The sequence below is a fragment of the Echiichthys vipera genome (genome assembly GCF_963691815.1).
Source record: "Echiichthys vipera genome assembly, chromosome: 20".
In the NCBI taxonomy this organism is placed as follows: domain Eukaryota; kingdom Metazoa; phylum Chordata; class Actinopteri; order Perciformes; family Trachinidae; genus Echiichthys; species Echiichthys vipera.
In genome coordinates, this window is record NC_139845.1 from 16,381,177 (window position 1) to 16,452,729 (window position 71,553).

The 71,553-nt window shown below is 41.8% G+C and overlaps 3 protein-coding genes across 7 annotated transcripts in view; 1 reads left to right on the forward strand and 2 right to left on the reverse strand.

Moving 5' to 3' along the window:
• Positions 1–13,397: 13,397 nt before the first annotated feature.
• Positions 13,398–19,725, reverse strand: rpap3 (RNA polymerase II associated protein 3). 2 transcript variants are annotated; one of them, XM_083934789.1, is made up of 17 exons: positions 19,607–19,718; positions 19,218–19,390; positions 18,966–19,130; positions 18,761–18,871; positions 18,553–18,680; positions 18,304–18,425; positions 18,149–18,219; positions 17,928–18,062; positions 17,679–17,806; positions 17,469–17,590; positions 17,158–17,228; positions 16,761–16,853; positions 15,569–15,762; positions 15,227–15,410; positions 14,793–14,890; positions 13,683–13,783; positions 13,398–13,585 (listed from the first exon to the last, which is right to left on the reverse strand). In XM_083934789.1, exons 2-17 carry the CDS (start codon positions 19,380–19,382, stop codon positions 13,500–13,502), a joined length of 1,974 nt encoding a protein of 657 aa, XP_083790915.1. In that variant the 5' UTR covers positions 19,383–19,390; positions 19,607–19,718; the 3' UTR covers positions 13,398–13,499. The 2 variants fall into 2 exon arrangements, with proteins under 2 accessions (XP_083790915.1, XP_083790916.1); XM_083934790.1 differs by having other exon boundaries at positions 19,230–19,725.
• A 907-nt stretch (positions 19,726–20,632) lies between these two features.
• Positions 20,633–31,419, forward strand: atp23 (ATP23 metallopeptidase and ATP synthase assembly factor homolog). Of its 4 annotated transcripts, none has more exons than XM_083934761.1 (6): positions 20,633–20,808; positions 22,614–22,659; positions 28,630–28,711; positions 28,814–28,951; positions 29,394–29,477; positions 30,779–31,419. In XM_083934761.1, exons 1-6 carry the CDS (start codon positions 20,661–20,663, stop codon positions 30,980–30,982), a joined length of 702 nt encoding a protein of 233 aa, XP_083790887.1. In that variant the 5' UTR covers positions 20,633–20,660; the 3' UTR covers positions 30,983–31,419. The 4 variants fall into 4 exon arrangements, with proteins under 4 accessions (XP_083790887.1, XP_083790888.1, XP_083790886.1 ...); XM_083934762.1 differs by lacking the exon at positions 22,614–22,659 and adding an exon at positions 27,314–27,359; XM_083934760.1 differs by lacking the exons at positions 28,630–28,711; positions 28,814–28,951; positions 29,394–29,477; positions 30,779–31,419 and adding exons at positions 22,762–22,843; positions 22,946–23,083; positions 24,175–24,258; positions 24,353–25,034.
• A 24,894-nt stretch (positions 31,420–56,313) lies between these two features.
• Positions 56,314–71,553, reverse strand: part of lrig3 (leucine-rich repeats and immunoglobulin-like domains 3) — a 22,613-nt gene continuing 7,373 nt past the window's right edge. The window contains exons 4-19 of the mRNA XM_083934842.1: positions 66,095–66,229; positions 65,707–65,850; positions 64,761–64,904; positions 64,521–64,664; positions 63,563–63,706; positions 61,480–61,560; positions 61,285–61,356; positions 60,487–60,558; positions 59,588–59,751; positions 58,898–59,233; positions 58,534–58,815; positions 57,920–58,396; positions 57,651–57,809; positions 57,410–57,550; positions 57,023–57,277; positions 56,314–56,932 (exon numbers count right to left, since the gene is read on the reverse strand). Of these exons, the coding sequence (XP_083790968.1) occupies positions 56,697–56,932; positions 57,023–57,277; positions 57,410–57,550; positions 57,651–57,809; positions 57,920–58,396; positions 58,534–58,815; positions 58,898–59,233; positions 59,588–59,751; positions 60,487–60,558; positions 61,285–61,356; positions 61,480–61,560; positions 63,563–63,706; positions 64,521–64,664; positions 64,761–64,904; positions 65,707–65,850; positions 66,095–66,229 (2,986 nt within the window). The 3' untranslated portion in view covers positions 56,314–56,696. The remainder of the gene's footprint in view (positions 56,933–57,022; positions 57,278–57,409; positions 57,551–57,650; positions 57,810–57,919; positions 58,397–58,533; positions 58,816–58,897; positions 59,234–59,587; positions 59,752–60,486; positions 60,559–61,284; positions 61,357–61,479; positions 61,561–63,562; positions 63,707–64,520; positions 64,665–64,760; positions 64,905–65,706; positions 65,851–66,094; positions 66,230–71,553) is intronic.

Consider the following 71,553-nt stretch of genomic DNA (forward strand, 5'->3'; position numbering starts at 1 on the left):
TCTCAGCTCTTTCTGATAAGAGCTGTTTGCCTGCTGATGTTGACTGACTGACGATGCAGCACCAGTTGTGTATTTCCTGGTGGTTGTTCACTTCATATTCTTACGGGAAAATGGATAATACCTACATATCTAAACAACATGGAAGGCACTCAGTTCTCTGCAGACTTTTGGTGCTGCTCTTTCTGGCAGGTAATACAAGGATTTCCCTTCTGACAAAGGTCAAATTTATTATGTTCCTTTGGCACAGTGTGAATGCTGTATTACCTGTGTTTTATGGCTGTTGGGAGAACCTTTTATTTTTTTACTGTGTTTTACTTACTTTTTGTATATTACCTGTTATAAATGTAATACATCTTGAACTACAGTAATGTGTTGTTGTTTTATTATATATATGTATTTCAGAAGTAAATAAGTCATTTTACTCAGCTATATTTGAAAGCTATAGGCTACAAGTTACTTTAAAGATGGAGGTTCTACAATCACAAAACATTAGCTTTTAAAATAAGAAGCATTGTTGTAGATTCAACTACAGAACCAAGGTAAACTATGAAGTGGTTATCTCCAACTCCAACAGCAAAATGCCACGTCCAATGTAATGAGTGCTAAGTATATTTGCACATGGTATTGTGTACCTTAACTTTTTTGAATTATGTATTTTTATACGTAAATTTTTTTTTACATTTTTGTATTGCCAGCTAAAGTTGACTTAACCCCAAGTGACCATTATGGGATAATAGTAAATGCTAGGTAGAGTTTAATTTTAGCACACATGAAGAGGATATAAAATTACTGGACTCACTAATGTCAGTGATACAGCAAGTTAAGTTTGCCAACTCTAGCTAACATTAGCCAAAATAAGCTATTGTTTATGCCAGACTTACTAAAGCTGTAGCAAAAAAAACGTGTTTTAAACTGAACAAGAGTATGCTCTATTGGTATGAATTCATTTTTTATTTGTAAGATAAATGGTAGCCTATTCCTTCTTTGAGAAGTTAAGCGTTAATATATTTTCATTGACTGTGTAGGCCTTCAGCCAGTGCTGTCTGCAGATGGAGAGAACCCTGAAGTAGATGACGACGATGAGGGCAAGTGATTTTACATTCAAATAAACAACAAAATATGTATTAAAGATGCTATCTATATGAATTTAAACATGCAAATACTAAGAAATTCATTCCAGTTCATAATACCCCATGATTATTGGAAAGAAATTTAACACAATGTATGACTGTTGAACTTTTCAGAAGGACTGAAAGTCAAATTTAGTGGTCCAGACTATGTGACGGTTGGTGTGCCGAGCAGCGTTGAGTGTGATGCCCAGTGCCCTGTCTGTACCTATTCTATGTCTTTGAATGGACAGAGTGCCCAGGGTCAGGGTAACATGCTAGCCTTCACTGTTAATAGTTGGGTGGAGGCCCTAACAGTGACATGTACAGCCACAGATGATGATAAAGGGACTGCCACCACAACAAAGAAACTGCAAGTGCTAGGTAAGGGATGGCTGTTTTCTTTATTTAATTAATTATAGATAATGTAAGGGTTTGTGTATGAAGGATTGTCCTATAGTCACAACTTCTGGGCTTTGTGAATGTGTTTCCCTTTTAATAACTATCTGTCTTTCTAGCTGGACCTGCCAATGTTTCCATCACTGGCCCTGATTTGATGAATCCATCAGTGAGCCACACCTACAGTTGTCACGCCTACTGTCGGCCATCTTGTACCTATGCCTGGAAGCTAGATGAGGGCCCATGGATTAGTGGACAGGGAAATGTGATTTCTATCACTCCTCGGGAGATGGACAACTCCAAAATGGTCATCTGCAAAGCCACCAATCGTGTTTCTGGCCTGTTTGTCGCTGCTACTCTAAACGTAGCTGTGATATGTAAGTCAAAAGCTTTACTGTTCACTAGGTCCTGGACTTGGAAACCTCTTTCCTGATATTAGCTTCCATTTTGCCTCCTAGAAATAAAGAAACATTTTGGAAAATATGCTTATTGGCTTTTTACTGAGCGTTAGATGAAAAAAATGAAACCATTCTACCATTCTCTTGTTTGTACGGTAAATATGACGCTACAGCCAGGAGACAGTAAACTTAGCATAACAACGTAAAAGGACTGGAAACACAAGAAACTTCCTCTGAAGCTCACTAATTGTTTGTTCTGTAGAAAAACCCAAGTGTGGAACGACAAGTTGTGGTTTTATGGGAGGTTATGTTCCGAACTTTTTCTTTGCCGTGATCGGTGACTTGGAGTCTCTGCTGATTGCCTAGCTACCTGGCAGTGATAATGAAACTATGTAGACTTTGGTTTTGGTTCATATGAAACAGACAAGGTATAATAAGTGTACTTTAGAGATGCTGGTAGGCGGATTTTGTTTTCTATGGACTAAGCCAGACAGTTTTGCTAAGCTATGCTAAGCTCACTGGCTGCAGCTTTACATTTGCAGGATAAAAGTTGTAATTAATACCACTCACATGTTTATTTCATTTATGTAAGTCTCTGAAAGAAAGCAAAATTGCGTATTTCCCAAAATATCAAACTATGTTTTCAACTAGTGATCTAGGTACTAGTTAGCTAATAAGCTAACACCTACAGACAAAATCAATCCGATTAATCAATGTAGAAATTAGTACTTTCAGTCATCAGTTGATATAAATTAGAAATCTTTTGTGAGACAGACAATTCCAACATTTAGAAATGCAACTATCTGTTGTTCCCCATCAGCACTGGACCTCCATATGGCTTACTGAAGGAGTGTTAGATCACCTAAAAGCCTTCACACAAAATTGATGGTAAAATTCATGAGCTTTTTCTCAACAGTGATCTAGCCTCACTATCTTTCTTTCAGCCGGTCCATCAGAGGTAAAGATCCAAGGCCCCGATGCAATAGAAATTGCAAAAAAGTACAAGTTTGTGTGTACTGCAGAATGCCTGCCTTCTTGTCGCTACGTGTCGTCTGTGGGCAGTCAGACTGTGAGGGGCAACACGATGGAGATAACAGTGGATCATCCACGTAAATCTGTCACTCTCAAGTGTGAGGCACAAAACACAGCTTCAAGGAAGGCAACTACAGCCTTAAAAACTGTCAAAATCACAGGTTGGACATAAAATGGTTAATGTGCTTATACATCATATTTACAGTCTGCTGTTTTTTGACAGGTATTTGTCTTTTTTCTTGTGTTCAGGGTCAGATCACAACCTGTCCACGCGTCCTGAAGACACCTCAGCTGTGATGTTGTCGGCCTTCATCATTTCTGCTGCTTTCACACTGTGATCACAGCAACATGTTTTTTCTATTGCTTTCTAAATGTTATTCTTAAGTTTATGGATCTTCCCTTACCATATTACTTATGTTATTAATATGTATAGACTGTTAATTGTAGTTTGTTTTATTTCTTAGAATTTAGTGCAATTATTTAAGCTGTATTGGCAAGTACAGACTTGTTCTTGCCGTGATGGAAATCATCTCTCTCTTTGTCTCTGTCTGTCTGATATGTCTTTCTGTGAATGAATTTGCGATGAATAAAGGTTGTTGAATTGTGGGAAATTCATGACTCATGCCATCACACACTGCATACTATTCTTCTCCACTTGTGTTGCATGTTGACCGTAGGCTGAACCCTGTTTGACTTTCTAGTAAGAGGCGTGGAAGAGCACTTAAACATCAAAGTGTGTAAAATGTGTAATGTCAGAATGTGTTGTGAATTGTGAAGACATTTGTAAGATCCTTCTACATTGATACATCTGAAATGTTGATGCCTATAAATAAAGTGCACTGATGACATTTTACCACAGGACTAAGACACTTTTTCTTATGTGCTAAACAGTGTTAGATCCATACTTGAGGACTAGACATGGGTGTTTTCAGTTAGACTTGTGCTCATGTTGTTGGGTGGATCTGTGCTGGAAATGACCTAAAGTCACTAAACCTAATAAAAATCATAAAGTTGTAATTGATTCCCAAAAAGTAGAGTGAAGAAGATGTTAATCAAGCTACATTTGTTCACAACCACACAGTCTTGAGAATAGGTATAATCAGGCAAAACTGGTGAGAACACTTGTGTGAAGAGGCTTTAACCTGCTCCTGAGAAGACTTCAAATTGATCAGATGGTCTTAATTCAGCCTTAGCTCCACCTGCAGGTTGGATAGTGACGGTACACCACTGAGAAGTCAAATGAGAAGTGCTGTGATTATACAGAAAGAGAAGGCTCATTTCAAACCAGAGTCGGCATTTAAAAAGCATTTGCGATTTTCACAGGGGAATTCTTTTTTAAATGTGTTGTGTGTTAAATGCAATCAGTTCAATACTTTCACGCACTTCAGGTCCATGTTTGCCGTAATCTTATTTTGGCAAATAGCAGTGACAGTTAGAGGACACGCCCAGGGTTCATATCAGTACACCGACAAATACTTTCTGATAAGTGCTTCACTGTGGTTTGGTCATATTCGCTTCATTTAAAGTTTGTTTTACACATGCATCACTGCACTGCTTTTAATTGGGATATAGTAGTAGAGAGGGTAAAGGGACTCTGACAGTAACTGAAACATTAATCAAATCAAATTTTTTTTTTTTCTGGAGAAAAGCTTGCTTTCCTCTATTGAGGTTGACAATACATACATTTGTACGACAACATACAGCAGAAATATTAATAAAAAGTAAATACATTAACAGAACTACAAAAGAAACATCCCAACATATCAGATCTGGCAGGCAGCTGGTGTTGTATACTATCAAGACGCTGTGATAAATTGAGTTTTTTATTTACATCTGCAGACAGCAGGCAGATATGAAAAACAGAGAGAGACGTATTGTCTGACCTGGATCAAGTGTGCAAGTACAAAAGAAACACCAAGCCACAGAAGACAAACACCACACAACATGTTGGCTGCTTGCATGCACACCCTCCGCAGAGAATAAAGCCAGCTGATAACCTACATGCTGCCACCTTTGCCAGTAACATTAGCTCATTTGTTGTCTGTTTCGTACGAGCAGGTGATAACAGTGGGCAAGGCCTCTTCCCCACCATGCATTATAAGACCGTGGGTGCTTATAAGAGTGTGGATAGCTATTCAGTCTGTCTGGAGCACCATGGATCATCACTCAGCCTGTCTGCTGCTGCTGCTGCTGTTCACCTGCCTGGCAGGTAAGAGACCCATCCCCTGCTGGATCATCTGCTCGCATTAATCAGCATTTTAGCAGAATTATCAGTTAAATCATAATATTTAGACATTCTTTATTATACTGAAAATGTAATTACAATATTTTTGTATGATTTGGTTTGCAGTGTTGTATTCGCTGCCAGAAAATGAATGATGTTGTTACCCCAAATAAATATGAGTCAAAAGCCTGGTCAGATGCGTACATGAACTGATGAAGCCTCTTGGATGAGAGGTGAAACGTCCAAGTCCAGTTGCATTTGACTGAAATTTCTTTAGGGATAACGATGACCTGGACAAATGAGAACATTCACAGGCTTAATGATGTCTTTGTTTTCTCTCATCTCATATTCAAGGTTTTTCTGCCAGTGAAACTGAGAAGCGGGGAACTGTGGGGGAAATCGCATGTAAGACCTTCTACTTCAGATTCTTACCCATAATGTTCAGATGTCTTAAAAAGTCTTAAAATCAACGCTTTCTCTGCTCTTTTCAAACTATTTTTCTGTTTTTCATAGTCTTCATAGGCTTCACTTCTCCTTAACTATTTTTTCATTGGAAAAGGTTTTGTGTGTTCTACCTCACCACTGTAGACGGGCCGTCCTCAGTGGAGATCGAGGGGGTCGATGTAGTAACAGTGGGAATCCCATATGGTTTCCATTGCAAGGCCAAATGCTACCCGGGCTGCAAGTACAGCTGGACCTGGGCTAATGTGACCTCTCAGGGGCCCGAGCTGAGCCTGCAGCTCCTGCAGAGAGTCCCAACGCAGACCCTGACCTGCACAGTGTTCAACCCTACAACAGGGAGGTCAGCCACCGTCCAAAAGACTCTGAAAGTGACGGGTACGAATGACCTAAATTAATTCAAATGTATAGGTTCCCCGAGCAGCACTTCCTCCAACCAAATGTATTTCAAAATTTTCCAGCCGGGCCATCGAACATTCAAATCAGCGGCCCAGCCTTTCTGACTATAGGAGCTACATCCACCTTTACCTGCTCTGCCAACTGCTACCCCTCCTGCAGCTTCTCATGGGCTGTTGTCTGGGAAGGGGAAGTAATACATACTGCAAAAGGCAACACCATCTCTATTGCTCCAGCTGCCAGTACTGTCCTCTCTGAAACTCTGGTCTGTGAGGCTGAGGACACCGTCTCACATCTGTACATCTCTAAGACTCTGTCACTACCAGTGGCAAGTATGTAAAAGAAATCAATCTCAAATGAGAATAAATAAGAAACATTAGAAATCAACCACTCTGGTTGTGTGTACTTACTGTTTAAGCAGTTTGGTTATACATATGGAAGTCAGTGAACTTGTTTGATCCAAATTCTATTGCAATTGTGTTGCACTTCTGTGTGTTAATTGCCATTTTGTACAATTTTCTGATACGGTAACAGTTTAATATATTACTTTTGGATTACATGTTTGAGATTAAAGCCTGATTTGTGAAATTTCAGTTAATAATGCACCTCTGATTTTGACACTTTAAATTCATGTTCCTAACTTTGTGAAATGAGTATAGTTCATTCAAACTTCTTTTTCTCAAACTCCCTCTTTAGGCATATCTGACGTTAGCATCACTGGTGATAGCACAGTGACGATGGGGAAGCAGTACACGTTCACATGCTATGCCGCGTGCGTCCCGTCCTGCAGATTAACATGGAGGTACATGGGGAAGACTTTCCATGGTGACCAAATCCAGCTACCCATCTTGCATCAGGGGGAAAAGAAAAAGTTTAAAAATAACCTGGATATTACTTTTAGTGACTACTCTAAAATTGAGCCTCTGATATGTGAGGCAACAAACACTATATCTCATGCCACTACCACCTCCACTGTAGAACTTACTGTCATAGGTGAGTCGGTAATATTGCTCCCATGTTGATTTTTTTTAAATTAAAAAATGGTTTCGCGGTTATCCAACATGTCTTTCATAGTCATGCTTGGTTTTTTGGATAGTCTGTCACTTGATATTTTGATATTCTCTCTGCACAGACCCTATCTCAGTGCGTACCACCTCCCAGGCCCCTCCAGTGGCAGGCAAGTCTTTCGCTCTGCAGTGTGTCGGCTCTCAGAACCCAGCCTCCATTACATGGCTGAAGAACAAACACCCAATGCCAGCTTCTGAAAGAGTGCGATTATCCCCTGACAACACAACAATCACCTTTAGCCCCCTCCTGCAGACAGATGAAGGTTTATACCAATGTGTGGTGGCAGATGGGGGGCCCCCGATCCAGTCTGTTGGCTACACGATGCATGTAAACTGTGAGTATACAAGGCTCATCGCAGGGCATGATAGACGTGAGCTCAGCTCCAATCACATTTGGTCTGAAAGGCCCTTTAGTAGACAACAGTAGAAGCGAGATGTTGTATGATTGTGTAGCAACATGGTGCGAGAAAAGGAGCATGCTTGGATGCAAAATGTCACCATATACGTCGCAGTTCACAATCAGGCTTATTAGCTGTAATGCATGATTGTTCATTATCACATTTATTATATGTCATACTGATTTAAAACATTTATGCAAGTTGATGTTATTTACATGCCCCCCCCCACAGAAAACATGTATATGCATAACTAATATCAAGTATTCCACTTCAATAGTGGCTGATATTGAGCTGTATCAGATATTACTTAAACATGTTACATGGGTTAAGCACTAAACACCATATCTTACAGCCATTCAATTTTTATTTTATTTTCATTTTTAAAAGCTACAATATTTTGTTCTGTTGCTAATTTGACAGTTGTATCTAATGACATCACAACCCACCCATTCATCCTCTGCTACTTAACTGGGCTTGAGTCACAGTTATGGTGGTAACAGCGTAGCCAAGATGAGCTTCTCACCAACCACTCCTTCAAGTTCTTTCTGTGGGATCTCAAAGCATTTCTAAGTGAGATGTGCTATGTAATCCCCCAGGCAATTTACAAGTCTGCCCAGGACCTCCATTGAGTTGGACATGCCCACAATTCCCCTGCAAGGAGGTGGTGTGACCAGATGACCAAACCACCTCAACTGGCTCCTTTTAATTTGAAAGAGCAGTGGTTCAACTCCAGCCTCCTACTAGATTTCTTAATTCCTCACCTCACCCCTCAGAATGACCCCAGATGCCCTATGCAAATTAATCTGTACAATACATAAAATGTCTGATAGTAATTATGGAAATGTTCCCTCTTTGCAAAGATCAAGCTGCATTTCATCTGAATCACAATGTACATATGTATATTTACATTATAGATTCATTCAAACTTCAATTCAAGTATAATAAATATAACTTCTTATTGGAAAAATATTTTTGAACAAAAAAAACCCATTAAATAGTAAGTGAATGACATTTTTAAAGAGGGCGACTCGTCTATCCATCTGTTCTACCTCCAACCACAGACGGGCCTTCTTCTGTGGTGATCAGCGGGGTCGACATAGCGACTGTGGGAATGATGTATGATTTCCAGTGCTCAGCCAGCTGCTACCCGCCATGCCAGTTCACCTGGACCGATGGGAAACGCATCTATCAGGGCCCGAAGCTGAGCTTGCAGTTTGGGGGACAACAGCCAACACAAAACCTGACCTGCACAGCAAATAATCCTACTACAACGATATCAGTCACTGCCCAAAAGACGCTGCAATTAATAGGTAATTTTTAAAAAACTGAAAACAAGCTCATCTTCTTTCTTTTTTTAAAGGAAGAACACTTTAAACTAATTTACAACCTTTCAGCTGGACCATCTAATATACATGTCAGCGGCCCAGCCTTTCTGACTGCAGGAGTTACATCCAACTTTACCTGCTCGGCTGACTGCTACTCCTCCTGCAACTACTCGTGGACACTTGCCTTGGAAGAGGTGCCTTGGGAGATAACTACTGGACAAGGCAGCACAATTTCTGTCACACCTGCCAGTAATGCCCTCTCCGAAACTCTGGTCTGTAAGGCTCAGGACACCGCCTCAAACCTCTACATCTATAAGGCTCTGCAGCTGCCGGTGGCAAGTATGTAAAAGAAATGGCCCTCTAATGAGAATTTACAATCAATAGAGTTTTGAAATGGGAGCAGCTCTTTCAGACAACCTTGATTCTGGAAATATATTTTTCCCATATACAATTCCCAGTTGGAGCACTTCTACTGTGGGCTGATCATGATGATGAAACTCTCCCAGTCAAATAATCAATACAAAGGAATAAGAATTGCATTTGAAAATATCTAGTTCTCTAATACAAAGTAGAATATACAAGCCTGTGTACATAAAAACCTTAAGCTATACACAAATTACGTCTCCAAAGGTAACTTTTGGTGAATTGGCCACCTCTGACCAGTCTTTTCTCCATACTGTAGCAACAGCAGCCGAAGTTCGTGGCTATTGTACTGTTTCCATCCACCTTTCTCAGAAACTAAGTTGAAATTAAAAACCCATCTTTCTCAGAAACTAAGTTGAAATTAAAAACTGGGGCCATTTCACAAACATATAGGATCGTTACATCACCCAGGAGAGTCCCGAGTGTTGCTGTGTTAAGTAACACTGAAGATATGGTTCAAAGATCAAATTGAAACGAGAATGAGGAAAAAAACACTTCACCCATCCCACTTTGCAACTGTATAAAATTGGAAGCCATCATTAGACATTGTAGTAATCCTTAATTGCATTTTGACTACTCTTGTGTGATAGAATTTGTCCTAAAATTAAATTTTTACGGAAAATCCACTTTTTGGATTCCAATTGCGCACGTTCTGATGTAACCTTGTAAAAATGAACATGATGTATTGAAATGTCTATTGTCATCTCCTTCTGTAGGTTTATCCAACATTACCATCACTGGTGACAGTGCAGTGGCGATTGGAAAACAGTACACGTACACATGCTCTGCCATGTGCAATCCGTCCTGTGCGTTCACTTGGAAGTTCATGGGGAAGACCTTTGAGGGCGAGCGCCTGGAGATCACTGTTAGTTACTACTCTAAAATTGAGCCTCTGACCTGTGAGGCAACAAACACGGCATCTAACGCTACTATCACAACCACTATGAACCTTACTGTCATGGGTGAGTTTGTGATATTGCTTCCAGAGGTACTGGTGGGCTCGGGGTGCTGCAAAAGTGGTCTCTTGGATGCCCCTATGGTAGTTAAAAAAAACATTTTCACTCCTTACAAAAGGCGCAAAATGGTTGTGGTCCATAACAACTTGGCGCGAGAAATGGGGTCATAGCTATGTTCCCCGCTCAGGGAACATAGGACCCTTTTCCCCCGTAAGGGTAATATGTTCCTGGGTCGCATAAGCCTATACCTCCTCTGATTCAATGTAGCATTTAGTTAGGTTTAGGATCTACGGTTAGGGTCAGGGTTAGGGTCTACATAAACCTATTATTACAGAGGGATTGGGTAATGATTGTGGAAAAAATAACAGACCGGGAAAACATCTGACCCTTTTCTTAAAATAGGGTCTGATGTTCCCCGGTCACCTACAAAGTGGGAAACATAGGACCTCGGGAACATAGGACCTGGGGAACATAGGTACACGCCCATGGGAATCTTTCAGCCAATCTACTGACCAGTGAGTTCGTAATGTCTTCCCTCAAGAAAGTAAAGTCTTGGTCTCAAAAGAGAAAAAAGAGAAAAGAAAGAGAGGAAAAACAAATCTAAGGAAAACAACTGTCGATTCACTATTTCAAAAGAAAGGTCAACTAGCTATTAGCAAACGACAGCTAGCTAGCAGCTTCCTAACTAAGATCGACACAGCTGCTATTGCTAGCTAGCTAGCTAACTAACTGCAAACCTCATTTAATCAAAGTGGGGGCCCACAGAGACTGCTTATGTATAGAGCCCAGACTTTGGTGCTACACCCTCGTTGTGACCAGAGTAAACAGTGTTCATCACTTTTGCCACCACTTAATATTTTGATATTCTCTCTGCACAGACCCATTCTCAGTGCGTCCCACCTCCGAGGCCCTGCCGGTTGCAGACAAGCCTTTCTCTCTGCAGTGTGTTGGCCCTCAGGACCCAACCTCTATTACATGGCTCAAGAATGACCTCCTAATGCCAGCGTCGGAAAGAGTGTATTTCTCCCCTGACAACACCACAATCACCTTCAGCACTCTCTTACGAGCAGATGGAGGGGTATACCAATGTTTGGTAGTAGAGAAAGGGAACCGCACCGTGTCCTACAAAACATTGGTAGTAGTTGAGGGTGGAACCCCAATTCTGTCTGTTGGCTACCTGATGCAAGTACACTGTGAGTATACCAGGGTCATGAAAACCAATGTTTTGCCCTGGACAGAGCCAGGCTAGCCATCTCCTCCAGCTTCCAGTCTTTATGCTAAGCTAGCTATTCAGCAGCTGCATATTTAGCATACAAATACAGTGGTATCAATCTTCTCTCAATCGTCCCATAATATGGAAATATATTGTTTCAAGGAAATGGTATTCAATACGTTTTGTTATATTATCCAGATGGGCCAGAGGAGGTTCTTATTGAGAAACCCAACAAAGAACTGGTGGGTGAGGTGATGTTCGTTCAGCCTGGATCCATTACAGAACTGCAATGTGCAACTGACTGCTTCCCAGCCTGCTCCATCAGCTGGTTTTACCACGGCAAGCTCCTGGCTACAAATGCCTCCATATCTTTCACACCTGTAACACCTCCATACGAGGCTGCCCTCATCTGTGTGGCATTCAACTCAGTGACACAGAAAAGAAGAACAGCTGAGACCACGGTGGTGGTGCCTGGTAAGCAAATGTTAAAGTAAGAAATGAGTCCACCTAAAAACGATTGATGACCAAGGTTTTTGGATGGTTCAGCATGCTGTGGCTTGTATTTGTGGCTCTTCTCTTACAGACGGACCGAAGAATGTGATCATTTCAGGACCAGATACTCTTGAAATCGGGGAAACGGCGAGCTTTACGTGCTCGGCTGAGTGCACCCCTTCCTGCAACTTCAAGTGGACTTTGTACGGGAAGACTATAACGGGCGGTGTTATGGACATCACCGTGAACCGCCACGTCTCCAAAGAGACCATCAGTTGTCAGGCTGAGAACACATTCACAGGGAAGACTGTGACGGTCAATGAGACGATCAGTGTCTCAGGTAGGCTGAGGGGTTTGAGCGTATTTGCACAAAGTTCACAGCTGTATCCAACTCTAATATAATGTGCTTTTTCACTGCAGATCCTCACTGGTGTGGATGTTGACACGCTGGAGGAAGTGCACCCATTCACCTACTCTCTCCTGATGCCCTGTACACAGCAGAGCACAAAGTTAATCTTCTTATTAATGACACTTACTACACCTGTGTGGCTGCATTTGCTCAAGCATTGTGTACTCTTTATTGTGTTCCCCTAGTTTTAGCAAGGAAAGGTTCCAACCTCTTTGTGACCCTGAATAAGATTAGACGAGGTGTAGAGTACGGATACTGTACGTGAATTGTGTTGCTTGAGTGATATGTTTTTGTGTTTCAACTACACAAGGCTAATCTCATTTTCTTTCATGATATATTCCCATTTGTCTTTCCAAACAATATGCACCAGTATGCTCAATAAACAATGAACTACTGTACTTTTTCTGATTACCGAGTGCTAATTCATCAATTGTGTGACAGGTGAGATTATGAAATACGGATTTCAAGACTACTTTTGTTTCTGTAGAGATTAATTCAACAAAAGCCCACACAGTTTACAAAATGCACCTTTATTTGTTGTTCAGATTCTGCAAAGAAACTTAAACCTGTATTTGCAGAATACAGTCAAAGTGAACCAGTTTAGCCAATATATTTATATTTATATATATATATATATATATTGGAAGAATATAAGGAGCATTCAAACAAGGCAGAGTACTCACAGAGACCAATCCATACCTGCGTTGCATTCAAAATGTATTGGAAAGTTGGAAATTCACACTTCCCTTCTGGTTGGGGTATAATCCCATATAAGATGTAGCTTTCTGACAAATTCACCAGCACTGCATGCTCATACTTATCTATGGAAATAGTAAATAGTAAGACATATACATTTACACAGTAAGGTTGATGATTTTCTATCAAGTATCATGAATAATGATATTAGCTTTTTGCATAAGGACCACAATTCTACACTGGAGGTCTCATTAACTCTAAAATGCACCATGTTCAGATTTACTATCTACAATCTGTGAATTTCCAACATTCAACTTTAAATAAATGCAGTGTCATAACGAGAGGAAGTAGATGACATCATAAATCTACAGGGCCATGACAGAACAGTCCAAATTTAATGAAAGTGAATTAAATGAAAATTTATTCGGTATTAGAATATAACTACATTGTTTTAGTGGGCTTAATAATGGAGCACTACGTGTCTGAATTTAAAGTCTGCAGCAGCGTCACACGCCGTACTTCTTCTGTAAAGCTGTGACAGATGATCCTTCCAGCTCAGCTTGGTGAAGGAAGTCAAACAGTTCTTTAAGCACTGGGGGAAAGAGAAATAGTACAACAGTTATCAAAATGACAGAATGTGTGGCTGACAAGTATGAGTCATCTGCAGCAGTACATCAAAGAGATTCAACCTTTCTTCTCCGAGGACGACAGGAACATGACAGCCATGTCAAAGCGCCTCACACTGGATAGACTTCTGAGAATCTCCAGTGTGATGGCCGGGGCTTCATTCCTGCACAGACCAATGGTGTTAAAGTATAGTACCATACTACACAGTAAGCTAAGGCTACTCCAGGATGGCAAAAATTATAATAGTGATTGTTTTGGTCAATATTCTAAAATAATCAAGATCATTTTACATTGTTACTGTTTGGAAACATCATGCATTTATTGAAGTTAAAATTATTTTTTATCTTTTTAACTTTTCTTGAACTTTAAATATAATTCGACTGAATAATACATTTAAAATGAATGTAAAAAAAACATAAAAAATGTAAAAGAAATAATTGAAAAAAAAGGCTGGTAGCTGTGCCTCAGGAGGTAGAGCGGTAATCCACTAGTCAGAAGGTCAGCACCATCCATTCATTTACCATTTATACAATATATGAATATATATGTACACTGGACATCAACATTTGAGAAAAAAAGTATTAATGCTTGATTTATTCTGAAATATTGTTATTTTTTATTGTTTGATAAAAAAAAAACGCGTACTATAGTGCCCTCTTGGTGCCAAAACATGTCTAAGGGCACTCTCACACTGTCCATCCCAGGACGTTTCACCGCTAAAGTCTAGTTTGTTTGATAGAATATCCGCTGTGGCTATTCCACTGCTGTGCTAGCATGTTTTTTTTAAATAACCATGGCACTTCAACTTAAACCTTTATTTTGTGAAAAAAAACAGTGAGCAAGCTTAACTGTAACCATTGTTAACCATTGTGTCAGAAGAGAAGATTCAAACAATATTTTCTTAGGGCTATATGATTAAAAAAATTAATAGGAAGTGAGGCCACAGCTTTGAATGACTTCAGCACATCTGCACCCACAGGCCACTAGTTTCTCACACTGCTCTGCTTTGATCTTGGTCCATTCTTCCTATTGTGTTTTCTTAATAATTGAAGGCCAAACTTGTAGCTGTAAATAAAGTTTGGTTGACCGCCCAGCTCTAAACGTAACTATGCTGCATAGAAAAACAGTTTGGGGTTCAGATGATTTGTCTCTGAGCATCTTATGAAACTCACCTGATGTAAAAACCGTGCAGTGTTGTCAGGATCTTATTGAGAATGTCCGATTCAAGGGAGTTGTGGAAAATGTTTGCATACGCCTCGGGTGCGATTTGCTGCAAGACGAGAACAAAGACGAGGCTGAGAACTTCAGGTCAAACCAAGAACTTCACATGTAAGGTTGTGTTCAGCACCAAGTCTGAGTTTTTCATTCAAATCGTCATATTTTGTAAACTTTAAAGTGGCTCAGAAATAAAGTGATGAAATCTAGATTTTCCATCAAGTTTAGATTCAGACTCACACTATGTTTAGTTAAGTGCACTCTGAGCCCTCAGACAGGACTCTTAATGTCAATACCAATGCTGTGCGGACTGCATATATAATTATACTGTATGAACACACAAATATGATCACCTCTAAATGGTAGTTTTATCTCCAAACACAAAGCTCACCTTCAGATATCTATAAATCATCTCAGGCTGGTTTGCGATCTTGCGGAGGTCGGCCTCCAGCTGGAAGCCGTTTGTGGGTGGAGGAGGCAGGTCTGCTAGTGTTGACGAGGGGCTGGTTGACGACTCAGGAGGATGAAGGATTTCTTCCTGCTCTGGTTGTTTGGTCTGTCTGCTAACAGGGACTCTGGGAAACAGAAAACAATGTTTACTGCGTGAGACTGATCAATACCACAAAATATTGAATCCTCTTGTGCTTTACAGACACGATTAGGACACTAAAAAAAAAAAAAATTCAATATAATATATTCAATATAAGGAAATAGGAAAGGGGGTGCCACTAACTGCTCAGAAGAGTGTGAGGCGACTTCTGCTATCTCCTCGATCTTGATCATCTTGGCGCTGGGTGATGTCAACGGCGGGGAGGGTTCAGCCTCCCTCATCATTTCCTCTATGGACTTGGACTCACCACCAGACTCCACCTCAGACACCGTCACCTTTCCACTCACCTCCTCAATTTCGATCCTCCTCAGAGGTTTCTGTAGAGCGGTAGATGTTCAGAATCAGTCAAATAGCACAAGCTTCAGATCACTGATAGAACGGAATTCTAGTAGAGCCACCACAAAGTGAATATCACAGAATCCAGATGTTCAGTCTACATTGATGTCTGTCATGCCAGCTGCTGGAAAAATGATGTCAGAAAACATGTATACTTTCATTAATCCAGCTGCTTTTCACAAGCACACATTTTATGAGACAAAATCACTGTCATATCATCTTCAATAACAATGAATCTATTTTTTACAATACCATTCGTACCATTCCCAAGCACGATTCACGACTAATGTCTAGTTTATTTGACCAGTGTGAGTTCAACTGTTCTGCGCTTAAGCATGGCACACTCTCCGCCCGCTGCCCGGTTGAGAGGTGGCCTTTAGTAAAACACTATTGGGCGTGTACGAGCACTAGCATGTGCATATGTACGTGCACAAGCACAATCATTGACAAATGAAAATATGCCGCTGAAGGGTTTGCAGTGGTCTAGTGAGGAGGTGGAGTGATTAGAGCAGATTTGGTCAGATGAAAATATTCAAAAACAGTTAGACAAAACAAGAACTCCGAGGGGTGATGACGTATAAACAAGAAGCATTCGAGCCGAGGCCCAGATCATTTCAAGTAATGTGAGTGCAAGCGGGCCTGGGCTGCTGGGTAAGAGGGAGGGGGGAAAATCACGCTTAAGCACGGCATCATAAGGGCCAAGTGTGAGTGCGCCCTTAATGTCTTCAAACATCTATTTTTTTCCAACAAACCAAAAATTGACTTTGAAATGAACAAAAGCAAGTAGACCAAATGTTCCGTCTGTCAACAGATCAAGGATATTTTTAGACACGATCCTGCTTCTACATTTAACTTTTGACCTGGGATGAAGCCTGATCAGATCGGTTCTTAGCGTCAGATGTCTACGGATCTCTGCTTTGACTGCTTACAGAGACTATTTCCAGAAAACAAGACTCTGCACCAAGGGGAAAAAACTCACAGTTGATTGCAGATGTGTTGGTTTGTCTATTGGCAGAACTGTTCTCCTCTGTGTGCTGTCTGGTGATTGAAGAAGGCCGCTAGACGCCGCATCCTAACATAACAGAGTGACGTGAAGAAAACAGAAGTGGAGGCTGTAGAAGATCAAATATAATAAAGTCTGTTGTGTCCGTTAGTAATCTCTACATTAGAGGCCGACTCTCATAACCGCAGGTGCTTAAAACACAGCAGAGGAATACACTTAAGTCACCATCACAACATTAGCAGCAACAGATGCAACTTGAGTAGCATAGCTACTTCTTAATATCTTAATATTTTTTAATATTTCCTTAATATTTCCAACACTGTTCCTTCTTCCACAATCACTTTTTTTTGTCTTAACTGAATTAAAAACATACAATCTGGAGTTTCTGGAGCTCGTTTAGGGCCTGCTTGTTCCCTGGTTCCAGTTTCAACACCTCTTGAAAATCTGTAAAACACACACACACACAAAGGCAATAATAGATAATATGCATATCATTCCAATGCAATTTGCTGGCAATTTCAGTTGAAGTGGATTGAGAAATAAGCAGAACTTGAAAACACTCTTGCAACATATGTAAAGATGAAAATAAACCGACTATAGAAACACAGATTATCTGGGAGGATAGCTAAACAAATGTAGTTGCTGCTGTTTGCCTTTGGAGGACCATGTTGTTCCATTCAGTACCTTGTTTGGCCTCTTCCAGTTTCCCTAAAGCCACTCTGGCGGTGGCACGACGGTGGAAAGCCTTAGAGTACGTATTGTCCAGAGAAACGGCTCTGCTGCAGTCCTCCTCTGCTTCCTTGTACCTGCAGCAAACAGACAAAAAAAAGCAAAAGGTATGTTTTATTCACTCTTACAAGAACAATGTGTTGGAGAAATCAAAGTTGTACTTACTTTTCAAGCTTGAGGAAGGCCATGGCTCTGTTGGCGTGCAGTAGGACATTCATGCTGTCTGCCTCCATGCCTCTGCTGTAGCACTCAACAGCCGCTTCATACTTCCCCTCTTTGAAATAAGCATTCCCCTAAACGGCAAATTCAGGACCATTAAAACGTGAACATTTAGGCACATTTTTTCCCCCAGCCTCTGACATGCTAGCTGAGGAGTCCAGCTGGGACACTGTAGCAGAAGTGGGCAGAGCTTACTCTGTCTTTTTGTACAACCGCCTCCTGTCGTCTCTGCTGTTCCTCCGTCAGTCTCTGCTGCTCAGGCTCCACTGTGGGAGTCTCCTGTGGCTGTGTGGCTTCACGCGGTGCCGCTGGGGCCTGACGTCCGATAGTCTGAAACCAGCCGGGGATAGAAAGGGATTAAAAGGGAGATGACTTGGGAAATGAGGCCAAACCAAAACGATCATTTTCACACTTACCTCTTTGATTTTTGCCACTTCATTCTGTGCTTCCAAGTTCCCGGGGTATAGCTTGAGAACCGTTTCATAATCTATTCGGAAAGAGATGAATGTTTTCAGCTTCTCAGTGCGCTCAAGTGAAAACAGGTGCTCTAATCTTTTGAATAGTTTGTCACCTTCTAATGCAGATTCATATTTCTTCAGTGCAAACCTCGCCGCTCCCCTTCGTGCGTACGCTTTGAAGTAGTTGCTGTCCAGAGCAATCGCCAGGTTGCAGTCGGACTCTGCCACAGCATACCTACAAAGAACAAAGTCTCAATGATTTACGGGGGAACAAAAGCTTTTTACCACACACGCAAACACACCTCTCTCAATGCTGTTACATTTATTGAAAAAGCACTTAAACCATTTGCTTTCTTTTGTACTTTTGGAGTCTGAAGAAGGAGGTGGCTCGGTTTGTGGGGAGCACAGGGTTATAAGGATCTGCGCCCATCCCTCTGGTGTAACATTCGACAGCATCGTCGTATTTCCCATCTTTGAAAAACGCGTTACCCTAAAGATAAAAGTAATGGGAATGAGCAATTTCTTCATCCTTTGGTTATTTTATTGCAGCCCTTCTCATGCCGTGTTTACCTTTTGTTTCTCGGCCAGCGCTGTCCCCCGATCAGCTGTAGCTTCCTCAGAGTCTGACTCATTTGACTCTGCGGGACTTTCCTCCTTATCCATCTCCTCCAAAGCCTTGTCCTACGACCACACACAGATGCATAAATCTTTAGTCAACTACTGCATAACTTCAACGATCATATTGAGAATATCTTACAATATTGCATTTAACTACCGCGTCAAACTTGTCCCATGATCTATAGTCGTATGCTTTTATCCTTGGGACGGTGCTGGGCTCCTCGGCCTTAGCGTGTTCATTGCCTGTTGGATCCTTCTTTATCTTCTTCCTTTCCCTCATTTTTGTTTTGTAATCTTTGTTGCGCACAGGTGGAAGCTTTTTCTGCAACAAAGTGACAAGAAGCTGCTGACACCTGAAGATAATCCAGAACATTTCCTGCTACTGGGATGGATGGATGGATGTGTATACCTGGGGACTGACCTGGGCCTCCTGAGGTTCTCCCTTCTTCAGCTCCTCGTCCCTTTTCTTGATGTCCGTCTCCCAGCTCTCCAGTTCCGTCATGAAGCTGTGCAAATCCTCTGCATTTTGCCGCATTTGAAGCTGTAACTCAATGGCTTTATTTCCTCCGGACATGTTACTTCCTGTGAAACAGACATTTGGTTTTGGAGAAATTCTTTAACACGTGTTGCTGTAGTTGTTGCAGTCTTGAAGTTGGTGTTGCAGCCAAAGAGGGAAAACACCAGAATCACGCTGTCATGCTTGAGGCTAGCAGCTAACCTAGCTAAAAACTACCAAACATGAAGAGTAAAGGAGGTGAATGGAAGTGACTCTGTAGCTACTTGAAGCTTGTAAAGTACCTGGCGCTTCTTTCTCCGGCTGATAATTACAGGTAAAATTCAGCTGCAGTCAACTTGGCTAACAAACTACAACCAAACGTGTCGTTATTCACAGCTTTCTGTTTACGTCCGGAGCCATGACAGCCGAGTCCCAGCAGCCTTTGCGCGGATGACCCTGCGCTGGGCGTAACCAAAGATCGTCTATGTTGAAATAGATAACTTACTATAACAGCATTTACTCACTTTTCGGTTAATAAAAGTTCACAAACTATGGAGGACTAAACATGACTTAAGTCTCACTGAACAAACAAACAAATAAATACATGCACATAAATGTAAAAATGAATACAGGAATTAATAAATGCAAAAATAAAAAAATTATCGAATGCTGAAATAGATGAATAAATAAATGAATAAATACATGAATAAATAAATGCATGGTACCTCCTCCCAAATAAGTACATGCAGGTAAAAAAATGTAGACATGAATGAAAAACATTTATTTATTAATGTATTGTCTACTTATTCCTTTATTTCGGCATTTATTTATTTGTTTATTTATTGAGACAAGTCATGTTTAATCCTTCACAGCAAACAACAAACCGAGAAGGGGGCTGAATAACATGGTGTCGGTTTTATTCATAGAATGATATAATGTTCATGTTTTTGTAATTTTGTGTTTATAAGTCTTTTTAAATTGTATTTCCACTGTCATTTATTTTTTACTTGCTGCTTGGGTTTTATCTTTAACAATGTTATCATGTGAGGCACTTTGTGACTTTGTCAAATATTTTCTTTTTGCGCTCGGAGTTGACGACTTTCCTGCACGCTGTAAATAGACGATCTATTCCTTTGTCTCTAACAAAACTGCGTTTAAACACATGCATTTAAAAAAATGCTTTTCATGTAAAGTTGAAGCAAAATATATTTCTTGACATTATTGTAAAAAGAGATGTAAACAATGAAATTACAAAAAAATAGTCCCGTTGCTTACCTTTGACCCTTGGCAACCACGTGATTTACAAAACAGCGATGACCTCTCCTGCTAGCTAGATTGTTGACAACATTTCACACAATGGATCAGACTAAAGAAAAAGAAGAATATGGATACAATTTATTCCCGGAGAGAAAGTCGAAAACATACAAGGGCGGTTCGCTCGCGGAGAGCCTGTTCACTTTCAACCACAAGTGTCAGATCATGCTGCAGTTCGCGACGGAGACCAGTGAGTTGAAGCTCATAGTTACCCCTTTAGAGGGAATGTCATGTCTGCAGATAACGGCCCATATACGTGTGTGAGGGAGATGCTTCTGTCAAATGTGTTTGTGGTTTCAAACATCCGTGCACTGTTAACAGTTTAACCTCGCTGTCAGAGTAGCAGCATGACTTAACGTTGGTCTGTGTCAGTCAGTGGCGTGCACAGACTCTTTGAAGGGCAGGGGCGAAAAGGGAAAAAGTTTGGCCCCCGTCAGGGCACTTTAGACATGTTTTGGCACCAAGATGGTACTTTAGCACATGTTTTGGCTGCCATGAGGGCACTTTGGCACACGTTTTTGCCCCCATGAGGGCACTTTAGACATGTTTTGGCACCAAGATGGTACTTTAGCACATGTTTTGGCTGCCATGAGGGCACTTTGGCACACATTTTTGCCCCAATGAGGGCACTTTAGACATGTTTTGGCTCCTAGAGGGTACTTTAGCACGCGTTTGGCTCCCATGAGGGTAATTAAAAACATGTTTGGGCTCCCATGAGGTTACTTGAGGGCACTTAGGGTCACTCACACTGTCCATCCGTACCGTGCCCAAACAGGCTTTACGGATAAAGCCTACTTCATTTGACCAGTGTGAGTGCAACCGCACAGCGCCTCGGACTGTTTGGGAGAGGTGGGCTTTTGTAAAGCACGTCTGCAGATGTACGAGCACGAGGCCTACGGTAGATCTGACGTAATATTATGTGCGCCTGTTCGGACATAGGAAAAAAAAAAAGACGGACCATGTGCGGACATTTAAAACAATGGCGGCGAAAGGTTCACGTTGGTGTGATGCGGAGGTGGAGTGTTTACTGCAGATTTGGTCGGATAAAAATATTCAAAAACAGTCGGACAAGACGCACAATAACTCTGAGGTCTATGGAAAGATTTGTAAACAAAGCGACGCATAGCGATGACGTCTATCAATGCGTGTGACGTGTTACGGCGTGATGACGTATAGACGGGCAACAAGCATTCGCCGAGGCCCAGGTAGTGTGAGTACAAATGGGCCCGGCCCATGGCTGGAGAGGGGGGGACAAGTACCCTAAAGCCCGGGGCACGGTACGGACGGACAGTGTGAGTGCGCCCTTAAGCATGCATTTTGGCTCCAATGAAGGTACTTTAACACACGTTTTGGCCCCCATGTGGGCACTTTAGACACGTTTTGGCTCCTAGGGCACTTTAGTATGCGTCTTGGCTCCAATGAGGGTACTTTAGACACGTTTGCCTCCCAGAGGGCACTTTAGCATGTGTTTTGGCTTACAAAAGGGCATTTTAGCACACGTTTTGGCCCCCTTCAGGACACTTTAGACATGTTTTGGCTCAAAGAGAGCACTTTAGCGTCATTTTGGCTGCCATGAGGGCACTTTAGACATGTTTTGGCTCCTAGAGGGCACTTTAGCACAGGTTATGGCTCCCATGAGGCTACTTAAGCACACGTTTTGGGTGCCATGCGGGCACTTTAGACATGTTTTGGCTCCTAGAGGACACTCAAGCACGCATTTTGGCTCGTAGAGGGCACTTTAGCACGCGTTTTGGCCCCCATCAGGGCTCTTTAGCGTCGTTTTGGCTGCCACGAGGGCACTTTAGCACGCGTTTTGGACACCACGAAGACACTTTAGCACGCATTTTGGCTTCCATGAGGGCACTTTAGACATGTTTTGGCTCCCATGAGGCTACTTTAGCACACGTTCTAGCCCCATGAGGGTACTTAAGCACAAGTTTTGGTCAGTGAATGCTGACTACGTTCAGCTCTAACTGGTTTCTGTTCTTCTCTGAGGTCCGTATGCCAAACTCCTCCTCAGTGTCATGAAGAATTCAGGTTGGTACGTACAACTTCATTGGCACTTTGGGACTGCTTAAAAACGTATACTGTTGATGCAGGAAAGAAAACAAACTAAGATGACCTTCCTTTCTCCTCGACACAGCCAAGTGTTTAAAGACCGACACTTCTCCTGTGAAGAATGTGACGGGACGGTCAGCGGGGGCTTTGATGCAGCTTCTTCTCAAGTAAGACAGAGTTCTTGGCATTAATAAAGATATTGGAATGTTTTGATGGTGTAAAAGAATTTCACTGCTCAACATTTAATGACATTTGTGTTTTGTTTGCAGATCGTTTTGTGTCAGAACATCATCCGCCAGCAGTCCCACATGAACAGAGTGGTCACACATGAGCTCATTCATGCCTTTGACCACTGTCGGGCCCACGTGGACTGGTTCAACAACTACAGACATCTCGCTTGTTCTGAGGTGAGCCCCGATTTGCATCTATGTGCAATGGTAACACTATTGTGTCACTGAGTTTAAACTGTACTTCTGTGTTCCCGTTGTCATGAATGAACCAGTTAAAATGTGTATTGTTACTAATCTTTAACATCAAAATGTACCCGTGCAGGGAAAAACTCATATCAGTCCCTCCAGGTTACAGTGGCTAACTTGGTGTGATTTTTTCAGCAGAGGATTGATACACATTTTGTGCTCCAGTGAATATTTTCGGCACCACCACACATGCGTATATCCTTCGATGTCATTTAGAGCTAGGGATGCCACGGTGAGGATTTTCTTTCATTGGTTAGTAAACGTGTGATAATACCGGCGTTACAGATAACATGCGGGGTTTCCCGCAGCACTTTACAGCAACACACGCCTGCCGCCTTGTGTCTTCTAATGTTTTCCAAATAAAAAAAGAAGTATATAAGCGATATTTGCCGTGTTACTCTGTCCTGTTTTCTCACTTTCATTCCAAACCTTGACCAGCGCCAGACTCCCTTCTCTGCAGAACCCATTAAAAAAAAACAAAGCAAAAAAATGTTTTTAACATCTAGTATGCTCCGAAATACACGCCTCTGAATCGTGTGATGCATACTCCATAACACTATTTAGTCAGAAAGTGACACTGAACCATGACGTTGCTGTGACTCTCGAATAAAAACAAAACAAAAATGGACCTCCTGTTTTTTTTATTTCAAAGATTACTTGAATACTGGTTTGCCAGGTAATGCAATATTTGAATATTGATATTGCGGAAAATGCCCATCCCTACTACAGTGGAGCAGACACTTTCATGTGGGCGCTGATACCCAAAAATGAGATCAATGTATGCCAAAACACAGAATACTACGGCAAGCCCTCTTGGAGCTTGCAGTTTTATTTCACTCTTTAATGTTTCCTTATACACAGGATGTTAGCACATGATTAAGACCTGAGAAAGGGGACGTTGTGATAATTCCCAACTTAAAAATGTCCCCATGTTCTTATTAAATTCGAATCAAAAACAAAAATACCGTGCTGACCAAAGCGTTTTGTTTTTGGATAATCAAATAACTTTTTTGTCATTCTAGATTCGGGCAGCTAACCTCAGTGGAGACTGCTCCTTTAGCAATGAAGTGGGCAGACTCAACTTCGGCGTGAAGAAGCAGCATCAGGTATCTGCTCTGGGATAAATGTACCTTTTTTACTGGCAGGTCTCAGGTTTTTGTCTGTAATCTGCCATTTACATCATGTTTTCCCCCCGGACAGGAGTGCGTCAAAGACCGCGCCCTGCGCTCCATCCTAGCCTCACGGAATATTAGTCGAGAGGAGGCGGAGAAACTAGTGGACGAGGTCTTTGACACGTGCTTCAATGACCACGCACCGTTCGGACGAATCCCGCACAGCAAGAGGGATGCTGAATTCGCCTACAGAGATTATGAGAGCAGAGATCGATATTATGCAAACCTTTAGTGCTCTCACATTATCTTTTATCTCTCAAGGGTGCTATGACGGGCGCTGACAAAAGCTTGGCAGCTTCAGAGCCCTGGTCAGTGTCAAAGCCTCAACAGACTGACAGCGTGTCAAAAACCATCAAATCCCTTCAGACGGGATTTCTAGAGAATTATTTGTCCTTGGAACAGAAAAGCAAAAGAAGGAGCAACAGTACATTTCATGGTTTACTGTTATTTCTTATACTAACGCTGTATAAAGGGATTGCAAGGAGTGATTTTGCTGTGGAAGTAAATGATTAGATGAAGCCCCAGTGATTTATTTGTTTGTTTTAATTTGACCAATGGTTGCTTTTAAGGCTTGTTTTTGTCCAACGATATTTGCTGTTCAAGTCCTTCGATGTCAGATGAGGATGTATTTCTCTGATTGTTTGCTCTTCATCTTGTTGCCACATTGACCTCAACACATTTCTTGTAAATAAAGCTGATTGGGCTTAAATTAAACCAAATCAACTTCTGTTTTAATGAAAGTTCTTTGGTAGGACAAGAGGGGATGTTACGTTCAACTTTAGCACAAAATGTTTGAGTTCATGACAAGCCGAAGAAGCATTAAGTATGCGCAATTCTGATTATAACACATTTATGCCTGATCCTGAGAGACAATTGTTCAAAGTAACATGGGATGCAAGTAATATAAAGCACCAGACCGTGGTCGTTTTTAACTTTGATATTTGATGGATGTTCACTCCGGTTCCAGCCGCGACTTTACTGAGATCTGTCCGGTGTTGGCAGCAGGAGAACGGTCCCAGGGCCTCGGGCTGAGTCGCTGTAAACTGATTTAGGGACCATAGTGAAATGACTTCATATTGATATATTTGAATACAAAATAATTTTTTCAATGCCATGTGATCCCAAACTTGTATTGTCTTATATTACTAAACTGATCAAACACAAAACACCACTTTTTTTGTGGCATTTTAGTGCTTCATATATTTTTTATGAATATTAATATGCAGAAAAGATCATTTTTCTTCAATAGCTTCCATGTCATGTGACCCTGTGACTCCAAACCAGTATCACAAATCAGTATCAAAATGTATGAGGCATTAAAATACCATAAAAAGTGGGGTGTACTGTTTGTTCGGTTCGGTTATACACTTGGATGCTGGTTTGGAGGTACTGGGTCACATGAGACATGGAAGCTATTGGAAAAGTAAGAATTTCTGCATATTAACATTCATAAGAAATATATGAAACACTAAAATACCATGAAAAGTGCTGTGTCTCATTTGATCAGTTTAATAATACAATATAATACGGTTTGGAGTAACTGGGTCACTCACATGACATGGAAACTATTGAAAAAAAACCCAATTGTTTTCTATTCATATATTTAAGTAAAGTAATTTAATGACGGTCTCTAAATCAGTTTCCAGCGACTTAGCGTGATTCCTTGGAACCGTTCTCCTGCTGCCAACACTGGGCAAATCTCAGCAAAGTCGCGGCTGGAACCGGAGTGAATATCCGTCAAATATCCAACTTAAAACGAACTTTACCGCGATAAAGAACCGACAAAACACCAGAATCACGATGTCATGCTTGAGGCTAGCAGCTAACTTAGCTAAAACTGCCAAACATGAAGAGTAAAGGAAGTTACTCTGTAGCTACTTGAAGCTTGTAAAGTACCTGGCGCTTCTTTCTCCGGCTGATAATTACAGGTAAAATTCAGCCGCAGTCAACTTTGCTAAAAAACTACAACCAAACGTGTCGTTCTTCACAGCTTTCTGTTTACGTCCGGAGCCATGACAGCCGAGTCCCAGCAGCCTTTGCGCGGATGACCCTGCGCTGGGCGTAACCAAAGATCGTCTATGTTGAAATAGATAACTTACTACAACATGAATAAATAAATATATGGACACAGAAATACAGACATAATAAATGTAGGTGAACAAAAATGTAGGAATAAACGTGAAGCATGTTTGTAATTCTGTGTTTATAAGTCTTTTTAAATTTTATTTCTATTGGTATTTATTTTTTTGCTTGCTAATTTTGGGTCAACAATTTTATCATGCGAAGCACTTCGTGACTTTGTCTGTAAATGGGAGTGGGTAATACATTTGTTTTGTTCACATATTACGCTCGGAGTTGACGACTTTCTTACACGCTGTAAATAGACGATCTATTCATTTGTCTCTAACAAAACTGCGTTTAAATACGTTTATTTTTAAAATTCCTTTTCATATAAAGTTGAAGCAAATTATATTTCTCGACCTTTTTTGCACAAGAGAGATGTAAACAATGAAATTACAAAAAAATAGTCCCGTTCCTTACCTTTGACCTTTGGCAACCACGTGATTTGCAAAACAGCGATGACCTCTCCTGCTAGCTAGATTGTTGACAACATTTCACACAATGGATCAGACTAAAGAAAAAGAAGGATATAGCTACGACTTATTCCCGGAGAGAGAAACGAGAACATACAAGGGCGGTTCGCTCGCGGAGAGCCTGTTCACTTTCAACCACAAGTGTCAGATCATGCTGCAGTTCGCGACGGAGACCAGTGAGTGTTGAAGCTCATAGTTACCCCTTCAGAGGGACTGTCATGTCTGCAGATAACGGCCCATATACGTGTGTGAGGGAGATGCTTCTGTCAAATGTGTTTGTGGTTTCAAACATCCGTGCACTGTTAACAGTTTAACCTCGCTGTCAGAGGAGCAGCATGATTTAACGTTGGTCTGTGTCAGTGAATGACTCTAACTGGTTTCTGTTCTTCTCTGAGGTCCGTATGCCAAACTCCTCCTCAGTGTCATGAAGAGTTCAGGGTGGTACGTATCATTTTACATTGTGTGTTATCATTGTTGACTTGTGTAACGCTCACATCCCTGCCAAAAAAACCCCAAAACAAACTGTGATCTTTGGGACACAGACCTTACAACAGATCATAGTTATGCAAATGCTACTAATGCTATTACTACCTAATAACAATTCAATTCAATTCAATTTATAGTGCCAAATCATAACAAAAGTTATCTCAGGACATTTTAGAGAGTAGGTAAAGACCACACTCTATGACTTATTTATGATAAACATAGACCCAACAATTCCCCCGTAGGGAACTGTGGCAACGAAAACCTTCAGGAACGTGGGACAGACCCAGCAAAGGGGAGAGAAAGAGAGAAAGACAAAGACAGACAAAAGACAGAGAGACAGACACACTTCCAGAGATGCAAGCAGCCAAAGAGTAACAGTAACTATAAAAATATCTATAGTAATGTGAATATGACTTATATGTTATGGCCGTTAATACAGCAGAATAATAGGAACAGGCACATCTAAGGTGATAGAACATGAAAATGATTATTATTATAATAATTAGCAGCTACGATACAGCTAGACATACCACTGATGGTGTTTTTATGGCTACAAATTTTATAATTTATAAGACTAGTGACAGTATATATGACTAATAGTTATAGAAGTAGCAGGAAGCGTCATGCAGGACCACGGCAGCAGGCACCACCACGATCATCAGAGACCTGCGAGACGACAAAGCACAAACAACTCTGGGGAAGAAGTTGAATTAGTAACATTATTCAAAAACATTGAAATTATTCGTTTTTACTGTTATCTTCCCCCCATTATTATCATTGTTCTTATTTGTTTGAAATGATTTTATCTTCTTCATATTTATTATTATTTATTTAAAATGTTTTTGTGTTTTTTGTTGTAGTTTTTCTCTCTCGTTTTCTGAGTGTTGGGGTTTGGTGGGGACTAATAGAAAAATGTAAAAAACATTATAAAGCACAGGTTTGATATTGAGTTGTAAAAGGTAAAAATGAATCTTTATTAAATGGAATGTGTCTTTTTATAGTTTGCGTTCAGAGCATCTACTACATGTGTGCAAACAAAATCCCAGTTCTTAGTTAATAATACTTTTCTCTAATCTCGGCCCTGTTTTCCTCCCAAACCTTCATTGGCACTTTTTTTTTATTAACAGTCATTTAAATTTAAGCTGGTTTTGAATGCTTAAAAACGTATACTGTTGATTCAGGAAAGAAAACAAACTAAGATGACTTTCCTTTCTCCTCGACACAGCCAAGTGTTTAAAGACCGACATTTCTCCTGTGAAGAATGTGACGGGACGGTCAGCGGGGGCTTTGACGCAGCTTCTTCTCAAGTAAGACAGAGGTCTTGGCATTAATAAAGATATTGGACTGTTTTGATGGTGTAAAAGAATTCAACTGCTCAACATTTAATGAGATTTGTGTTTTGTTTGCAGATCGTTTTGTGTCAGAACAACATTCACCAGCAGTCCCACATGAACAGAGTGGTCACACATGAGCTCATTCATGCCTTTGACCACTGTCGGGCCCACGTGGACTGGTTCAACAACTACAGACATCTGGCTTGTTCTGAGGTGAGCCCCGATTTGCATCTCGGCAATGGTAACAGTATTCTCAAATCAGTCCCTCCAGGTTACAGTAGGCAACTTGGTGTGATGTATGTAAAACAAACCCATGTGCCTTAAATGCAAGACAGAAATGCGTCCGATAACTCCTGGTCTTAGTCATGCCCTAAGCTGCAAAGATAACTGGTTCAATGTGTTATCTGAAATAGTAAAAACATTGGGTTTGGAGATCCAGTGTCCCTCATCCCATCCCATGCATATTGTGACATTAAAAACAGTAACAGATTGCACTGTACTTTTCTTACTTATGCTGCAAGAAAGACATTTTTTTGCAGTGGATCAATGAAAATCCCATGTTCTTATTAGACCTTAATCAAAAACAGAAATACCCTGCTGACCAAAGCGTTTAGTTTTTGGATAATCCAAAGACTTTTTTGTGTCATCATTTCAGATTCGGGCAGCTAACCTCAGTGGAGACTGCTCCTTTAACAATGAAGTGGCCAGACTCAACTTTGGCTTGAAGAAGCATCATCAGGTATCTGCTCTGGGATAAATGTACCTTTTTTACTGGCAGGTCTCAGGTTTGTGTCTGTCATCTACGAAGACGTATTAGGGCAAGTATGGAAAGAAAAAATACGTACCCGGTGAAGGGGGTAATAGTTCAAAACTAAAGCTGCAGATTTACGAGATTAAAAAGTAGCAAATCTACGAGAAATAAAGTTGCATAATATGCGTGAGTTTTTGTGTATTGTGAGCATTGGATAAAGCAGTCTACTGCGTCATCTGTGTGTAATAAATCAGCACGGAAGAGAAGTAGATGTTGGACATTTTGCTGTGGTTGTCGACCTACACTTAGGGCACACTCACACTGTCCATCCATAGACTATACACTGGCATGCGTACAAGCCTTTCATACCAATATGCGCACATAGTCACAAAGGGCCACTATATGTACAATAAAACTTTAACGTTACTATTATTTTTGATGCAGAATACTGCTGAGCTGCAGCACACTCGGCATGTAGACAGACTAGATTGAAATATCGCTTTCCTACACATGTCTGACTGTGGAAAAGAGTAGTAGCCTAATAAAGTACTGCCTTTTTACTCACAAAGGTTTTATTTCACTTACATCTGCACCAGGGACCATTGCTAAGCATGCGAGGCTAAGCATTTAATACCTTATCAATGCACCTGTTCAACAGGCATAAGTTAAACATGTCACGTTATAACCAAGCCGTCTGGTGTGTGCTGCGGCTCACTTCACTATCAGAATTGATCGCGCATCAGAAAATAATAATAGTTGCGTTAAGGTTTTATGACAAAAGCTGTCTCTATCTGTTCTGTTTTTCTGAGGTTGCCACAAATCTTTGGCCAAGTGCTATAAAGGAGCTGCTGGCTGAAAGAAAACAGCACCTGTCTCTACCAAAGGTGGCTATAATAAAATATGTGGCACTAAAGTTTCATACATATAACGTTAGAGGCGCCACAATGCAGTCTCTCAAACACTTTACCCATGATGTCACCGGACCTTGTAGCGTCCTTCATTCTTTCTAATCTACCAAAAACAGTTTGCTGCAGACACAGTAGCCTGCAAGGCACGCAGCAGCGTCTGTGTTGGTCCTGAAGTGATGTATTTCAACAGGGAGTGTAGAACTGGAGGCGTAAATGAAAACAATATTTTTCCGACTTTTAATCTCATAAATATGTGACTTTATTCTCAAAATATTACCCCCCTCTCTTGGGTCCGGATTTATTTATTTATTTTTTCATACTTGGCCCTAATACGTCATTGTAGTAATCTGCCACTTACATCACGTTTATTCCCCCGGACAGGAGTGCGTCAGAGGCCGCGCCCTTCGCTCCATCCTAGCCGTGAGGAAAATTAGTCGAGAGGCGGCGGAGAAACTAGTGGACGAGGTCTTTGACACGTGCTTCAATGACCACGCACCGTTCGGACGAATCCCGCACAGCAAGCAGGATGCTGAATTCGCCTACAGAGATTATGAGAGCAGAGATCGATATTATGCAAACCTTTAGTGCTATCACATTATCTTTTATCTCTCAAGGGTGCTATGACGGGCGCTGACAAAAGCTTGGCAGCTTCAGAGCCCTGGTCAGTGTCAAAGCCTCAACAGACTGACAGGGTGTCAAAAACCATCAAATCCCTTCAGACGGGATTTCTAGAGAATTCTTTGTCCTTGGAACAGAAAAGCAAAGGAAGGAGCAACAGTACATTTCATGGTTTACTGTTATTTTTTATACTAACGCTGTATAAAGGGATTGCAAGGAGTGATTTTGCTGTGGAAGTAAATGATTAGATGAGGCCCCAGTGATTTCTTTGTTTGTTTTAATTTGACCAATGTTTGCTTTTAAGGCTTGTTTTTGTCCAACGATATTTGCTGTTCAAGTCCTTCGATGTCAGATGAGGATGTATTTCTCTCATTGTTTGCTCTTCATCTTGTTGCCACATTGACCTCAACACATTTCTTGTAAATAAAGCTGATTGTGCTTAAATTAAACCAAATCAACTTCTGCTTGAATGAACAAGAGGGGATGTTACGTTCAACTTTAGCACAAAATGTTTGAATTCATGGAGGCGCATCGCTGATTCTAACACATTTATGCTTGATCCTGAGAGACGACTGTCCAAATGAACATGTGAGGCAAGTCATACGAGTAAAGTGAGAAAAGTTCCACAACAACATGGTCAACTTTGTTCACAGCTGCGCCGCAACTGTAAAATGTCACCGCTGACATCTTTATTGGACATTAGCATTTAAAGAATCTCGTATCCCTCCACGGAGATTAATGAGGGGGAAAGTTATAAGGGAAATTAGCCTCGTAATCCCCCTCCCTTCCCCCTCCTCCTCTCCTGCCTATCTCAAAGACAACACCCTCTGCATCTTAATTACAAAGTCACTTGGTTGAGACTGCTGTTGGGAGTGTAATATGCCACTTATCTCAGTACTCGTCCTCTTAGAAAACACTACAAAAATGTGAGATGAGCGTGGGCTTAAACAACAAGGCGAGCGGGTAGGATGACGAGCAAAGAAGATTAGGTTAATTTTAAATTTAACAGAGAAAATGATGAAAAGCGTTTCGAGGCGGCTGGTATTAATCTGAGACAAACACAAGAAAACAAAAGGAGGGAATGATATTTGGATTTGTGCACTGGCATACACCCAAGTATAGGCTAAATAAAGAAATCATACAAAACAATAGAATTAATGCTGGAATTGTGCACATATCAAATACAAGCTACTAAATATTTAATACAATTAGACAATACTGGAATTAAATCTGTTAAAAACGCTCTGAAAAAAAACCTACAGCTAGCTACAGCCCTGACAATTTAATTTTCCATGTTCTTTAACAATATAACTTGAAGTCTGTTTTGGAGATTCAAACATCAGGATCCTGACCGGATGAAGTGGAGGACCTTGTTGACTGTATCGTCTCTGTTGGCAGGGGTGTAGCAACAAATTCTGGGCCCTATACATAAGCAGTCCCTGGGGGCCACAAGTACTTCACTATGGTTAAATGAGGTTTGCTTAGTATCAGGCTTAAGAGAATAATACCGTGCTTGTGTTCTAATAGTAACTAGCTAGCTAACTCCTACTGTCTTCAGATAGTAAAGGTTACAGTTAGCTAGCTAGCTAGCAGTAGCAGCTGTGTCGGGAGCATACCTATGTTGCCCAGGTCCTATGTTCCCCAGGTCGTATGTTCCCAGCTTTGTATGTGAACTTCTGACCCTCTTCTAAGAAAAGGGTCAGAAGTTCCCTGCTTTTCACAAAAAGGGTACATTGTTCCCTGGTCTGTTAGTTTTTCCAAAACCAGTGCCGAATTCCCCGACAAATAGGCTCATGTAGACCCCAACAGTACCCCCTAACCCTAACCCTAACCCTGACCCTAACCGTAACCTCTAACCCTAACAAAATGCTAAATTAAATCGGCTCATGCGACCGGGGAACATAGGACCCGGGGAACACAGGGATGACCCCGCTGTGTCGATCCCAGCTAAGTAGCTGCTGTCGGTACGGTAGTTTGACTTTTTCACTGGTTCTTCATGAAGAATTTTCTTTATTCCATGATGCTACGTGATGGTAACCTGACTCTCGCCAGATGAATTTCGTTCCTCCTTGCTTCACTCACCCATCTGGGATCGCTCCATTAGTAAGTGATTTCAGGAGGCTGGGCCTTATCAAAAATCCTTGCATATGATTGGATAAACTACTTGTCCGTCATCTTATTGACACGCTAATTCAACCACTCGCATCGAAACCAACCTGTGAGGCTGATGAGAGCGATGCAGGGAAAAGCCAAACAGAACAGCCCACATGGTTTCCACCAACAAAAGCCTTCAGAGCCGTTCTCTGGTGTTCTTTAAAAAAAAGAAATAGTTGTTTAAACTGGACAACACTGATGAAATAGCAGCATCAATGTTGGCGTCTTCTTCATAGATGGGAGCCGCCATTATTGTCTGAATCACAAACAGTCGCTTCTCTACTACGCATCATCTATAAAACCCCCGCCCGGCGGTCCTGATTGGCTCTACCATTTTTTTGCAGACCCTGAAATCCTTCTGCGATAGAGTGATCCCAGATGGTTGAGAGGAGATGGTAGTCATCCGGCGATAGTTAGGTTAATGAGATTGAGGAGTTTGCTAATGGCTAGCCACCTTTCTTTTGAAAGAAATTAATTAACAGTTTTTTTCTTTGGGTTTGTTTTTCTTGTATTTCTTTTCTGTCTTCTCTTCTGGGACCCAGACTTTACTTTCTTGAGGGAAGACATTATGAAGTCACTGGTCAGTAGATTAACTGACAGATTATCATGCTGAGTCATGATGGGCGGACTAAACCACTGACTTGACATGACTTCATGACAACAGAAGGTCTCGAATCAGGCTGCTGGTACATGCATTTATCCAGTGAGGTGTCGAAGAAGTGAGTGAACACCAGTTTAAACAGTCAATGGCAACATCTGACAACATTACCAATGCCTGCAGTTGCTATATTGTGATCATTTTGTGTTGTGGCGTAGAAGTAGTATAGTCTCAATCCCTCATTCATGACTGCAGTACCATCGCAGTCCATTGGATGGCAGTTTTGCCCACTAATCCTCATCCTGGGAACATCCAATCCAAACTTGAAAAAAAAGCGTTGTTACTGTTTTATTGACACATATAATTGAATCCATTTCATCAAGTCCCTTTCCAGGTGAATGTTGGGGCCTTTTATGAGCAGAGGAAGGGAGCAGTAATGAAGTAGCTGCTGCGAAGAGTGACGATTTTCATTATTCCATCTATTTAAACAGGCAGCACCCACTGTGATCTAATTAGGATGCCCCAGCAACACTGAAATCCCTTCACTAATCTGCTGTAGGACAACACATTAACCCTGAGAGAACTAATGAACTCATCTCATTAATTAGAATAATGCCCAGATTTAGTTGTAGCGCAGAGAGGCGATGAAGTGTGAGGACACCCACTTGCCTTTGTGAATTTTTTAGGTGTCTGCTCTTCACAGGGGTGGAGGTAATAATGAGAAACTGTTGAATTATTAAGTTGTGATCTTTTTTTTTTAAGTACTGAGGTATTTCTGGCCATATTTTATGAAGAAGATTGTGCATGTTTCTACACAATGTATCTTTTCGGAAGTGATGAGCTTTGAGGAATAAATGGTCGACACGTACAGTTGCTTCTCAAGGTGCTGAATGACTTTGGAACCTGGGGAAACGTTTATCGCCATGGCATCCTTTGTCCAATATGGTCATTTTTCTCTCCCATCTCCAGCACTCTGGGGGGACCACTTGAACAAAGGAAATATATTGAGTCCAGTCACCTGTACTTTAGCCTGAGGACGACAATCATATTCAGGAGATTGAGGACAAGAGTGCATATCTAAAGATGGCAGCCGTGAACCTTGTTTTATCAGCTTATACATCATATCTGAATAGTGAACATACTGTAGATATGTGAAGATAGATAGAATACAAGTACAGTAAACTAGTAGAAGTGCTAAATATTTAGATATTCATAGATGGACTACTACTATTACTATTACTTTTTTTATTATTTTCTCTCTCTCTCTCTCTCTCTCTCTCTCATCTCTCTCCTCTCTCTCTCTCTCTCTCTCTCTTCTCTCTCTCTCTCTCTCTCTCTCTCTCTCTCTCTCTCTCTCTCTTCTCTCCTCTCTCTCTCTCTCTCTCTCTCTCTCTCTCTCTCTCTCTCTCTTCTCTCTCTCTCTCTCTCTCTCTCTCTCTTCTCTCCTCTCTCTCTCTCTCTCTCTCTGGGCAATTCTTAGTAAAACTTTATTTACATCAAAATGTCTGACTACATCATAAACGCCAAATCCATAGATGACAAGTCAAGAACTGGCAACATATAGAATCTATTGTACTTGATAAAGTGCATGTGGTACTGTGGGATGTGATTTAATTCATCTGGTAATTTACAGGCGACACTGACGGCAAAGGAAAAAAAAACGTTGAAATCATTAGAATTCACAGCACAAATCCTCTGGAGGCGAACCTTCCAACCTGACAATTAACTTCCCCCAGCAGGGAAGCACTGTTTGAGACTGCAGCGGTGGGTGAGGATTGAGCGTGTTTATCAATTAATTATGTGTGCAAGTTGAGGATTAATTAAGGTGTTTCAAAGTTGAGATCATCTTTGTGTTACGGCCATTTTATGTAATTTAAACAACTTTCTGGCATGGCTCTCTCAAAGCCAGGCCATCTGAATTAATGGTTGATTAGTCTCGCTGTAGCCATTTGCACAGCGCTGACATCGGTTGACCCAAATGCACATAAACAGCATTTTCTTTCTGGATAATCCACAGACTTTAATGTTAACACTTTCCCTTTTAACTACTTTTTATGTAATAGTCCCTGTGAAAATGTTTAACATGCTGTTCTGTCGATTGTCTTGATAACAGGGTCACTGTTTGTTGAATGCTTTAGAAACAAAATTTCATTATCTCCAGTGTACTGATGTGGGAAAAAGTAACTATTTTGCAACTTACAAGTAAGACTCAAGCCTTAGAAATTAAGTCCAGAAGTCTTGCTGTACTGACCTGAGACAAACGGCAGACTTTGACCTTCAAGCATGATTCAGAGAGCAATCAGTGTTGTAGGAAAGATCCGCTTTACTCAAGTCAAAGGAATCCAAAAAAGCATGCTGGTCAGGCAAACCCTCATTAGAAAAAGGCAAAGCCCAACTCTGCTCCTGGAGAGCTACTGCCCTGCATGTTTAAGGCATCTTTCTGCTCTAAAGCACCTGATTCTAATTCCTTACTCGTTATAAAGCCTTTGACAAGCTTCAGCTGCTTGATAATGAGCAGGTCATTTGAGTCAGGTGTGTTACAGTAAGGAGGTACCTAACTTGCAGGGCGGTTTTGTGCAGTGTTCTGTTTTTAGGTTTTATCTAAAGCCGTAATTATTGGGCTACATCACTTCATACCCCCGTAGTTTCCAACTTGTGGAGGGGGGTTCGGGTCAGGTGAATGGCACAAACGGGTAAATGCAGAGCAGGAGGGGGTGGTGAAATTTGAAACAACTGCTTTAGTGATGCGGCATGAGGAACAGAAGAGAAAATATGAATATCCTTTCCTTTTTGATAAAGCTTACAGCTAGGGCTTACGAGCCCTTAGCAATGTTGTTATTTTTAAGCTGATTTTGTTCTGCTTAATTGTGCTGCTTCAGGCCTAGTCTGGCAGGGGATAATACTTTTCCAGATTCTGAGCTTCTCTCCTCTCTGTCTGTATCATTCATGTCTCATCAATGCATGTTACTAATTCAACTTCTTCCCCGGAGTTGTTTGTGCTTTGTCGTCTCTCAGGTCTCTGCTGATCGTGGTGGTGCCTGCTGCCGTGGTCCTGCATGACACTTCCTGCTACTATTATAATTTATAACCTTAGCTGTGCTTGTTTCTTCTATTCTGCTGTATTAAATGCCATGACATATAAGTCATATTCACATTACTATAGATATTATTATAGTTACTGGAAGTGTGTCTGTCTCTGTCTTTGTGTCTGTCTTTTCTCTCTTTCTCTCTCCTTTTCTTCCTCCCCAACCGGTGCAGACAGATGTCCGTCCTCCACAGAGCTTGGTCTGTCTGACGTTTCTGCCTGTTATAGGGAAGGTTGGGAATTGTTGGGTCTATGTTTATCATAGAGTGTGGTCTTTACCTACTCTGTAAAGTGTCCTGAGATAACTTTTGTTATGATTTGGCACTATAAATAAAACTGAATTGAATTGAATTGAATATGACTAGGGACTGGCTAGAGTTGTGACACTTCCAAAATAGGTCAATACACACCATTCCCCAAAGAGATGTACAATGTAGTACTATTTAGCAATAAAAAACACACTTATCCCCCTTCACAATCAGGTGTGAACAGGTCAGAGTGGCACCACCTTTGCTCATAGAAAATCTAAATCCGCTATAAGAGTACAGGTTTGTTTTATGATCCTCCACACACAAAAGGTTATGTATGTGTTCAGTCATTTAGAGTCACATGGAAAAGGGAAGGAAGTGGCGAGTTAGCTATGTGGCTTTTTCCCACGTTGTCTCAATTACAACAGTAAGTTGAGGGATTTGTGGCACACGGAATGACGTTTATTAGGATTGAAAGGACTGGAGATTATATCAGGAAATCCCCCTGGAACACTCACACATACACAAACAGCAGATCATCTTGATACTGCTAAACATCCTGGAGGAGAGTTAAGTACAGGTTTTGCTGGACAGTCAAACAGCAAAAACACAGAAATGTAGGTAAAATCTCTGAAACCCATGTGAATATTTTTGATATTTTTGGTTGTCATTAGATAACACTAAGAATCTATATTTGTTGTTGTATGGTATGTATGTTTTCTCCTGCTACTCTCCATTATTTCAGAAAACTCATTTTCCAGCGCGGATGAGAGAGGTTCAAGTAAATTACCATTGACAGACGGTTACCATTCACTGCGGAAATGTAGACGACTACTTCAACAGTAATTAACGCATGCTGGCATTTGGATCTCCATTTTGCTAATGATATGCATGGTATTAATTAAGCCTAAGTGATTAACATAACAACCGCTGGACAATGTCCTGGGGTAAGAGCAGGGCTGTTTTTCTTTTTATTAACTCTCCCTAATGGGTGGCCTCATTAATAAATCCTATCAGCCAGCTCTGCTAACCTTGACAAGTATTGTGAGTCATATTAAAAGTACTTTAGTAAAACTCTGCAGACTGAATTTAAAGCGGAGGAATATGTCAAGACAGTTAAGGACACAGGAACAGAAAAAGGCAAGAGAATTGTAGCAAACACAAGAAAACTGTGAAACAAAAATAAAACAAACATGAAAATAGAACGGGACCAAACAGAGTGAAAGACACAAAATGAAAATCAAACAACAACATCATGACATTTTGAAACAGACTACAGGACCAACTTGAATGGAAGCAAACTGGAGAGAACGAAGCAGAGAACACCACAACACATAATGAATGGGTTTGGGCAATATCAACCTATATGTTATTCAGGTCAACGTAATATATTTGGATTGCTCATGCATGACATCACACCAAGTTGACCAGTTGACAGGTTGTAAAACCATGAAATCCAACATTAGCCATGTTTACAGAAATGTATTTGAATGTGCATGCTGAAGATTCGCATTAGGAAAGCTTCATGGACAGGGAAAAATTAGATACAACTCTCCAATGCGCATAACATTATTTTACACTCACTTGAGGTCGATTTTGCCTTTTGGAAATTAGGGTTGACGTGCTAAATGGGATATGGAAACATCTTGCAGAATAAGGTCTTACGTAACTCACATGACTGATCAGCTGTTTCGCCTTTCAGCATCTTTGCGGGTATTCTCGTGTGACGTGTCTTTGTCCCCAGACCGCATTAAACATGGGCGATAGCCTACTAGCTGACATTAAAGAACAATTAAAACATGGCTAACTGAAACAGATTGTCGACCTCTGCATTTTTATCTGGTAGATGCGGTTAGATAAACAAGGTGACCTGTTTTGTTTCCAGTTAGCAACCTAGACTTTTCCTTCTCTGTTTACTTGCACCATGTGCAGCCTATAGCACTACCTTCTGATGAAGCTACACAGCCAGTTTATTCACCCCAAGCCAGTTGAATGGAAACACAGCTAGCTTAGTGTGTGGGGACTCTAGCCAGGTTAGCCATTGTTAGCTATTCTGGTTGATAACAACAGATAATGCTGTATTTTGTGCTAATAAAAAAACTGTAGCAACATCTCTGACTTCCGCGTTCAACTGGAACACACCATTAAACCTGCGTTAACTGCTGTCTTTGCCACTTGGGGCTCAACAAACACGTTAATATGGCGAATGCTAACACCTCATCAAGCAGACATGGAGCAACATTTGTTACATAGTTGAAAAATGTTCACCGGCTAGTTGCTAACTTTCTCTGTCTGCTGTTTCAGAGATTTTGTTTCTGAAAACAGCTGCTTCCTGCAACTGGAAATGGCCGATGAGAATCGTGAAAGTGTACCAAAACAGTAAAGTGGTAGGGCGTAGAACCAAAAACTATAAGCTGAAAGTTGCTAAAAAAGTTTGTCAAGCTAAGGGAGAAATAAGTTCCCTGTGAGTTTGTCAGTACAAGAGACACCTTTTACATTACACATAATCATTTCAATTAGTGCAGCTTCAAGACAAGGGTTAAAGTTGCAGAGTGAGTCAAAACAAGAGTCTGACATTTAGTGGTGATGTTTTTATCTGCAAGTCATTTTGTTGCTGGAAAAAATTCCCCCACCCTACATCACAAGAATTTAGTCAAAAGGGGTCAAAGGAGTGGTTTGGAGACCGGGCTCAAGTCCTGCGGCCGTGTGAAGTCAGCTAAGACCGACATCTTTCCTGCCTTTGAATTTTTTTGTCATTGAAAACACCAAGGACATTGGAGGATCACCTTGTTCTTCTATCCGCCCCATTTGAGAGATGTGGCCGGCCTTCTCTGAGCCGAGCAGGCGGCAGGTGGGACTTCCAATTCATTGAACGGAGGAGCGGGAGATTGCCTGAGGGTTCGACTCCCCTCTCTGGTGAGCCAATTTAGCTTGACCTCTTGTCCAGTCTCCTGTGTCGTGAGTCCAGATAACTGTCCTCCAATCTGACGGCTTTGTCACGGTTGAGTTCTGGCAGCGGCGGAGCAGCTGAACCTGAACACCCACAACCGGAGGGATTACCGCGCCTTCACTAGACCTGTGTGAGGGGAGGATTGATGCCTTTTTTGCTGACATTTGGCTGCCTCTGACATAGTAGATTAGAATTGGGACAGCAGAGTGGGCTGGAGAGGAGAATTAGCCCCTACTGCTCTGTAACTGGAAGGTCAAGGGTTTTTGATCCCTTGAACTGTCAGGGTGTCCTTGAGCAGCAACATTTAGAGTTTGTATTGTATTGATTTACTTAGTCAAAATCAGTCTTGAGTGTATTTGTTGTTGTTTGAGGTTCCAACTGTCCAGTTACAAGTGGACCCGATTCCGAACAAAGGTCATGCCACAAGATGCATACGCACTTGGTTAATTAGCCAGGTTATATATTTTGATCAAACTCTATTTGAAGCCTGGTACCAAACAAATGTTTGGGGCCCTGAGAACAGCAAGACTGTTGACAAACTAATGTCACAGTGTTGCTATTGATCATCACAGCAGAACTTTATATCTAAATGAGAACACATTTGAACCCTTGCAGCATTCTGTCTAATTATCTTTTCCCTGAGTAAACTTGCGCCGGCTGTACCTCAGCATGGGGTTCATTATTCAGGAGGACGAGGATGGCTCTGACCCCGTATCTTCACAGCACATCACACTCATTAGTCACCGGCGTGCCAGGCAGATCAGCCCGCTATTCAGCTTTTAACATCACACCCGACACCATTGATCAGCTCCTGGCTTGGGCACTTTTTACCGCCTGATCCAGCAGGCAATTAAAGAGTAAACTTTAAGCAAACACACAGCATATGACCTGAACACACTCTAGTTATCTCACACAGTCAAGGAGAAACACATTGATCTTCAAATGAACTTTGGTGATTTGAACAGTGTTATTTGCATATTACATTTGCTAAGATGGCCCAGTCAGATGTCATTTTAATCTTCAAATTCACCAAAACGTACAAGCATGTGTTAAAATCAGTTTGGTGCATGCCCACAAAATTTGTCTCTGGAAACAAATTGGAAACAGCATATTTTTCATATGCCCTGCCTTGATGCTTGAGAATCTACCAGCATCCCCTTCCCAAATCCAAACTGGAGGTTCATATGAAACCACTAGAGGTCACTCTGATGCTGCTTCCTGTTTCACACAAGAAGCCCTCTGGGTAAAACTTCACATTGCACTGGCCTTAATCCAATTTATTACCTGTATATTAACCTTACGAACTGACAACAGTATCACAATGTAAATATACAGTAAATCCTGTATTTACATACCTGTGCTTGTGAATACATTCACTAGAAGAAACACATTTATATTGGAGGTGTGGCAGTACAGTATAGAATGAATAATGTGTTTATCTTTAAAGCCCCCATTACATTAACAAACTGCGCACATTTAAGAGTGAACCTGAAAGCAGCACAAGACAAAACATTTCTTACTAAAAAGTAAATTATTCTAATGTGAGTTTAAGTGACTCATCTCACAGTTCATTAGTTAAGAAAACACTCTGATTGGGTTTGCCTCCAGGCCATGGCGACTTTTTTCAAGTTGTCTCCACTGGCAGTAAACTTTAGTCCGCATGATTCAAGACTTTGTTGCTAATAAATGCATGCGTGGACTGTACCACTGAGTACGAGGCACATCTCACTTTTAACTACAGCCTTTCCTCCCAATCCCACTGATCCTGTCACTCCCCTCTCCCCCCCTCAGGAAGACAAGAAAAAAAAACACATCTCTCGAAACCACTTCTGATGGAAAACGCAGCTGTTTGCAAGTTTGCTCGCTGAGAGAGCATGGAAACGGCCTGTAAGGCATGCTAACACAAGGGCACAGAGCTGTGGTTTCACATGGTTATACATGCTGCATGAGTCACTGACCAGAAACATGTCCCATACAGCATGGTGAGGCTCTGGTGACTTACTGTGGTGGGCAGGAACCAAAGACAATAAGCCAGGGGCTGCATAATAATGACAGCCAGTTATAAAAATGCATGTCAAATCCATGTGAATACCAAAAGAAGACCTTTAAAAATGTCATAAGGGATGAAAAGTCAGATTGTGATAGTGAAAGTTAAAATGACCCAAAAACCCAGAAACAGCATTGCATTGGGAGGAAGATGCAGTCATTACATTAGAAATACATTTTCCTGTAACAAAAGCCCGAAAATTACATTGTGTTTTATCAGAATTTGAGCCACGAGCTCCAATAAAAGATTAAAGCTGCTTTACTCAACATTTTTATGTAAACAATGGATGAAAAGACAGTGTATAATGTAGAAGGGGTCACTTGTAGTGAGAAACCCACAAAGAATTAACACCCGGCTCTGCAATTCACCTCAGATCTACGGAGAGTTTTAGTGTCTTTTAGCTCATTGTTTAGGTTTTACGACCCACAAATTTATTGTTGTGATTCAATCTCACTGGTCTCAGCGTAATTTCTTGATGCAACAGGCAGTTGTTTTTTGTGTCAAGGCTCTAAAAAGGCACAATACTTGCCCAGCACCAACCGGCCACCAGTTAGTGATTTTCAGGTGGACCTATTGTGGAGCATTCAGCAGTTATTTCTCTCAGGAGCTGGTGGAGACCAAAAAAGAGCTAAAAGGAAATGGACTAGTGGATTTACAGTCATCAAGTAGCGAAGAGCAGGACATTCATTGATTAATTCACCACAATTTACAGATTAACAGGGGATGAAAACAATTTCATTTTGGTCCCCTCTGAGAATGCCGTTTCTCCCCTAAAGCGTCCCCCCTTTCTCATCAGAACTGAGAAAATGTATTTATTTATTTTTGTGATGTGGTGAATAAAGACGTGTTTTTATGTGATGTCAGGGCCCATGTTTAAAATTCAGGCGAGCAAATTCTGACAAAGTACTCATGATGTGAGGGTGTTTCATCATTTGAGAGAAACAACGTGAGCTTTTTCTCCGAAAATTTGAATTGTTAATATTCCACTTTACCTCTTGCAGTGCCGCTAGCTCTCAGCTATTTTGTGGGTGTCAAAACGATCACTGCCACCATGGCAAGGTGATTAAAATCAGGTGTTACTGTATGATTGATGCAGTGTGGGCCACATATGTGCTGCTTTCACACTGGTAATTACAACACTTTCAAAAGATGTGGAATTCGCCTTTTGATGTATGTTCGCCTGCAAGGACTTTAAAGAACTCAACGGAGGACCATCTGGGACTGAAAAGAAAGTCGCTGGTGGGGGGAAAAAAGAGTGACATTAATGTTTGAAAAAGGGAATGCAGCACGCAGCAAGTTCTTTGGAGACCTTGGATGAGACTGCATTATGTGTCCACTCTCTGCTGGCTTTTGACCATGTACCTTGAATATTTCTACGGTTATTTATTGGCCATATAGTAGAAAAAAGAAGAAAAAAAAAGAAATGTCAGGTTTTGTGTCAGAATCCTTAAAAAGGAAAAGTGAAGGCTTCCTCCTAAACCCACCAATTTGCACAGATAAAAGCAATCATACAGGACAAAGCCTGTGCAGAAGAGGCACAGAGACCAATTTTACAACAGAAGCAGCATTAAATAGACCAAAATGCAATGCAACAAGACAGGTTGAATTCTGAGTGAGGAGGCGTGCTAATAACAGTGTTTTTACTTCCAAAAGTCTTGCTCTACTGATATGTATAGTGTGCTCTCATCATTGTCTCCTCCTACTCCTAAAAATGCTGAAAGCAACAGGTCCAGACATGTTCTCTGGGGAGTAGTTAAAAGGCATTCTGGGAAATGTAGGAACGGTCTAACCAAGGTGGAAGTTAATGATTCCTGTTGAGGACAATAAAATTACAACTTATTAGAAACATGACGGACATTTTCTTTAAAACTGTTCCAAAGTAGCCTCCTTCAGTATCCAGCAAAACCGTGACGTTTTTTTCTTCTTTTTCCATTCACTAATTAGATTAGTTTAATGAGATATAATTTGCACATAGATAAAATAAAGCCATAAAGTCCTTACCTAACAATAAAAATCCTCTCACATCAGCAAACTAATTTGCTTAAATCCTGCAAGTCCTTGTCATGAAACCGCTTAGGAATCCCAGACTTGAAGCAACATCTGGCTGGTTTTAAGAGTCATGGACAGTTTGCCGCAGGTGGTGGTGGGCGGGGGTTCATATGGTTTATATGGACCGTGGAAGTTTAAAAGGGTCAATACATGCAGATACAACACAAGTGTGGCTCATGTGGAGCTGGGGAAAGGGGAAAATGGCAGAATTTCAGGAAAGGTCGGCATTCTTTCCAGATTGAATAGATCTTTAAGGATTCTGTAACTGATTTTAGACATTGTCAGACCTATATCACAGAAGAGAATGTTTAAGGGTATCTACAACCAGTTTCAAGGAAGTTTTTGTGCTTGAAAAAGTGACCTTGTGATAGTTTGGTGAGTAAAACAGCCATAAATACCAACAGTTCTATTGAGAGGGGGGGAAAAGTCCTGTTTGAGGCCTGGATGGTGGAAATGATTATGTTCCCCTCGCGATGATGGAAAGTAATGCTCGGCAGCAATTTGTCCACCTGCACCTCTGAACAGCGGGCTTGGTAACAATTACTGGTCCAGGAAAGAAAACATTACAGAGTCATTACAATAATGATAGTAATTCAGACCAGGAGAGACGTAGCCTCTGCAGGCCTCCTCTCCTCCTTCTCTTTCTGACCCTCTTTTCCTTTCCCACCTATACCTTACCTTTCAATCTTAATTTATATACAAATTACTCCCTTTGCTCATTTAACTTTGAGTGTCTCTTTTATTCTCTAACACATGTCAGATGACCCTTTGCATTAATGCTTTGCTGCGATTGGAGTTTATAGCCCCATAAATCACATATAATACCCAGGAGACACACTTTAAGACGGGACAGGAATATCATAGGAATACCATAGGCTTAATAATTTTAAATGAGGCCACGCCATCAAAACATTTATTTCAGTCAACAGGAGCATATGAATATCCCCTGTCCTGACCAAGTGAGTGGGCACCATATAGACGACAAGGGGAGGTTCCAGCTGGAGCTCCCGCCTGCCAGGCAGAACTTATAACAGGCTTATTTATGTTTCAGAAACTCAACTGACGGTGCCAAGACATTATCCAAGACGCTGATGCAGTCGCCACACAGCGGCTGCTGCCATCCAGTCTGGAAAACATTTGAAAATCTTTGTTATGGAAAGAGCGCAGAGATGCCCGTCCTGGCACTGGGGGAAAGATGGCTCCGTTTTCCATCTGGAGCTCGCTGAGTCAGTGTGGGAAGACGTGTGTACGTTTTCAGCACAACAGAGCAGATGATAAAATAGCTTGTGAAAAAAAGACAAATGGCTGCAGTCACTCTTCTGGGTGGGCCTGCGAGCGCATGCCATATTAAAGCCTGTGAGGGATTATTTTTGTATTTCTCAGCAGTTTTTTCTGTAGTTAGACTGATATATGGGACCATTAAATAGGTGATATCAGTCAGGCTATAAAAGGCTAGCCAGCTTGGAAGATGCAAGAGCTTGTAAGTCACAATATTTCGCCGAGCTAGCTGGCTAGTTACAACGGTACAATACACGCACACAGTTTATTCAAAAGATGTATTTGTACAATCGACTCTGACAACAACAGAAAACAAGTGCACTTCCTTAAAAATGAGACCTTTAATGAGTCGTTATTTCATCAGTCTGGTGTTTCAGACTGATATAACTGTGACAATAAAACTCTTCTAATGCACAGAATATCATCTGCTTCAAACCAGAAATATCACTATAGCTAATCAAAGCAAACAGTTTTTAATGGCAGTTGAGTTCAGAGAGAATGAGCCAAAGACTAATAGTCCATCAACACTCCAGGCATTCTCTCAGTGCGTTGATCAGGCTCAGACAGCGCCGGTCTGAGGGGGAAAGTGGGAAATCCCCCCACCTCTTGTCGAGCTGCTCCTACTGATGTCGTAATTTCTCACTGAAACCTTAACCAAACAATAAATATTCGACAGCTCAGTTGTTCTAAAAAGCAGCGCTGTTTGCACAACACTGCCTGCACAACACTGCCTGCCAGAACACGCCCGAGGGGTTCACTGTGTGTGACGGTATCGGGCAATTTGATTGTCAGACGCCAGGTTTGGAAATGCAGTAGCTTATGGACCTCTTTATGCTTACAGAGATGCAAAAATGTGGCATTCTGGTGACAAATCCACACAAAATGCCTTTAAACGCACTTTTCGTGTCTACTTTTCAGGAGTTTAGATGCACTGAATCCTAAATCCACATGCGGAAAAAGCCAATGGGCCATATTGTACTCATTAATAACTGGCACACATGAAGAAAGTATGACTTAATTGCTATGAAATTCCAGCCAACATATAAGCTGCAGCAGTCCAAACGTTCTTTCCCAAAGAAGCTATTGAAAATCCAATTGAGATTTAGGCCAGTAATGAGATGAACCGCTTTGTTTGTAAGTGTTATTTCCCCTTAGTGAGACTCAATGCAGCACAGCAGGTTTCACAAACACCATTTGGCGGCTCTGGGTCTCAGCAAATAGTGGCGAGGTTAACTTATGAAAACACTCACACCCTGTTATCAGATTAGGTCTCTACAAAGAGCTCTCAGCATCAACAAAAGGGGGGTATTCTTCTTTTTAAAGAAAGGGGCTCGATTAGCACTGAGTCATGTTAGTCTTTCTCTTCTCCGTTTCCAACCCCGCACTCATTCCTTCATTTGCTTTCATTTGTTCGAGCTGTCGACAGCAGGCTTGGCTGAAATTAAAAACCTTTAGTGTTTGTTTGCTCGTTGTCAACACAAGGCTTTTCCCATCATTTCCAGGGACTGCACTCAAGCCTTTTCAAAACTGCATTTGATGGGGTCGGTGGGTGGGCTCCGAAAATAAAAGAGTATCACAATTCTCTTTACCTCCCATGAGAGAGAAGATTTTTACCGCTGTGTTAAAATAATACACAAGGCATTCTAATAAAAAACAAAACAGATAATGTACTTTAATTGTCAAAGAATGACCTCTAACCCCTGCGTTTTCAGCTGATAAGCCTTTTAAAGGTGTTATTTCTACTCATTCATCTTTTTAACAGGGAATCTATCCTATTAATATTGGCGTTTAAAATGCAAAATTTGGTACAATATTTGTGTGTGTAGCTCTCCAGGTCATAGTCATGGGTCAAGCACACACTCAATGCCAGTGTGTTTGACCCAGGAGTGCCTGAAGTGTTGATTCTCCAGGAGCTCAAAGGTCAGGTGGAGACTGATGATTGAGTCTACTATAGCTCTATTTAGACTGGCTTTAAAATGTGTCCTCATACACATCCGGCAGCTGTGAAAGGCACATTTTTAATTTGTATGTTCACCACAATGTATTCTTTTTTATACTTTCCATTTATATTGACTTGATCTATTGTGTTGCTATAGCTGACTGTGACATTTACACTCAGATTCTCTATTTGCTTCTGCAGTTTTCCCCAACACAAGGATCAATACAGTCTGAAATCTTTTAAATCCACCAGCTGCTGCCAGAAGTGGGAAATGCATACTGTCATTACAAGACATGCAGTAAAAGCTACCTTTTTAAGGTCAGCCTAAGAAGAAAAACACTGTAACTTTTGAAGGAGAAAATAACACAATCTTCATTTTAAAAATCAAAACAGTTCAAAAACAGCAAAGCGCAACCTTTAGTATAACAACATTTTGTGAATCATGATCTATTCCAGGCTGGTGGTCTTTATATTCCTTTCAAAATGGCCGATTTCCTCCTTTATCACTCTTTGCTCTGTCTTCTGAACTTTATAAAGTTCTGTTTTAGCTGCCACTTTTTCTTTACTTCTTTTTTGTTTTCTCCTTCTTCTACTTGGCAAACCAGCTAAAGGTGCATACCAGAGCATACGCCACCGACTGGACCTGTGGGACAACTGGAAAACGTGCAATATGCACGCTTGTTATGTGCACCGTCTATGCGGCCCCTTTTTTTTGGGCTGCATGTGGACGGTCCGATCAGACCCTCAAGGACATGGGTGGATGATAACGAAAAGGATCATTTCAGCTTTAAGTTCCACTACAGCTGCTGTTTTAAACACAGGGAAATCATGGTTAATGTTATGAATTCAAACTAAACTACATGGTTAGATTTAGGCAACAAAACCACTCTGTTAGGGTCACTACAGTGACGCACAGGACACAGGACATGAACGGGACATGAACTGCGGCCTCCTGGATGAAAGTGGTGTGTTTGATGACCTATTCACTTCCCCAACCTCCTCCCTAAACAGACTTTTGGCTTTTGGCTCTTTACGTTTGCCTCTTACAGTTCTTAGTATAATTGACACTTCTGTCTCTGTCTACCTGTCTGTTTTCATGTAATTTGTTTTTTACTTGAGTTGCTATCTGTGCACGTCTTTATTTGTATCCACTCCGTCAAATGGGCTAAAACAAATTGAAAAGATAATTGCATGTTGCCAGCAACGACAGCAACCATGTCACAGCTGCCTTTTGCATACAGTGAAGGAATGCAACGAGGCTGGAGCGTCAGATAGTGTTGACAGAATGAGCGGAAGCCACCTGGACTTTAAACTAAACTTGCAAGGTCACCTTCCCTCATTTTTCTCCTCTAGTGGCTCGTAAAATATCCCCAGGGGTCAACGCTCCACCAGCCTGGACTCATCCATGCTGAGTGTTTGACCGAAGGCAAGCAGCAATTTTCTCCTTATTGCCAATTTGTTTGGGATTACTTCTGAGGTGTCTGACACTCTTTCTGAATGTAGTGAAGGTGCCGCTACCAGTGCGGTTCATTCCTGAAAATAAGTATATGAGATAATAAGTAAAGCTGTAAATGTAAACCAAACAATTGCTAAGTGTCCCAGGTGCAGGAGAACAGCTTAGCCTCTGGCGGTTTGTTGTCAGTGTCTGTTCTCATAAATCTCTACTTTCATCACTGCAAGCCATCAACTCCTACCCTTCAAAATACACACTACAAAATACCCCAGAGCTCAAAAGCTGCCTGGAAATGCAGATTACACCAGTTTGAACCTGACTTATATTCAGACTTAGGGCATACTGTAGCCTATGTGCTAACAATGGATCGAATGTGTAATGTGTAAAAGTGTGGCTGAGTCTTCAACCCACAAAAATACGATCACCTGACTGTGCAGAGAATCTCAGTGCTACAGACCATTTTAACGTCTTTCAGCTCATTGTTTTGGTTCAACCCGTCCTCATCCCAACTTGTCACACAGCTGTTTTGTCAGGACCCTTGGTATCACAAACACATCAACGTTGTGAATTCAAGCAAAACTATGTGGTTAGGTTTAGGGAACAAAACCACTTGGGTTAGGAAATGATCGTGGATGGGGTTACGATAGGTGCGTTTGCAGCATAACTGCAGTGGACCATAAGACATAGATGAGCCACAGCCTCCTGGCTGAGGGTCCGGCGTTTGTTTGACCCATACACAGCACTGAAACGCAGAGGGCCGTGAGGAAACAGTGGTATTTGACGTCCTGGGAATAAGATCGAGCTGTTTGGTTTTACACCCCTCAACTTCACTGTTTGGAGTCTCAATGCTCTTATATTGCAATTCCCAGTAGCTCTTTTTTGCACCATTTTCATTTAAAACGCTCTGATAAACTCACTCTACACTACTTGCCTAGCACCAAACGGCAGACAGATAAAGTTAGCGACTAGCTTGTTAACATGGAGAAGCATTTAGCAACTGAAGGGCCTCATGTTTCCCTCAGGAGTTGGTGGAGACTAACACAGAGCTACAAGGAGAGATAATATTCAACTTATATGTGTCTGGCAGACAGAAACAAAACTCCAATGCATGCTAATGTGTCGGTTTTTTTTACAAAATGGCAGGCAAGAACCCAACAGCACGACACAGAAAACAGTTGAGGTGCAGAAACAGAGCATAAACAAAGCAGGGGCTCAAACCAGGTAGTCAATCAGCGTGACAAACACATTTAGTAGGAGCAGGGAAAAAAGGGGAAGTCAAAAAATCCAGACGGCAAGACAAAACACAGACAGGTAGGATCAGAACAATGGAGCGTGAACACACCAGACTTAGACTTTTTAGAGACTTAGACTTCTCTTTATTGATCCCTTTGGGATGACTCCCACAAGGAAAATTAATCACTAGAGAATCTGGCAAAGAAGTGAGGGAAGTGAACCGGTATATGTACTTAGAGGGGCTGATTAGCTGATGAGGAGCAGGTGAGTGCGGGGGTGGGGCAGGCCAGGTGAATGCAATCAGCAGGTAGTGCATGAGAGTTAGTGTGGCAAAACAGGAATCAAACAAATAAACAAACTAAAGCCTGGCTGAAGTTGTGACATAATGTTGCTCTATATCTGCTTTCTGTTGCCGCTATTGCAGGTTTAAGACTGATACTAGACAAAACAGTTAGCTTAGCTTAGCATACAGCTCGAGAGAAGGGTAGCTAACCTGGCTACTTTCAAAGAAAAACAAACAAACACTAATTGTTATACACCATTTGTTTGATTTTAATACAAACAGAAATGTTAAATAGGCAACTTGCGTTAATTATTGGGAAATGCTTGTAGGAGGTTTTCCTTTCAAACACCGGACAAAGTCAGTGGACTATTAAAACTCTCAAAAACATGTGAGGTAAGCTTTATTTTTTTAATATAGCCTTTTCTCTAGCTTTGGGATTTCATCATTTCAACTGTTCCATCAAACTTTGTCATCCATCTCTCAAATCAATCCCTACAGACTGATTTAACGTGCAGAAAAAGGAAAATTGGCCTTCAACTGTTCAATTCAGCTATCCCTAATTGGCCTTTACTCCATTCAGTATCAGTGTAAAAGTTTTTAAAGTACAAAGATGAAGATTTGAGCTTTAAAAAGTGCCTACAGACAGCATCTTTCTCCAGTGCCTCAGAGACTATGATTCACAGCCCGGTCTCAGCCTCGGCCATTATGGTTGTGTCTTTTACAGGCATGGGGGTGTCGGTTACTGCCGTCCACAGACACAAGCAGCCTGACTGATTTAGCTCTTTAGATTTGTGTGGAATTAGTCACAGTGGAGGGCTGGCCGAGACAACTGGGAGTTTAAGACATTGTTGGGAAGGAGAAAGCCTGGAGTGGGCGGGCTTTTTTCTTTCTGGTTTTACGACCCCTCAGGTTTCCACCTGTGCTGACATGGCTGAGACTTTACAATAGTCCTGAAAGAGTTACAAGCAGTCGAGGAGAAATTCCAGGCTTTTTTTCTTTCTCATTTACCCCTTTTCTTTTTTTTCCTCTTTTACTGGAATGGTAGGGTGGGGGCCCCAGTTATTGTGGAACATTTGTCAGGCAGCCAATTGCAGAGGCGGGGCCAACCGGTGATTTATGGCAACATCTGCAAGATACAAAGCCGTTGTATATGCTTTTAATCATACAAAGAGCCCTGGCTGGATTGGAGATTGAAAAGAGATGGTCTGATGGGGTCTGATGGGGTTTTATGGAGTCCGTGCTGAGATTCACTCTGATGGCAACTGGTGTGAACATATTATATGACCGTGGGATTTCTGCAGCTCAGTGTTTCCAAGCTAAAGATGGCTTCAGCTGGTGTTTGCAGCCAGCAAATTGCTGTTTCTGTGGTTCGATATGGTCAAAAGATAATCTTCAAATGATCGTTTTGACACATAGATCAGCTAGGGAGAGCGAAAAAGCAACACAACAACATCTCGTTGAATTTATCTGCCAACAGCTGAGAAGTCTGACCGAAAGAGTGACCTCACATACTGAAAGCTGGGGTCACCGCGTTTTTAAATGTGTATTTTAGCACTGACAAAGCATTTCTAATGTAGAAACAGGCTCAATGGTTGTATAAGTCATACACCCATCCTCCAGCAGATTTCCTGAGCTTCATAACAGAGGAATAATAATTTCTGAGAGCCGCCTTTAGCTATTTAATATAATAAACATCTGTCTGCATGTCACCACATCTGGCAATAATGAAGGCAAATTAGCTACAAAATTCAGAGTGTCTGGCAATGAGATAAGACCGTGGCATGCTAATTCATTTTCTTGGCTCGGTCTCTGGGGTATGGAGAGCAGAGATAGCCTGAGGAGCTGACCCTGGATCAGTGTCTGACTGCCAGCGTGAACATAAAATGGAGATTAGACGCTGATCTGAGACCAGGGGGTAGCAGACTCTGTCAGCCGTCTGCCAGTCAATGGTGGTCTGGAGGAATTGTCAACTTCCTGTCTCATTTCTCTGGACGCAGAATCAAAGCGGGGAAATTATTCTGCAATCTGGCCGGTGTTTTCTTTTTCCCCCCAATGCTGGAAATGTGAAGGTTGTCGCTGGCTGCAGACTCGGCAGGAGACTCCTGGATCCAAAGCGCCTTTTAAAAAGTGGAAACCTTCTACGCCTCAGTCGCTTGTTAGGCCACAAATTGTTTCTTGGTTGCAGCAATTCGTGAGACTTTCCTTAAGGAGTAAATAAACCATTCTGAGGGGAATTACAACCACCCGCTTAATTGTTACATGCATAGTTTAGTTAAGTGTAAAACCTCGCCTACAAAAAAAATTGGAATCATGCATTGTTGAAAAGAGCACCACACCAGCTGCTAAACTCTGAAAGGGGAAGAAAACTCTCCTCCCATAGTTGCCATTAAGTGACCTTGAGCAAGGCAGTTCAAGGAAAAGTCCCACTTGGATCCTCTTACGTGGTTAACAATCACCAGTCTGAGTTTTTTTGACACAATCCAGGAGTAATTTTGTGGTAGAACATAGCACTTTATCTGTTTTCCCCCAACCTGTCTGGCTCATTTCTGCTTCACCCAGAGATTTCCTGCATGATGTCTATTGACAATGCCTGTAAAACGCGCATGAACTTGTTGACTAATACAGTTTAGTCGTGCATTTTTAAAGAATGAGAGTTGCACTAAAAAGATCAACCTGTCTTGCAGAAGCATAACATTATGGTCCATATTCTTTTATCTGTTGGTGTAGAAATTGTTCTCACTGCCTCTTCTAACAAAACATTTTTACACTAAAAGAAGCCTTTGGTCTTTGATTCTAACACAATATTCCAAACTCATAGTTTTTAATAGGCAAAGTGCTGTTAAAATACATATTTGTATATACAAATAAATGGATGAAATGACTTTGTAATTTCATAACTAAACAACAAAACAGAGAATTATCACCATACCTAGAAGTTTATCTCAGTTCTACAGAACATTTTAGCATCTTTCAGCTCATTGTTTTGGTTTTACGGCACACAGCTTTACTGTTTTGGCAAAGACTCATGGTACACTACTTGCAGCACCACGGTGGACAGATAGCAACTAACTGGTGTAGCATTTAGCACCTGAGGAGGCTGATAGTTCCCTCAGGAGTTGGCGGAGCCCCAAAACAGAGCTAAAAGGAGATTAAATGATTCGGGTGGCCAACAGAAGACTCTGAATCAATGTTAATGTTGCTCAATGTCTGCTCAATGTGTCAATAAGCCACAATTTGCTAACGTGTTGGCATGTTATTAGGGTTATAAGGTCATATTAGGTCAGTGTTGTCCCAAGTGTCCAAAAAAATCTACTATTAGTGGTTTCAATTTTACCCGGACATATCCTGACAGGTTCAGGCTTTAAAAAATAAAAATCACTCATGGATCTCTTACCCTAACTGGACTCATTGGATCCTATTTCATGTTGCATTATAGCAAATTATCAGCTGGATAAATCAGTTTTATCCTTTCATGTTATTGCTTGGTTTGGAAATCTAAATCTGTCCAACAAGAATGGGCTGGAATGTTTTGTTTGAAAGCCAGTAAGATTTAAGGGTGAACTCAGGCCAAGACCCTGGACATCTATAACAGGCAGGTCCTAAGCAAGGCTCGTACTATATTAGATAGGCAGGACCATCCACTCCTGGAGGAATTTAAGCTTTAGGGTGCCAGTTAGGAGAACAGAAGAAAATAATCCATGTCTCATTCATAACATGTGCCATGGGTTTGCTTCATAGCAGATAGCACTCTGTTTGCATTTTATTACACTTCCCTTCCACATTTATCCTCTTTGTACATGCTGGTCAATGATTCTCGATTTCCATTTCCTTGCCCCTAGTGGGTCAATAAAGATACCCCCCCCCCCCCCCCCCAACACACACACATATACACACACTGCTCCAGTAGAACTATTGTTAAGCCCTAAAACATACTACCACAGCTCCTAGAAATATCCCTTCTGTTCTGGTCTGACATCTGTTTATGCATATACTGTATCACATGCATCACCAGCTCATCGTACATCATTTTACCCACACAAAGGTTTGAAAATTTACTTCCAAACAGTACAAGGTGTCAGTCCTATAAATCTCACCACATCATGCTAAAAAAGAACCCATCAGAACCCCCTGAGTTTATCATCAATCAGCCCCAGGCCTTACTTATCCATCCTGGAGGATCAGGTTTGTTAGACACAATCAGACACGACTTTGCACTGAAGTTTATTAGGCAGAAGTGGACTGGGCCTTGAATGTTGTCTCAGCAGCAGCAGCAGCAGCAGCAGCAGCAGCAGCTGTTTCCCAGGTGTTTGGATGTGTGTGGCTCCACCATCTTGTCTTAATCGCAGCCTCCTCAAAGAACTGGCAAGACTTCCAACAAACCCCCTCATTCCTTTACAGTGGGATAAAGGCTCAGCGTAGCCAACAGCCAGGTGTACTTAAACATTAGTCAGCCAGAAGAATGGGAGAGAAATAACACATCCTATGAAAGCAAATCTCATCATCGGCATTTCCATACACAAACTGAGTGAGAGAGTAGCAATCCAAACACAGACCTTTAGGGTGTACATGAATAAAACAGAAAGTCCATTTTACTACTTTTCACCCCAGTTCTTTTCACACCGCCAGGTTAAATGCAAGACTGAAACAACTGCTCTGAATAGAGGATCTGACTAAATCCCCTCTGAGCTCCTGGCACCGCCGTGGTGAATCTGCCATTTCATAAACACAACACTGCTGTGGCAGGCAGGGAGCCGCAAGACGCTTTCCAAGTACAAGTTTCAACAGCTAGCCCCGGTGCACAAGCACACCTTTTTCCCTCATATTGGAGAGGAGAGGCCCGAAACAACAAACCGCGGGCATGGAGGGCTGGGGCAGGGGGGATGGGGTTGGGAGGGAGGGAGAAGGGATGACTCATCCAGCAAACAGAGAGTTTAGTTTAGGCTAAGCTACATTGTGCCATACTGTTCTCACAGTAATTTGTGGGTTCATTACATATAATAATATAATTATGTTAAGAAGTATTTAATTATAAGTATCATTAATAGAAGAGTCATAATTAATGATTCAGCAGCAGTGACAATAGTGCTGAATCATAGTTGGCTGCAGGAGTTATGGGCATGTGAGCATGGTATTAACTTCTGCCACTGCGCTTACTATTACTACTGTTATCAATACTACTATTAATACTAATCCCTCAGCTCCTTCTACTGTTATTAGGACTACACAGAAGCAGCCGGAGTAGTAGTTGTACTCAACTACTGCAATGTTATGAATCATAGCAGTAATGACCGTGGAGATCAATTAGTAATGTGAGTAGTTTTAATAATAATAGCACTAGTAAGAATATTTTGTTCAAATAGTACTGATATATTATGTTGTTTGTGTTTTAGTGCCAAATCATTTGCCTTCCTTAATACGAGGAACTCAGTCAGTAGTAGCGGGACTAGTTTTTACAACAGCAGTAATAATATTTAATAGGACCATGATTAATCTTAGCAGTGGGAGTAATAGCAGAATTAGTAGTACCAGTGTTATTAACAGTGGTACCCAGCCATATGGTTGATACCATTGTAAGTATAATATGAAGGATATCTTCCTGTATTTATTTAAATCCAAAGAAGGCAAATGTATGCAAAATAACCAGAGATTTAGGCCTTCAGCTTGTTTGGCAACATTAGTTTAGACAACAGTGAATTTGCACCACATGATAGTGATAAACTATTATTTATAGTTATTGCCCAGCCCTGCGTGGACAATGCAGATAGTGATACCAAACAGTTAAAACATCCTCTCTGTCTCAAGTCTCCCTCTTGGTGGGGGGGCTGACTGATGACAGACCTGAGGCGTCCTTGGCGGTCTGTGGTTCTGCTCTAGAAGGCCAGCGTTTAACCTCCACCACGTCCTCTGAATCTCTTAACACATCTCCTGTACAATACAGGCCGTAACATCATTGGAGACTTAAGTGAATGTAGCAGCGCACATTAAAGTGTTTTTTTTTATTTATTATTGTTTACACATGTGCAAAACATTGCTTCATTCAAAGCTGGAATAACTGAACAGGCAGGGCTGCAAAATACATGTACACAAAAAGGTAAGCAAAAATAATGGAATCTGTTTATATACAATTTACAAAATAGAATAAACTTTATATAAAAAATGTATATAATCATCTATATTATTTAACTGAAGCTGTGTCCTTAAAGAACGGCTGCTTACATGTTCCTTTTTACTTTTCTCCGGGAACATCATGTCTGTTACATTCACTCGTTGCACATTTGAGGAGTCCTTTATTGCAAAAGTGTCCATTCAGTGAGGTAGAATTTTTTTTTGGTCGTCCTCTTCACGGAAAACAAGAGTCACTCAGTTAAGTGCTCGTTCTGCGCTGTGGGATGGTACCAGTCCTGCTGCTGTCAAACGGCTGTTCGTATATGCTGTTGCTCTGCTCCGACTCCGAGTCCTTGGCGAGACTGTTCTCAAAATCTGAATCTGGAGCGGTGTAAGGATTCTCGTGCAGAGTTTTTCCATTATGCGTCACCAATGGAGGAGCGTAGCCTGTGTACACATCTTTGTGAGGCCTCCAGGGAGCTTTCCCAAATGTCCCTGAGTGAGAAATATGCGAGTAGAAGTCAGACCCGACGTAAAGACAAAAATCTGTAAAAAATTGGAAAACTGATGTAACTTAAAACCTACCCATGAAGGTGTTGGAGGGGGGGAGACACTCATGAGGTCTGCCGTAGTCGTCCGCTTCTCCCTCCTCCGTGGATGATCGGCGGTCGCTCTGCTGGTGGGAGGGGCTGTGATGGAGACTGGCGTTGGGGAGCTGCATCAGGACCGAGGAGGAGCAGAGGTCAAAATGCTCAGACAGGAAGTAGTCCCTCATTTTAGAGCTGGTCAGGCTGCCGCCGTAGGAGTCAATGCAGACGGGCCTTTGGTCGATGGAACAGCCTGAAGGTTAAAACAATGGGATATCATTAGTTCCTTTACTTCAGGAATACTTTGATAATGTTCCGCAACAACAAAAGCCTAAGAGTATTGTTGTCGGATCATGATCAAGAAAACATTTTCTGTTTGACGGACCTGTAAAGACTTCTGATGGGTCAGTGGAGGACATGTTGTCTCGGCAGAGCAATGAGCTGATCGGACCTTGATAATGGCAGAGCAGAGGGTCGATGGCTGCCTCCATGTCTGCTTCGCTCCCTGTATCCAGCGGACAAAAACCTGCCCGGGTGAAGGAACAGTATGATGTAAGAAAAACGATGCAATGCCGCAGAGGGATTCAAGTTTTGGGTAAAAGAAGAAAGGACAGGTTTTTTTTTACCATTCATGTCTTTAGGCTGCAGGTAGAAGCCACTTATTGACGAAGTCATATACTGATGGCTGCTGCCGCTCTCTGATGGGATGTAGCCGTCCTGTCGGTCAGCGAGTGTACCCTGGGAGGAGAGGTAGCTGGGGATGTCTGCAGGCAGGTTGGTTTCATCTGAAGCACAAGGACATCAAGTTACATAGTGTCCTTTCATTTCTATTGTTACCCTTTGTTGACAATGATAAAATAAAAGGTAAAACTCCCAACAACCATCATGAACCAACCTGTGTTGGTGACGCTGCAGTCCTCATTGCGTCGCCGGGTGTGGTAGATGATGACCACCCAAACCAGCGATGTGCCCACCACACAGCACACCACAGCTATGATGACAATCCCCACTGTGGTCCATCCATCATCGTCCGATCCCACCCCTCCCACCATGCTGACTCCCGCGCCGCCCTGCACTCCAGAGTCGCAGTTGGGATTTGGTATGACCGCCAGCCTAACGTTACCCCTCTCTGTGCCCAGCGCGTTGGACATCTCACAAGTGTACTTCCCCGCATCTGCCTCTGCGGCGTCAACAATGATGAGGAGCTGGTTGGCAGCGGCAAAGAAGTGGCGCTCGGTCACAACCAGCGGGCTGTCGTCTTTGGTCCAGTTTAGCCTCGGGGGAGGGCTTCCGCCTGCTATGCATTGCAGGACAGCGGTTTCGCCCTTGGCCACAGTGCGATCCATAAGGGGCCGCAAGAAAGAAGGTGTTTCTGAAAGAAGGACAGCAGCAGTAGAAAAGATTAGTGTGACAAAGAGCCAACGATATCAGAATGATACAAGCCGTTCAACCCAAAATGGGAGTTCTAAATGTAAAGGTCATTTTCGCTCCAACAATGCCGTTTCTCACCTAGAACAGTTAGTGTAGCATTTGCGGATATTGCTCCAGCTGTGTTCTGAGCCGTGCAGCTATAAACGCCGATGTCCTCGGTCTTGACGTCCACTATAAAAAACACATCGTCCTCCGGCATGACGTGCATGCGGCGTTCTCGGGCAGCAGGGAAGTCGGTGCCTCCGTCTTTCTGCCAGGCAATCTGAGGGGAAGGGTGACCAACAGCGGCGCATTCCAGCCTGGCTGTTGCTCCAGCACGTATACTCAGGTCCATTGGCATCTTGGTGAAGGAAGGGAGCACTGGAGATCAGAAAATTACATTTAGTTAGAAACATTTAAGACTTTGATAGGCATTTTATGGATTTTACCATCCCAAACTTACTGTTGACAGTGAGTCTGGCCTTGGTGGAATAGGATGATCCAAAGTGGTTAGAGATGACACACTGGTACTTTCCCTCGCTGGAGAACTCCACATTACGTAGCTGCAGGGTGGTTGTATACTCCGTCACTTCTGTCTCGCCTCCCATGCCTCCCTGCACCCGCAAGTGGGCCTGGTTGTGGATCTCTGCGTCGTTCAGGACCTCATTGTCTTTCTTCCAGGCAAAAGTCATGGGCGAGTCACTGGAGCTGGCCGCCGAGCAAACAAATGTCACGTTGGTGCCCTTGAGGGACGACTGTGTCTCCGGCTGCACGGTGATTTGAGGCTTCGGGAAGTCATCTGAGAAGAAAACATAAGGGAGAATACAGTATTACATTTCTGCATAAAAGTTTCTATGTGTTCAGGTCTTTAATTGGCAATTTAGCAATGTTTGGTGTTTTTTTTGCCATTTTATTGGCAGATCTGAAAAGGGAAAAACTGAACTGAAATATTTCCTCAGTAGTTCTCTATGATGGTAACTAAGAAAGCTAAAAAATCTACCTGGTACATTTCCATAACGTTCTCTTCATAAGACTCATTAGCTTGTCCAGGAGTCGGGAAGGAAAATACTGAACAATCTGGGTCAGCTCGTAAATGGAAAACCTGTGTGTGCGTATGTGAGAAGGTGTTACACCGAGTGAATGCATCACTTACCACACACAAACTCCTCCTGGCTGACGGCGAACACGCTCCTGCCCTTCAGCATCTGCGGGTGGGCGCAGCTGGCGTTGACGCAAGACAGGAAGGTTTGTTCTGCCACCCAGACAGGAAGCCACTTCAGCTGGCAGTCGCACAGCAGGCTGGAGGTGTTCAGACGCCTGCCAGGGGGAGAAGATACCGCAAAAACTTCATTCACAATGCAATAATATTGGTTGGATTGAGTAGTTTGTGAAGTTAAATCTCAAGAGACATGGGGAATCTACTAGAGCTGCAATGCTTAGTCGATTAATCGCTTTGAGTTATTTTTCTAATAACAAAAAGGTCAATGTTATCTGATTCCAGCATCTTAAATGTATTATTTTCCGGATTCTTTCCTCCTCTCTGAAAGTAACTCAACGTATTTTTGAGTTGTGGACAAAACAAGACATATTAGGGTGTCATCTTGAGCTCCGGGAGACACTGATCGACATTTTCCACCATTTTTTGTCATGTTATAGACCAAACAACTAAAAACTAACAAGGCTAATCGATTAATCGAGAAAATAATCGACAGATTAATCAGTAATGAAAATAATCAGTTTCTTGCAGCCCTAGAATCTACAGAGCAAAAAAACTGTGTTAAAAACTGTGTGTGTAATTTGTTAAACATAGGACTCATTAAGTCGCAAGAATTTGGGGAAAATTCAAAATTTTTAACTTGCATAAGTTTTTACAAGCAACTCTCCTTTAGTGGAAGAAGACAAAGGAAGCCTGTGAACCCAGTGTTAACATTGAAGCAAGCGCTGTTTGGTACTAACCTTCCCAGCAGACTATAATGAGTTTCACCTGGTGCTCTGTCCCACATCAACCCTGAAACACTAACGAAAGCTCTCCTTGAACACGCTCATACTTACAGCTCCTGCAGGTTCTTCATCTGAGAGAAGGCGTTCGCTTGGATGGACATGATGGCGTTATTGCTCAATTCTCTGTGGAGCGAAGAGAAAAGAAAATTAGGACTGGTAAGATGGCAACTTTTTTCTGCCAACATCAGCCATATAGAGTGAAGGCTACAAAAACTTCAATCGAGAGAGAGAAAAAAGGTCTGGGCTCCAGAACAATAAAACTCTGGGCAGCAGTTCGCTGTGTTAATCAAGAGAGGCCCAACTCTGGGCGGCTTTGAGCTCTGGCAACGGCTGGGAAAAAACTCTAATTAGAATCAAATGCAGCTGTTGTACATTTGTGTGTGTACACACACACACACACACACACACACACACACACACACACACACACACACACACACACACACACACACACACACACACACACACACACACACACACACACACACACACACACACACACACACACACACACACACACACACACACACACACACACACACACACACACACACACACACACACACACACACACACACACACACACACACACACACACACACACACACACACACACACACACACACACCCCCCTCCTCTTGCCTTGGTGATCGATATAGTCTGGCACACATGTAAAGATACCAATGGCAGAGTTTTTTCTTGATTCCACATCAAAGCGGAGGAATAGGAGAAGACAGTTTGTGTGTACGGCTCTAACAAATAGCCTCTGTGTCTCTGTGTGTGATTCACTCTGCTTAGTTTACAGCTCTGACTTTTGGAAACAATCAGTGAAACACGAGGCAAACTCACAGGTGCTGCAGCGCGTCCAAACCAGAGAAAGACTTCTTGGTCACCGAGCGGATCTGGTTCCCCTGCAAAAATCTGGGAAAAAGGACAAAAATCTAAATTAGTTTCAAACCTCACTTTTACCTGCCGGCCCTATTTTGTCCATGTTCCATAACGTCACACAGTCCAGGGTGAATGTTACATTGATCATGAACTCACAGTTTTTTCAGCTTGTCCAAGGCAGAGAATGGGCCATTCATGTCTTCAATGGTCCAGGAGATTTCATTATTTTGGAGATCCCTTTCAAAAGAAACAAAGACAGACCACATTGTAAAAAAAATCCACACCCAGAAAACAACTGCACTTGCGATGTTAATAAAACTTGATGCGGCTTTACATTTCGTGTGAGGGGGCAAATGTTTGAGGCTTTAAAATTATATTCAAAGTGGCTCCATGCCTTACAGGAAGTTCCTTCCTGGCCTTTGCGGCACTTTTAGTCTTTTAGTCTGCTTTTCTGTGTTGTACAGAAAAAAAGTTTTACGAGGAAATGCTGCAATATAACATGTGTGCTGCATTTTACATTTCATGGGGATAAATATACTCTGCATTCCATTTAAATATGTATAGAGTAAGTGTTGCCACAATTCCTCCATCTACTATTAAATAGAATGGATCTGTGGTATTTTACACCTTCAATGAGTTCTTATGGGAAGTTCTTATGAACTCTTTGTTTGGTAAACTCCAATCAAGTTTCCTCAACAATGACAGCCATTTTTCCTGATCCCAACCTGTCCGATCAAACGTAGCCAAGTTATAACTTAGGTGTTAACGAAGTGGAGATTTATAGATTACTAAAATCAAAGTGATTGTACCACACAAAGTTCTAAAATAGAGACTAGCTGTTACTAATTATCTAACCCACTAACTGCCAGCAACTGCTATGTAGCTAGCTGAACAAAGCGAACAATAGCATGCTAATGTATTACCCATTTAAAGTAAAAAGTAGAGAGAGAGAGAGAGAGAGAGAGAGAGAGAACGAACTCCATCACCTATCTAACTCTTCAATCTAAATGTATCATACAACAAGCAAGCTAAAGTAAGTCTTGCTAGCTAGTTCAGTTAGCTAACTTAACTAATCTCTATGTAAGAACCAGTTTGTGTAGTGCTGAGTTAGCCTAGTTACAATGTAAATTTCTACTACGTTTAAACTTAAGAACAGCAAGAGCAGCCTTGTTCCCACTACTAAGCGTACAGAAATCCGTCCCTCCCTTTACTTTAATGGATTTCTCTGTTTGATCTTGGAACGTCAGGGCAACGTAGCACCTCTACAAAGAGCACTCTTGCACTTTGATTTTGAATGACACCAAAACCTGACGATTATCACTGACGTTCTCTGAAACTTTTTCAATGATCAAACTGTGACAAAAACTGTGACTGCTGGAAAAAATATAAAAACATTATAGCTACTGTCCACAGAGAGAAAAATCCACCAACAACTAAATACACAACATTCAAGTACTAAATCACTAAAAGCCAAGAATTTCCCAGAGAAATTGCCTGCTTTGATCCCTCAGCTGCCCTAATGCTTTCAAACAGTTATTTTCCTCCTCGACATGCCTGGTTATGGCTGATTGAGAATGAGGAAGGGTGTGTGTTTGTGTGTGTGTGTGTGTGTGTGTGTGTGTCTGTGTGTGTGTGTGTGTGTTGGGGGGGAGGGGGTTTGACGCCCCGAAGCCATCCGTGTCCACCTAGCTGCACACCTGCCCTACAGTGACCTCAGCGCCACGGCTCACATTTGGTTCCAGTTAAAAAATCCCAACCAGGGGAAATGTTACGGAGCCTCTCTGTGGGAAAGGGGGGATGGGTGGATGTGGGTGTGGGAGAGGGGGATCAGGCGGAGGGAGGGGAGAGGTAGTGGGGGTTGTTGAGGTCGGGGTTGTGCTTCTCAGAGTTGTTTTTTTTATGTGTGTGGAGAGACCTCAACACAGTAATCTATTTCACATCCCCAAAACAAATCAGGCAGGATATTTCCACTCAGGCAGAGGATTGATGGTGGAGGTAGGTTTAAAGAGGGTGGGAGGGGCAAAAAGGCACTTACTTACTTAAGTGGTAACTGTTTTTAGGGACACATCTCGGATTTTCGATTACTGTCTTTAAATGGTCTAGAACCGCCACCGGACTACATTCAGTATATTATTTTATATCCATTAGACAGCCGTGATCAGATTCAGACACAAAGAGGACAAAACATTCGGAAACCTTTTGCCCAGTGTTATGTGTAGAACTTTTGAATTCAACTCACAGCATCTGCAAGTTGGAGAGGCCGCGAAAAGCTCCGTCCGCAATAAAGCTAACGCGGTTGTTTCCGATGTGGAGCTCGTCCAGCAGACTGAGGCCGACGAAGCTGGATTCCTCCAGTCTGGACAGATGGTTGGAGGAGAGGTTGCTGTAGGACAGACGACAAAAAAAAAACACATGAGAACAGTAAAGAATTGAGTTGCCTACAATCAGTCTATTAAAAAAGAAAAACTTTTATTTTGTATGAGTTTGAGGGGAGACATTTTGCAAGGGAACATGTGAAAGAAATAATTCAGAGAAGCCAGTTTTAAAGTAAACTCAGATGAGAACAAATCAGATTACTGGACACGTTCCCAGCCGACAGGCGGCTTGTTTACTCAGCTTCGTGTGATAAGAGCGAGAGAAACAGGGGGAAAAGAACAACAACCTATCTGTGAAAAAGGCTCCAGACATGGCAAACACTGAACTGACCGCTGCTGTAAACAACAGCCACAACAAAGGAAATTCAATCTGTTTCCAGGAATGTGAGTTGATGGGGGGGGGGGGGGGGGGGGGATCACTAAGGTGTGTGGGTACATTAGTGGTTGACAAAGACAGAAACTGCAACTAATAATGAAATTTCCAGTAGGAGAAATAAGTGGCACTTCCGGAGGCCGATGTTTTTGGCACATCGGAAAAGACAAGAGGCAAAGGGGTGTGTAATATGTTGGCAGTGCTTTAATGTTGGCACTCGCTGGCAGGGCATAAGAGACGGTGCTTTGTCTGCGTGTGTTGGGGGATTGGCGACAGGAGGATCTGGAGTGTGAGGAAGGGCAGGCGGGAGTGCCAGAGGGGAGGAGAGGGTGACACAGAGAAGTGTTGGGAGTTCAGAGTGTGAATGGAAAGTGAAGAGGGAATAACGAGAGGGAGGGTGCAGAGGGAGAGGGGGAAAAAAAGGGGGAAGAAAAAAAAGGTGGACTCACAGCTCGCTGAGTTTTTGGCAGAACTCCCAGGCGTCAGGTCGGATCCTGCTGATGGCGTTATGGCCGAGGTGGAGCTGCTGCAGAGTCAGCAGGCCGTACAGCCAGCCCTTACTCACCTCTGTCAGGTTGTTGTAGTCCAGCTGCCTGCAGGCCACACACAAATACAATGAGACTTTATACTGCATTTAAGTCATGCTGGAAAAACAGAAGTTGATGCACATCTCATGTATATTTGCTTACAGGACTTCCATGTTGCTGAGGCCCCAGAAGGCGCCGTCCATCAGGCGGCTGACACCGTTCCTCTGCATCTTCAAGGAGCGAAGAGCATGCAGACCATGGAACGTCAGGCCCTCTACCCGGCGAACCCGGTTCCTGCTCAGCTCCCTGAAATACACGCAGAACAGTAAATGTGAGTTTATTTCAATGATATAATGTTTCCACAGAACTGTACTGATTTCAGGGTGGAAAGGCCTCAGAATCAGAATCTAGAGCATGTTGGAACTTTCAAAAGTCTGCATGGTTCAATATAAATGCCTTAAAGCTTAAAGTTATTAAAGTTAATATATAGTGATATTCTAAGTCATCCCTAACAATCATCATTTAAAACCTACTAGAAGTGTGTATCGGTGTCTGTATCTGCAGAGACACTGCCTGGATTTTCTCTTTTTTTCTTATTTTGTTGTGTGTGTGCTGTTTATGGGCATCAGCAGAGAGCCTTTGGGCCCCATGTAATAAGTAAGTTAAGTTTATTTATATAGCACCTTTCACCGATAAAAATCAGTGCTTTACATGAATGTGCCCCATGTGGGCGTTTAACCTCCAGCCAATAACATCACACAGAGTGAGCAGCCTGTTCTTTATTCTCATTCCAAACCACCGCTTTCTCACGTCCATAACCCTCAGAGTCTCACACCGACAGATACTGTTTGTATGATACACTCATAATCCCACAATGGCGAACGTTGTGCGTGCTACATGTTATACGTTTAACTTTTTTGTTTACCCTGCAAAAAATGTGTTCTCTGAGTCTCTAAACTAGTGGGCAAAAGTCATAAAAAGTCTGTGAGAGAGTCATTTTCTTTAGAATGTCTGGAAAGTCTTAAAAGGTATCAAAATGTTGATATAAGACACATCCTGAATCATCAAGATTCAAAGCCCTGATTGAGATAAGAAAAACAAAGCTTACAGGTGTTGGAGGTTGGGCAGCTGGAAGATTTTAGCTGGGATGGTGGAGAGACGGTTGCGGTTGAGCCGAAGAACCTGCAGACTACTCGACAGGTTGGTGAAGCAGCCCGTCTCAAGTGATGAGATGCGATTGTTGTTGAGGAACCTGAGACAGAAAGATTTGATTGAATAAGACGCATAAAAAACATATTACAACAGAAACATTGGGGGATTGGATCCTACATTTTGGGTTTTCCACAACATTTAATACATGACAACACCACAACAACTAACTCTGAAAATGGTCAGACACTAATATATTTCAATGCAGATTAAATGTTCTCCTGCATAAAATGCACAGTCGAGCACAAATGAGCTAATTAACTGACTAACTAATTGGTGGCACTCACAGGTTCTTGAGAGGCAGAGCTGGGAAGGAGCTGGCCTTTATTTCCACGATGTTGTTGTTGCTGAGGTCAAGCGTTTCCATAGCGAGGAAGGGCCTGAGCTGCTCCACAGAGACCCTGGTGATTCTGTTGTTTGCTCTGAAAATACAGACACCATTGCTCGAATAAATGACAAAAATACTGTGTATTTGACTAGTGGCACACACCAGTTTCATGTTTCTAGATAGGCAAACAGTAAAGTCCCTCAATTAGCCTGCGGTATTAAAAAAAAAGACAAACTCATGCGCTTGTAAAGCTAAAACTTACCACCCAACGTGAAATACTGTCATATTTTTTATTTTTTTTTGCTGATTATGCATGGCTTTTAAAAGGATGCCGACAAATTGCTCAGTATGATCAATGTTGCTGCTCTTCACACAAAGTCCAAACAATCTTTCTGTTTAGTGATGTGTGATTTTGTTTATAAGGTAATTACCAACAAGGTATTTTAAAAAGTAACCTGCCAATTACTTGGCTGATGAATACCATTCCCTCAGTGAAAGCATGCCTCGGCAGAGGCCAGCAATTTCCTGAGCTGTACGCCTCCTAAATTGCAGTGCAGGGACTGCTTAGTTATAAACAGAGCCTGTACAGTGCCCTCTTTGTGTATGAGACTGAGCAGTAGAGAGAGAGTGAGGGGGGGTGGCAGGAATTCCCTCAAATGCACCAGACTACAGGCCCCGTTTTCAGTATTCATTGCGATGGTTACAGCCCCCCCCCCCCCCCCCCACCGCTACACCTTACTGACCAGAGAGCTGTTAGTTTTTCTGATTTCATTTTTCCAGCAGCCCTCGAAGAACCACTGAGTACAGTTTCCTAACATAGGTTTAATTTGGGATGTGGTGTCATTAATATTTAATTGTTGGAAGATGTCAATCAACTGACCTTCAGTACAGGCTGCTTAACAAGCGTGGCTGCAGTCATGACTAGAGCTTAAACCTTTAGATGATTAATTGATAGACTAATGGTCAACTTGTTTGGATAATTGATTAACTGCGTCATTCATTTTTCAAGCAAAAATGCCAAGAAATCTGATATTATGAAATCTCTATTCACACCCAGCGAGGTCTTTGCTCTCATGACTCTGTTGATGAGTCTGATCTTGATCGCAGATTTGATTCTCATTTCGTCCACCTCAGGAAGAGAGACAGCATAGAACCAGGCTGCTGTGAAACTGAGATGTCTCATCAGTTCGTAACGCCTTATGGTAACGTGTGTTGAATGCTTTCAGAGAACATAATTCCATAAAAACAGGGCTTTCCATCAGGAAAGTGTAACACCTTTTGGAAACCTTCTGATTGAGACCTACAGAAGGGAAGATCCAGCAGCCAACAGAGATCCAAGACGGAAGGCAGCCCGGAGAGTTTGGCGGGACTGTGGGGGAATGCTGGAATAAAAAAACCACCAGAGCGTGTTCCTGCAAAGGGGGCTGGTAGGCTGAAGGTGGCGGCAGACTTATAAGTTTAGACAAATAAGACTTTCTTATTATGCACTGAAACTGCTGACATAATTCAAATAAAGTCCACACTGTATTAAATTGTTATATTGCAACATACTATAAGCTCTGTGTATGAACACAGACCAGTTAGCATGCCTGTGCACAATGGAAACTCCAATGTCGACATGAAACTCTCTTTATATCATTCGGAAAATATGCCATGGCCTTCTGATTTCACTCATTTTTGTGCGTGAACCTTCTGTAGTGACTCCTATCTGTCACCAGAGTTAAGACAGGGACACACCAAGCCGACTTCAAAGAAGTGGCGACAATGGCCAACTGTTGAGATGTCGCCTTTCCCTCGCCCAAAAAATGGAACTTACACCGCAAAGACTACAGCCTGCAGCCAACTAACACGTAAGTTCTGCATACCCATCTCAGTTAGCACATTGACAACACAACCTGATGGTGAAAGAACAAATGACAGTTATTGTTTGCGGTCGAACAGCTATTAACCGTGCCTGCTAAAGAGCTCAATGGATAGTTTTCATTCTCATACCCTCTTGACTTAAGCCGCACTTCTGTTTCTCTTATCGCCGTAACTGACTCAACTGCCGATCAGACTGATTTCTCTAACCAAGCGGTCTCTGAAGGCTCCATTCAACATGCTGAATCTGCTGCAACACAGCCATCAAGGGCCGACTACTGCCAACGGTGCGGGACACACCTCAAAAACTAGGCCATCAGTCGTACGACTTCGACCGACGGCTGACTGTTGCCTTTAAAAAGAGGTCAGCAGGCTGCCGGGTCTTTTCCCTACCGTGCCCCTGTCCCCTGACATCATTTCTCTAATCCTCTGTACTCAAATCTAAATGCTCAAAAATCTAAAGGAAGTTTTTGGTGTGCAGCAACTAACAAGTCTAGAGTAAAATACAGATTGCCTGCAATAAAAACGGCAAAGGCAGCTCTTTTGTTTGACGATTTGCAGAGGGCTTACTATACACCACAGCCCCCAGGTTCCCAAACAAAAGCGCAGCACACCACCTGTATCTCAGTTTTCATGTTTCACTGACTGGTCGCTGAGAGAGGGAAGGCCCGCCTGGTGAGAAAGAACCAGTCTTTCCAGTTTCTCTCAAGGGGGGAAAGTGGATTCACATAGAGAGAGGGGCTGGAGCACACTTCCTGTCTGAGAATGAGGAGATAAACCCTTAAGTTTGACTGCTGGAGGCCATCGCAAATCTGGCCAACTAATTATTCCATAATCCTAAGAGCCCTCTCAGATTCATTATAGTTATTTTGCAGCACTCTTCTGTAGTACACAAAGTCAACCATAAACTCTGTGTGACTGCACAGCCAGACAATTGCAAACACTTACAGAAAGCCCCCCCCCTCATCTCAACAACAACTCAATGAGTACTCGTCCTCCGTGTTCTCTACACACAAACAAGCCCGACATTGTACGCTTCAATTACACACACTTCAAATTTGTTCATCCACTTTGCTATCAGATAACATGATTATAGAGCCATTACAACTGCGGTTGTAGGGCTTTGCCGCTGTTAGTGGAAGTCAATAGAAGGCCAGCTGTGTGTCAATAACAGCCTGAGGCATCTTGAGTATTGATAGAATATGTGCTCATTATTAAACTGAGGCAAGCAGCAGACAGACACTAAATCAATGCTGCTGTGCTGCTGTGATTAGAACCACAGAAAAAGGTTTCCTCTGCATATGAAGTCTCACACTCTTTTTTTTTTTTTTACAAAACTTAAAAAGTTGGATGTTACCAAAGTCGTCAGTAGGTTTCCAGACTTTCCAAACCTTATTAGGACATGAATTCATAAAAATGTGAGTGGGTGAAGCATTTCTTATTACAGGCTTATTGCACCAACATGACGTGGGTTTCACATACCAGCCAGCACTCTCGCAGAACTAATATTTTTGGCCGTCAAGTTGACCACTTTTACACACTGTAAAATCCAAATATCTGTGATGAAGTTGGTTTTTTGTTGTTGCTGTTGATTTGTGTTTTCAGCAAAACTTTGTCCACTGAGCAGCAACTAATGCTTTTAATGGGGCATGCTCTTTAAAATGGAAAGTCACTTTTCTGGACCCGTTTTGCTCATAGTGTGTGCATACGTGTGGTAGTGCATTTGTGTGTGTGTGTGTGTGTGTGTGCGTGTGGTATTTCCTATTGGAAAAAGAACAGAGTTTTTGAGAAGCCATCTGATGACTCCCTCTCTCTGCAGTGGCGCCTGTAATGAAAACCAGGGCTGCGTTCACTGTTGAGACGCCATATTAAACTCTGCACATATCTCACTCAGATGGCTGATCATCTTAACACGCCGGCTCCCAGTTGGAGTGGAGAGAAGCAGGGATCGTATTAACACGTGAACTGAAGGACCTTCACATAAAATGACAGGGGAGCTGTAAAATGTGAAAAATGTAAAAACATCAAATTATGGATGTTATATATGTTCATAAAGGCATTTTGCATTCTAATTTTTCAAAATGTGTCTTTTCTTTGTTGCTAGGCCCAGTTTACTGTGGTGTCAATCAAACTATATGGACAGGACTGACACTTACTTAAGTTGATTCAATTTTAGCTGACATCACCTTGGATTTTGTAAAATTGTGAAAGCATTTCTAATACACTAAACATTATTAGTTAATTTTCAGTTGCAGCCATAGTGGAGTCTTTATTGCACATATATCTGTTATGAAAATCTCATGGATTATTACTATAATCGCTACTGTATTGGTTTGTAACTCTCATCTTCAACAAGGTTTTCATTTCCGTAGACATACCAAGGGGTTCACTGCCTAATATTCCTTATCAGACCAGGCATCTCCAGGTCATTTGTTGAACCCCCCTGAACACAGGCAGAGGGATTTAGTGGCGGTAGGGTTTACCCCCTCCATAAATTCCTGGGAAATTGTTCAATTAATTAAGATGATCACGACTCAATTACTACCAGCTGCAGGGTTATTGCCGTTTGTTTTTACTCAGTGCTGCGAGGTCAAAGAAGTCGGCGAGAGCTGCCGCTATGTCTGACTGACTGTTTGAATAAGTGGTATTCGATACCCTGAGGGCTTTTTTTCTTTCTTTACTACCCTTCCACCTCAGAGAAACTGAGAGAGAGAGAGAAGTTCTGGAAAAATCACACTGTGCCACCTAATCTTAAGGAGGAGAGAGTGTGTGAGTGTCTGTTTTCTCTTCTCCAGTGTGTTCTCCTTTTTTTCATATGGCTTTGACTAATCAGAACTGAATTATGTTCCTGACTTCACTAGTTGACAACAGTTTAATGGATTGCCAATGTGCTGTCTTTTTCTTTGTTTTTTTAGGGCAATAATGATGTTTTGAAACCAAAGCAGCTAATAACCATTGCTCCGTATATTCAAATGTGGTCCTTTAACACAAAGGGCAGTGTTCAGTTTGTTCTGTTGAGGACAGAGACGGCTTTACAGAAAGTGCAATGTTTTTACTGTTATCAATTTACATTGACTTTATCTGGAGCATGTGAAGGCAGAACGGATGACACCAAGTTGATCTCAAAGAGTGATGTTAGCCCAAGGACTAACTAAAAAACATCCACTTAGCATAATAGCAACTTTGAATAGCAAATGTAAAATCTACAATATAAATCTGAATGTTATGTCATGCTTAAAAAAATAATAATCAAAGGACCATGGTATAAGCTATTTTGGAAGGATGGCTTACTAGCTTGTAGCTCTTAGCAATAATAGCTATCCTATCTAAAACCCAGGAAGGGGAGCTAAGTAAATTAGCATTAGCTATGCAGCAAACTACAAGGATTCATAGTTATAAATACATTTTGTATTTCCTGTATGCCCTGGTAAAACACGCCTTTTTAAGGTCAGAAAAGGCTACTCAGTATGATCAGTAGCTAATGGTGGCTAATGTTAGCCAACGTTAGCAAAGTTGTAGACACTTCTGTGTAACTGACATCACTAAGTCGTCTCTACA

Excerpts from the sequence above, each read along its gene's own strand:
- atp23 (XM_083934761.1), top strand. The coding sequence starts at position 20,661 with ATGGATCAGACTAAAGAAAAAGAAGAATATGGATACAATTTATTCCCG. Across the intron at positions 28,712-28,813 it reads TTGACGCAGCTTCTTCTCAA|ATCGTTTTGTGTCAGAACAA; the intron begins GTAAGACAGAGG and ends TTTTGTTTGCAG. Across the intron at positions 28,952-29,393 it reads GACATCTGGCTTGTTCTGAG|ATTCGGGCAGCTAACCTCAG; the intron begins GTGAGCCCCGAT and ends TCATCATTTCAG.
- rpap3 (XM_083934789.1), bottom strand. The coding sequence starts at position 19,382 with ATGTCCGGAGGAAATAAAGCCATTGAGTTACAGCTTCAAATGCGGCAA. Across the intron at positions 17,807-17,927 it reads CGGTTGTACAAAAAGACAGA|GGGAATGCTTATTTCAAAGA; the intron begins GTAAGCTCTGCC and ends TTTGCCGTTTAG. Across the intron at positions 15,411-15,568 it reads GCCTCACACTCTTCTGAGCA|AGTCCCTGTTAGCAGACAGA; the intron begins GTTAGTGGCACC and ends TCTGTTTCCCAG.